This window comes from Magnolia sinica, chromosome 5 (genome assembly GCF_029962835.1).
Source record: "Magnolia sinica isolate HGM2019 chromosome 5, MsV1, whole genome shotgun sequence".
Taxonomy (NCBI): domain Eukaryota; kingdom Viridiplantae; phylum Streptophyta; class Magnoliopsida; order Magnoliales; family Magnoliaceae; genus Magnolia; species Magnolia sinica.
The window spans coordinates 48,148,623-48,220,711 of NC_080577.1; the positions used below are offsets into that span (position 1 = coordinate 48,148,623).

Below are 72,089 nucleotides of genomic sequence, written 5' to 3' on the forward strand. Positions count from 1 at the left end.
GAGATCCCTTTTCACCATAAAATACAAGGTCTAGATGACCATTCACAATGGGAAAATAAACATCATGATGAGATCCATGGAGAATGGCCCTATCATGGGATGATCTTATGAATCATGGTAGGCCATCTGCCACACCTAGGGTCCAAAGTGAGATCCATACCATCGATCGGTAGGCCCCACTTGGCTCATCATTAAAATACAATCTAATCATACAAAAACACCCACCGATTGTCTTCTTCTTTAGCTCCTTGAACTCCTTAACTCTTAAGCTAACTCTTTAAGGGCCTGTTTGGCCGAGCGGATTTAGAGGGATTAGGATGGATGGGATGGTAAAATCCCGGGATATGTCAAACGAGCCAAACAGACCTAATGAACTTGTCCTGGTATATAGTAAACCCATGGATCTTAAACCAATCCAATGACATCACCATCATTACCTTAAAATTGATCCCATCCCTCCTAATCCTGTTCAATCGTGCCTGAGGTGTGTTTGGTTGGACGTATTGAAAGGGATTGGAAGGTGAAATTCTGGGATATGCCGGGCGTACCAAACAGACTCGGTGAACTTGTCCCGGGATATAACAATCCCATGGATCTTAAACCAATCCACTGACACCACCATCATTACCTTAAAATCCATCCCATCCCTCCTAATCCCAAGGGATCCGTCCGGCCAAACAGGCCCTAAGGGTGGATGATGAAGTTTGAAGTGTTGGATGGTGAGATGAGGGGGTAGGAAGTGGGCCTTGATCTTTTCTCTCTTTAGAGCTTTTCTCTCATGGAAGCTTGGGAAATGGTAGAGAGAGAGAGAGGGGGGAGGGTATTGTAAGAGAGATGGGATGAGAGGAATGGATGTTGTAAGAAAATGACATGGAGGGTATGGGCTTGGTTGAATTTTGGATGAGAGAGAGATGGGTAGAGAGAGAGAGTTGACTTTGGGTAAGGCTTGTGTAAGAGAGGGATGGGTTGTATACTTGACTTGTGATTGATTGATTGATGTGAAAGGTGGTAGAGATTCTATTGGGATTTGCGACACGTGATGTTTTCTTCGAAATAAACGCGGGCCTACAACTCCTGGCCTGGGTGGATCACACCACAGGAAAACAATAGTGATTGGATATCCACCATTAAAATCCTCCTAAGGCCCGTTGTACTGTTTATTTGACATCCAATCTGTTGATTAGGTCATAAGACCTAGATGAAGGGAAAAAACAAAGATCAGCTTGATCCAAAACTTTTATAGCCCCATAAAGTTTTTAATGGTCGACGTTTATTCAATATTGTTTCCTTTAATGTGGTCTACTTGAGATTGTGATATACCTCATTTTTAATCTCATAATATAAAATGATCTATAAAATTATATGTACGGCATGGATGAAACACATACATCATGGTGAGGTCCATAGAGCACTGACCACCAGCCATTGGCTGGTGGTGGCAGGGGGAGTAGCCAATCCGTTCTCCCCAAACAGGTGCTCTGTATCTGTTAGTGGATTTCGGTCCGCCCATTCCCTCTAGACGTTAGCAAGATGGAAGCTGATTGGCTGGTGTACCCCACACACCTATTTGGCTGATGTGTTGGGAAACGGATTGGCTACTCCCCCTGACACCAGCCCCGAGGCTGGTGGTCGGTGCTCTGTGGATCCCACCATGATGTATGTGTTTCATCCATTTTGTTAATCCATTTTTAAAGATCATTTTAGGGCTTGATCCCAAAAAATGAGAGATATATAAACCTCAAGTGGACCACACCACATGAAACAATAGTGATTGGATATCCACCATTAATATCCTGCTAAGGCCCACTGTACTGTTTATTTGACATCCAATCTATTGATTAGGTCATACAGGCCTAGATGAAGTAAAAAAAACAAAAATCAGCTTGATCCAAAACATTTATGGCCCCCAAAATGTTTTTAATGGTCGACGCTCATTAAACACTGTTTCCTGTAATGTGGTCCAATTGAGACTGGGATATATCTCAGTTTTGATCTCATATCTTAAAATGATCCGTAAAAATAGATGGACGACATGGATGAAACACATACATCATGGTGGGCCCCAAAGAGTACCGACCACCAGCCATTGGCTGGTGTTAGGGGGAGTAGCCAATCCGTTTCCGATGTGTTGACGTCACCAAGTTCTGTGGGTCCCGTCATGAGGCATGTGTTATATCTCAACCGCCCTTTCATTTGGTGAGATCAACGTAAGGCTTGAGGCAAAAAATAATACATATCCAAGGATTAAGTGGACCACACTGCAAAAATGCAGTGTGAAATCATTTTTGGGGCCACAGAAGTTTTGGACCAATATAATATTTGGTTTATCTCTTCATCCAAGTACGTGTGACTTTATTAACAGTTTGGATGTAAAATAAACTTGCCCCACGAATGTTTTAACGGTGAGGATCATTGTCTCCACTGCTATTTGTGGTGTGGTTCACTTAATAATTAGATATGAATAATTTTTTAGGTCATGATCTAAAGGGATCTTATAAATTGAATTAACAGCATGGATATAATAAATACATCATTTTGGGGGCCATGTAATTTTGATCTCCTTTGAACCGTTCGTAAGCTCGAGTAGCGGCAGAGCTCGTCTTCGCACGACACGTACCCACGCAAGCCAGATCGGTGGTGCGTAGTACACCAGCCAATCCGCTTCCCAGCAAGATGGGACGAAAGACGAAGATGCAACCGTCCATCAAGTTGGCCCAGGTCGGTCAACTTATCAGGTGGAACGGAAATTTGTTTCGGGGACATTTTTGTAATTCCAACCGTGCGAATGAGGAAACGGAAGCGCGGCCCATCTCCTGCCTCCCAAAACGGTGCCGTGTTGTGGGAAATCCCGCCCCCTCGCCTTTAAACGTCCGTTCCTTTTCTATTTGGTGGAAAGGCATTCCTTTCGTGCTTGCAAAGAAGAATAGGAAGGCCTGTGATTCGCGGAAAGAAGGCGTGAGAGGGAAAGCGAAATTCCAGAAACCCTTAAACCCGATAGGAAGATCGAGATCCAAGAGAGGAATTAGTGTTTCTCTGGATCTTTCTACGTTTCTTCCAGGTATTTTTTTTTCTGCTTTCTCTGTTCTTTTTTTTTTTTTTTTTTTTCCATTCTTGTTATAGCTCCTGCAATCACAAATCCATGGACATCTCAATCTTTCCGATCGAGCTATGTTTGGGCGGATCTGGTTTCATTTCAACAGAATTTCCGCGATTGAATTCGAATCGCGTGAATTTCGTTGCTTAATTGTTTTCCTTTTCGTTTTTTGATTCGATTTCTCGTTTCCTCTTATCATTTTTACGGCCTTGTACTGAATTCCGTGGAACTGAGGTTCTGTTCCTGGAGAATTTTTGTTTCTTTCACTGTTTTCTCGTTCTTGGGATTTTTTTCTTGGAATTTGTGTGAATGGATTTATATGCTTTCTTGGAGAAAGCCGTCGGTTCTCTTCAAATCGTTTCCATTTGTCTTTTTTTTTTTTTTAAAATTTACCGATGTTTCTTTCTGGTTATTTTATTTTATTTAATTTTTGGATTAGGTTGAATTGCAGTTTCCTTTTTTTCCCCAAAAGACTTATCTTTTTCTGGATTTTTTTAGTGTTTGAATTTATGGAAAATTTATTTTCTGGAAGGTTCACATCGCCATTCATTTTACATTACCCGATGCAATTGTTTTCTTTTTTCTTTTTCTTTTTCTTTTTTAATTACAAATGCCTATCATCCAACATTCATCTAGCGTTATCAAGAATTTGTTTCTTTTCTGTTGTTAATGTGTGGTAAAATGCCTCTCCCTATGTACTGAACATCCAATCCTTTGACATCTAAATCAACAATGGCTTTATTAATGTTAGTCTGCTATTGGCTTGCCATTTTTTTTTTTTTTTTTGTTGCGTTGAAATCTCTCCACTTCAATGTATTTGGTTCTCTTGTTGTAGATCTAATTTATTATACAATCCTCACAGGCAATTCATTTGTATTAGCTGACATTCTGTGATTGCCTTGACTCAGCATTTGACTTACACTTGACCTAGATCCAGCAGTCTGATTCTTACTCATCTAGGGGGTGGAAAATTGCCAAAAATGAGAGCATGGTACCAAATAGTGAAATTCTTATCATAAATTCATTATGCAACCACCAGGACTGAATTTGTTAATCCATCATGTCAAGGTTTTTCCTTTGACTATTTTGAAGAATTCTGCTTTCGAATTCGAATGCAATGCAGAATACTTCAAATATGGAAATGTCTGTTTCATTGCTTGGCAACGAAACTTCATAAGAAAGTTCAATTGAAAATCAATGGTGTCACATTGGCAAAACATTGTCATGTTCAACTAACAATTAGCTTTTACATTATAGCCTATGTGTGGAACAAACCAAAAGGAAAAGGATGCGTGTCCCCTTCTCATATTGAAGTAAAATGAATAGAATAGAATGAGAATAGAGCACATGTAGTGTGGCAACTTCGTATGCATGCTGAGATACTCTTGACAGTTAATTTATATGCTGTTTTCCTAATATGTATTGATATCTCTTTCCATTTAGGTTAATATCTGCTGGTGTTTCCAATTCTTTCTTGTCAGTTGTCACTATCCTTGAGATGTTTAATCCGTGAAACGTTGGTAAAAAACTTCAATTTTAAGTTCTTTTTTATTTGTTATTTCCTCTCAGTCGTTTGAGATTCTTCCTCATATTCTTCTGCTTATCCATGTGTTCTTTTGCATTTATTTGTGTTTGTTCTTCTTGTTATCAACAATGGTATACTATTTTTTAGTTGATTTTCTAATTTATCTTGTCCATGAATTTGGATAAGAGGAAATTAATTTAATTTATTGGAATTATTGCTGCATGATTTCAGGTTGCAACATCTATTTTGCACTGGATATTGTTGACTTTGTTGAGTGTAGTAAACAATTGAGAGAGTGGAAGAGAAGGGAATTGGGTTATAACTATGATGGACTTGGTGTCGTCACTTCTGGGAGTTGTTACCAGATCAGATGGGTCTGGTCCTTCTATTTTTGGATGGCTGGTCACAGGATCATTTGGACTTCTGGCCATTATATATGCATTCCTTAAGTGGCAAAGGAAGACATCTGCGAATTGGGTTAAAGCTGCTGCTAGAGCAAAGAAGAAAGTCTGGAAGAAGTTAAACGTGCCTTTATCACATCATACATGGACTGAGGATTTTGCTTATGATGGAAAGCCATCTACATGTTCTGTCTGTTTAACTTCCCTTGTGTCTCCTCAGACACTAGGTACAAAGGCAGTATGCAGTGTTCCTCTCCATCGTTGCTCTGTATGTGGTGTAGCAGTTCATTTCCATTGTTCAAAATTCGCTCCAAAAGACTGCAAGTGTGCGGCACAAGCTGGATTGACCCAATTGCTGCACCATTGGTCAGAAAGATGGGTGGAAGTGGATCAGAACCCTGAGATGTCTTCTTTCTGTTATTACTGTGATGAACCATGTGGTATTCCTTTTCTCAGTGCTTCTCCTATATGGCGTTGTTTGTGGTGCCAACGCCTTATACATGTTAAATGTCATTCCAAAATGTCAAAAGAAACTGGTAATATTTGTGATCTGGGTCCCCTGAGAAGGCTTATCCTTTCTCCACTCTCCGTAAAAGAAGCAGATGGAGGGGCAACTGGTCGAATGCTGAGTTCCATCACGGAAGAGATTATTGCTTCATCTGTAAGGAGTCAGATTAGAAAAAGGCGAAACAGGAGTAAGCATGGAAGCAATCGTTCTGCCCTTGGTGGGGTTCCTAGCATTAAAATGCAGGATGGATCTGGTGCAAACTCTGCGCTTGAATATGTTCTCAACGGGCTTGTTGGTTTGGAGAAGTCTTGCAATGGAAAGAACAATGGACACTCTCTGAGGTGTGGTGATGGTGGGCTACCCTCTAAAGTCAGTGAAAATGGAACTATAGTGAAAGATAGAGGTGCTGCTGCTTGTCATGCATTAAAGAAGTATACACTGGTTGATTTGCCACAGGATTCCAGACCGCTTCTGGTTTTTATTAATACCAAGAGTGGAGCTCAATATGGGCTGTCTCTTCAGAAGAGATTGAACATGCTATTGAATCCTGTACAAGTAAGTGTTGCAGCTCTTTCTTGGCAAAGTTTATCTTGACTGATCGGATATACTTTTCTACATTATTTCCCAATCATTTTTTATTTGGGATGATACAGGCACAAAATAACTGAAAGCTGAGACTTTGACATAGGGTGTCTGTGTCTCTTTCAGTGTTGCTCTTTTTATTTTTTATTTTTTATTTTTTTATTTTTTTAAGGTATATTCTCAACTTATGAGATGCACTTCATATGCTATTTTTTTAATTTATTTTTCAATTGTTTCTATTCAAGATAGTAGAGAAATGCACTAATTGACATCTGAAATCTGACATATGATCTCTTTTAGTTTTGCTTTGTATGAGGGATTCCTATCCTTCTCCTTGATGGTTTTTGTATTATTTAATTTAATAGTATATTGTTAGATATTGAGATATGCAGATTCTCAGCTTAGTCTTGCTGTGATGCAGGTTTTTGAACTCGGTCCTGCCCAGGGGCCTGAGATGGGCTTGAAGTTGTTTAGCACTGTGCATTATTTTAGAGTTCTGGTCTGTGGTGGAGATGGTACTGTTGCCTGGGTTCTTGATGCTATTGAGAAACAAAACTTTGTGTCCCCGCCGCCTGTAGCCATTCTTCCACTTGGTACAGGGAATGACTTGTCCAGGGTTTTGCAGTGGGGAGGAGGTTTGTCTTCACTTGAAGGACAAGGTGGTTTGGGCACCCTTCTGCATGACATTGACCATGCAGCGGTGACAATGCTTGATCGGTGGAGAGTTAGTGTAAAAGAAGATAAAAACTCAGATATAGGTCAGAAGAAAGGGCAAGTGAAGTTCATGATGAACTATTTAGGTATGCTCCCCTTCTTGCCGATTTTGTTAAGATCATATGGTTTACTAGGTAGAAATGCGATGGAATGTTACTTCACTAAAGTTTGATGTTACAGATTAGCTAACTTTAGTTGCATGATAGGATATGCTTCATTTTTTTGAACGATGATAATTCTATTCAGCAAGTCCATAGCCAGAAGAATAAAAAGCAACAAAAGAGAAGAGAAAGAAGAAAATGATTGCAACTTTACCCAACTAATAGGGAACTGAGCAATAACATTTGATGAAACTGCCCAGTCCATTACATGCCTTTTAGCCCTACCAAAAACCTCCGTATCTTGCCCTTTCTGATTCCTGAAACAACAATTGTTCCTTTCTAGCCATAAGAACCAGATTCCTGATAGTAGACATACATGCCAAACTTTTTTCCCCACCTTACCGATACTACCAACTATGCCACATCACAAAAAGCTGATCAATAGACCTTTGCATGACCCAATCTTATTCCGAACAAATTGAAGAAACAAACCCACATCCTATTAGAAAATGAGCAATGAATAAATAGATGATCCAGTGATTCCTCATTCTGATACCACATGAGGCAAACATTCGGGAGCATAATCTTTTTCTTGCGAAGGTTGTCCACTGTGAGCACCTTGTTGCATCCCACCAACCAAGCCAATGCCGCCACCTTTGGAGGATCACAATACTGCTACCTTTGGAGGAGCGCAATACCGCCAAACATAAGTTGACTGACTAACTCATTCTCTACTATCTTCACCATTAAGCATCTTGAAGAATGATTTCACTGAGAATAAACCTGATTTTTCTTTTAACCAAACCATCAAATCTGCTTCTGCCAACATTTGATTCACCTTAGAAAGCAAATCTAGAAGGTTAACCACCTCCTCAAACTCATCATCATCATCTAACTTCCTCCTACAAGGTGGGACCCAAATAATTCCCTCTCCTTGCACACCAAAACACCTCTCAACCAGTAGATTTGCTTCTAATGAAATCCTCAATAAATGAGAAAAAACCTCAAACAATTTTCGCTCCCCTACCCAAATTTCCTCCCCAAACCTAATCTTCTTACTATTACCCAAAGAGAAACCAATTCCTTCCCACACTTTAATTTTCAACAATGCCACTGATTTCAAAATAAATGAAGTCCTATAAAAAGATGAGGAAGAAGTCCACCTACCCTCTTCGACCACCCATATTTCCTACCCACTACCACTCTCCACAAACTACCCTCTTCCACCCCAAATCTCGAAGCCCAGATACCTAACAGAGCAAGATTCATCACCTCTCCATCATGTGTATTGATGTTGGATATAGGCCTAGGGTGTTAGACACGGGGATTTTGGAAGCTGGATTTGTCGACATGTCCGTGCAAATATATTAAAATATTGAGGGCTTGAAGTCTTGAGTTGTGATATCATAGCGTGAGTTATCCTGATGTATTTCTATTTACAAATTGAAGCCATGGTTTGGCCATCCACATCGTTGATCTTATGCTTCGTATTGGGGATGGGGCATGTTCTTCACTCTTTGAACAATGGATGACAAATGGGCAGTTAAAAAAAATACAGCAACTTCCTAGAAGAAAGGCCTAAAGATTTGGTGGCTAGAATCTTTCAACTTAGAAATGTTTTTGGGTTGTCCCCCATCTGCAATAGGTCCTTAATTTCAACGGTTTGGATCAATGAAACGTGGGACCCACTTGTACGAAATGGTGCATTGGTGCAACCAATGTTGTCAAATGGCGTAAAATCGCATAAGCCACTAGCCTGGGCTGATCGCTTATGCCATCGCATAATTGTATAAGCTCGCTTAGGCTGATGGCTTTTTTTTTTTTTTTTTTTTAATAAAATTTAAAAAAATTGAAAAATGGTAAAAATAGAAAAAAATTCTAAAAAATTAAGAAAAACTATGTATAATTACTACAAGTGATTGGATTGGGTTTATTTACCTATTTCATTGTAGTTTGACTATTAGGCCATCTATATATTAAGTTATATTATATAATATATAACAAAATAAATTTAAATAATCAACAAGTTACACTAAGAAAGAATTAATTATTGAAAATTACCAATATAGAAATTGTATTGATAATTTGAATCTTGATCAGTTGATGCATACAATACAAGTTGCAACTTACAACTTATTACAATCTAATAAGAAACTTGACTGTTGGCCATTATGCCATGGCATATTAAGGTATGCCATGGCTTCCTGCATGGTATATGTGACCATGACATAAGCGATCTGAGCCATGGTATGCGATTATGTGATCGCATTTGACAACACTGGGTGCAACCTGATTATTGAGTCAATGAAATCTTGATACCCAAATATATATATATATATATATATATATATATATATATATATATATATATATATATATATATATATTCACAAGAACAATGGAGGAGGGAGGGAGAGAACTTTTATTGATATCAATCTTTTTCTCTTACAAAACTAAAAGAACCACACTTAAAAAATTATTTGAATGACTAATTCCTACACCACCACTCCTCTTGTATAAATACTAAATAAATCTTTAATTGAAATCTCTACAACTAAGAAAATCAATCACAATTTATTACAAGCTAATCTAATCTTTCTTCATATGGCAAAAGCCTAATGAAAAGAATTAAATCTCTAAATCCAATCCATATCTTCAATCATATCAATTATACCCTCATCAAATCTTTAAATAAATCCCCCATATCTTCAAAAAAAAAAAAAACTAAATTATAATTTCCAAATTTGTAAATAATCAGCCCAAAAATTAGTGCATGTTGGGTCTACGGCAAGGTGTTCCGTAACAGTAACGGTGTTCGTAACGGCCACCACTGCTACTGTTATGATACGGGCCTTAACGGCTGTTTGTTTTTTTTTTTTTTTTGAAAAACGCTGTTCCTAGACCATTACGGGCTGTTACGGGACTGTTACGACCCGTTTTTCTGTTACGACCGTTTCGACCCCATAACGCGTAACGATTATGACCGTTACCGTTACGTAACCGATTTTGAATACCATGGTCTACGGTGGGCTATGGTCCTATGTCTTGCCAGGCTCTACAGTGGGCCCAGATGGGCTGGGCCCTACAGTGAGCCTAAGTCCACCCTGCATCATGCATCAGGACATGCTCATGCTTTGATGTGTCAGTACTTTAAAATTCCTCTTAAATCATACACCGTAACAGGACATGTAGTTAATTTAATTTGGCAAACCCTAATAATAACCATAATTAAAACCCTAATAATAACCATAATTATAGGCCTAATTGTCTAAGAGTTAAACATCAACGTGAGGGCATCTCAAATTAAAAGATAATAACAATTAAAACCTAAAAATTAGTTTAAGTTGCTGCGTGATGTCCGAGAGTTTTGGACATGAGTGTCCGTCTTCATTTGTCAACACGACAATTTATGAGAAAGTGCCTTGTCCTGGTTATTGGTGTTCATATTAATGTTTTTTTCTTCTAAACCTTTAGATATTTTCATTGCATTTCTATTAAATTGTTTGATAAATTGATACTTACCATCCTATTTTACCATTATACTCTTTGAAACTCCTTACAAATTTATATCCTATCTGATTTTCCAGATGCTGCAGCTCACTATTAGTGTCTGTCCCCATGATTGTTGTAACCATTGGAACGTGTATCCATGTGCAGGTATCGGTTGTGATGCAAAGGTTGCATATGACTTTCACATGATGCGGGAGGAAAAGCCTGAGAAGTTCTATAGCCAGGTACAAATATTCCCCTGTTGTTGTTTTCTTTAGGGGGAAAACTATAGTCACACATTAATCTTACATTTACTGTTGTACATCCATATCTCTTCGAATTACCCAACTAGGGGCCTGTTTGATAAAACTTATTTTCAGCACTTATCACTGAAAATTGGGATTTTTAGTGATTTTTCACTGATTCAAATCGTTTGGCATATCAAAATAATTAAGTGCTTAATTTAGATTTTCATTGAAAATATGGCCTTTTTTTTTCCCCCCAACTATCATCCTCCCCTCACTTAACGCTGACTGCAGTAAGTGATTTGCGTTAAAATATTTTGCCACTCTTGACTAAAATATCCCTATAACTATTTCAATATTACAAGTTTACAACCAATGTTTCGAATAGCACCCGTAGCGTACGCTACGTAGCATAGCGTGGCCGTAGTACTACGTAGCGTCCCAAATAGCGTAAATCCCCTATAGCGTACGCTACAGGGGTTGTAGCATACGCTACAGCTACATAGCGCGTAGCGTCTGCAGCGTAAGTTACAATGTGTTTTTTCACTATTTTATTATTTTTATTATTTTTTTCACATTTTCTTTGTTTCTAATGTTGAGGAATGTGACACTTGTATTATACTTGATACTTTTGACCTATGGGATTTTTATTTCTTTTCATAATTGTGACTTGTGGTTTCAATAAGACATTATTAATTAAAGTGGTTTGCTTAGAAAGTTGTTGATGTAATAATTATTTGATTTGGCTTATATATGTGGATTGGCTTTTGATAAATGATAACTAATAACTTTTTTGAACATGCTTATAATTGATAAAATGAATCATCTTTTAGGCATTTTTATATTTTTTCCCCCTTTTTTTCCACTATTTATTACATTTGTCCTATTTTTAAATTAAAAATAGAAGTATCGTGTAGCTTACGTTACACGCTACGTATTTATGCTACACGTTATAGAGGGCTGAGCGCTATGCATCACGCTACCGCTATTTAAAACTCTGATTACAACTTTGCACTTCTCAGGAAAGGATTTTGCTTGGGCGTCTCTCTCTCACCATCTTCCCTGAATCTTTAGGGGTTTTCTCTTACAACCGTCGATTTCTGAATTGATCCATACATTCCAGCGATATGTTTCGTCGATAGGAACCGGTCATATCCTAGTTTTTAAAATGAGGATCGTATTGGTTTTTGTTTTGCATCGACTGGATTCCTAGATTGGAATCCAGCCTTTCGAAGTTGACCTATTCGTGCACGTTCTTTTTGGATCCGAATTTTGAATGATTTGGATCATCATGTTAATGTGGTTTGTTTGCGATGTTTTTTGCTCATGATATGTTATGATTATTGCCCTTTTCATAATGGTTTTGGATTGTGTGGATGGACGATAATTGTGGGCTTACCATCATGAATTAGTTCTTATCAATTTGATGGGATTGGCCATTGATCCTCATAGTTTTGAGAAGAGATTGATCCTGCATATCTTTGATGCCATGAGGTCCACCATGGAGGGCCCGAATTCACCAGGATAGTTGTGAGTGTGACATCTTATATCTTAACTTCCACACCATCCACATACATCCATGGACCATGATCGTAGGACGGAGAAATGGAAATTGTAAACATGGGATTTGCAAGTGTGGGAGTTCAATGGATGGAGGGGATCATACAGACGTGGCCTAGAGTGGGGCCTACCGTATGGACATCGTCCGTATGATCTTGGTATGTGCATATGGGGTGCTGTACGACACCCCTCTTCCCCCTTGCGTAAATTGCCTAGAAGGCCTCCATTCTTTATAGGATAGCTTGCTTGCGGTCCAATTTTGGCCCCTTTTGCAACCTAATATGCAAAGTAAACCAATCTTCTAGAAGTACTCATTGGTACTTTTGAAATGAGTGGTTGCACGCCCTAAACGGACATCGGATGGCTGAGATCTAGTTGAAACATATCTTGATAAGGGAAGTTATACGATGCTTCACTTGAGAATGGACTATGGTTCATATCTTGGGTTTTGGTTGTATGGGTGGGCCCATTGGCTCCATCATCCATATTTCTGTCACGATGGGGTCTGCTGTGGATGGGCCATGCCAAGAAAAAAAAAGATGATCCTAATCGTCAAAATCGGCCTTTATCAGTTAAATGTGACACGTTGTTGTGTTTCTCTTATTAGTCGTCCAGTTCAGTGACACCAATTAGAGGGTTATAATATTCTATCAAGAAGAATATAGTGCATGGTCTATCAATTGAAGGGTTATGTTTGAGAGATGTACGTGGATTGGGCATAGGCGTGCCAAATTTGGTGGCATGGAAATAACAAGTTTTGTCTCATACTCTATAAATTGAGACAATAGGGGCAAATATGACAAATTGCCAACCTTAAGAAATTTGTGATTTGTGTTTATTAAACAAGTTTTTGTGAAAAAATGATTATTTTCATATATTAAGACTTTTTTTTAAGAGAAATTACCAAACATATTTTACCAATTTGCAATGTGTATGCAAGATTGAGACTTATCATGTGGCCATTCCATGATGTGTGTTTAGTGCCTTGTTATTCGGGCTAATGTGTTTCATAACGGTAACGGTGGCCATAATGGCCACCGCTGTTACTGTTATGATACAGGCCGTAATGGCCGTTACGGCTTTTTTTTTATTTTTTTTGAAAAAGCATGTTTAGGCCCTATAATGGATCATTACGGGGCTGTAATCGCCTTTACGGGCGCATTTTTTTTTTTCCTGTAACACAATGGTTACCACTATTATTACCATTATGTAACTGTTTTGGAATACCTTGCTCCAGGTCGGTCCACTCATTTAGTTGAAGGTGCATGTTAAACGTAGACTGTTGGTTAGTTTTTATTTTCATATCCATTTATCCTCATACAAGTTTGGCCCACCTGATGACCGGACCAACCTATTTCCGGGGCATGGCCATAAATGGCGACCTCCACGTGATGAGCTAGATTTCACACAGGATGATCTATTTGCATGTTTGGTGAGTAGGATTTGGATGTGCACTCGTTGAAAGAAATGAGGCCGTAGCTGGTAACGCAAATAACTAGTATTAATTTGGTCCTGCTCTACCACTGTACATATGATTGTCATATTGATAAATCCATATATAATAAATGGCCAATTGTACAAAAGCACACCAAATACAGTTCTATCTGCCCAATTTATAGCCCATAAGAGAACAATAAAAAAGGGCCAACTATCCAAATTCAAGTGAAAAATTTTACTTGTTGCACCCCATATTTTCAAATAGTTGGATAATCAAATAAAAAGAGAGTTTCCAATAGTTCTCCTTTATTTACGGTAGGCCTTTATGATACGGGTTGTAATGGATGTGAGGATCTCTCTCTCTCTCTTGTAAATTGAAAAAATAATCCAAAGAACCTGTATTTGCCCTGTAACATTGAAAAAATAATCCGAAAAACCTGTATTTGTCCCGTAACAGACCATTGTAGGGCTATTACGGCCTTTATAGGTGGCGCAATGCATGACGCATGGTTCTGAATGTCGGTATCGGTAGGCATAGTGGCCAGCGGAAAAATGATACGATACGGTGTCGTGTATTGGTATCGTGGCTGTATTGGCCTGTATCAGTTAATATGTATATTTTTTAAAATAAAAAAATACAAAAAAATATTAGAAAAATTGAAAAAAATAAGATATCAAAGAATCTATCCTTTTGTGTGTGTTTTGACCATGTATTCAATGGTGCATTAGACCATTCTTTGGTAGGAATGTTGTCTTGACGGGTTACTTACTGTAAGTTGTGGTGTTCATTTTTTTGGTATAACTATTGACATATGTCAAAAATTGAGTCAAAAATAGAAAAAAAGAGATGAAAATAACAACTTTTAATCAATTTATGCCCAAAATTTATAGATCTATAGCTTTAAACAATTAATCATGCATTATTAGCTAATTACAAGTTGCAATTGAAAGAAGAAAAAAATTCGTAAAAATCAATTTTTTTTTCCCTAAATCGGGTCCCCAACTTTGATTTCCCCAACAATACCCCAAATTTATAATTAGATCTGGTGTAGATTTGATGGAAATACCTCCCTATGCATTACATTTCAACTAATTTTAAAAAAATAAAAAATTTATTTTTTGAAATTCTAGAAAAATCAACATTAAATTTGACTAGAAATTACAAAAACCTTGATCAGATTTGGTGTGGATCTGATCGGAAATACCCATAGGGGCAATACATTTCATGATATTAAAAAAACATTTTTGGAAATTATAGAAATTTCAACAAATTAGAAAAAAACTAAAAAGTTTTGATTAGATCTAGTGTATATCTGATCGGAAATGGCCCTCCATGCAAGATTTGTGATTAGATTCCAAAAAAAAGAAGGAATTTATGAAAATACATTAAGTCGAGCGTAAATACAAAAAAGAACCCAAAATACATGAAATCGATTTGCAAAGCAAGTATTGTTTGGTAGATGTAGGTATAAAATGATGATTTAAACGGATTTGAACAAGAATAAACAAAAGCGAAGGTTTTTTTTTTTTGCCATTCCTCGCCCCCCCCCCCCCCCCCCCCCCCTTCAAAATCGACCCCAAAGCCTTCGATTCTTCAAATTCACTTGAATCATGCTGTTTTAATCCTCTATTTTGATGGAAATGATACCAAAAATCACTTAAAGATTGTTTATTGCAATTATTTCAAGCGAAAATGAAGAGAGGAAGGGGAGATCGAAAAAAGGGTAATTTTGGGCCATTTTTTACCCATATCGGTTTGATCGATATGGGTTCCAAATATCGGTATTGATATAGGGTGTATTGGCTGATATGCCCCGATACAGGGTCAATTTATCGTATCAGACCTTGGCAACACCATATTGTGTATCATATTGAGCCGATAAGATATGGGCGTATCGGCCGATACAATACTGATTTTCATAACCATGGCATAATGGGTCGTTAACAACGATTATATGTTATTTTTTCCGTAACAGTTGCTACGGACGTTACGACCCTGTAATGTATAATGGTTGCCACTGTTAGCTTTACGTAATGACCTTTACAGCACCCCTTGGGTCCATCTGATAGAGTCTAAATTCATTGATTTTTTATTTTTATTTTTATTTAATTTAATTTAATTTTAATTTTAATTTTAATTTTTTTTGAGAGGTGACGATATTTTATTAAAAAACTCACTAAAAGGCCAGAAAAGAATACGAGAAAACAAAAGGAAAAAAATAAAACACCCAACAGAGACACCCTAATATGATTTGACAAGGGCAACCCAATTCTCCAACATAAACTCAATTCTAGTGACCACTTCAGTTGCTTCGACATAGCTGTTGTTGAAACACCGTTGGTTCCTAGCCCCTAAATAGAGCACATCACTGCCATAAGAGTGAGCCTCCACTTAGCTTTCCCTCCTTTGCTAACTCTGCTCCCATGCCAAGCCCAAAACAAATCCTCCATGCATTTTGGCATTACCCAAGCCATGTTGAACCCGGTAAGAAAATGACTCCACACCTTCGCCGCAAAGGTGCAATGAGTGAAAAGGTGATCAATTGACTTTCCGTCTTCCATACACATCCGACAAATGTTAGGGAGGATAAAGGCCATTCTTTGTAGATTATCAATGGTGAGGATCCTTTTCCTTCCCATCAACCACACAAAGGCGGAGACATAGGGAGGGGCCCCATACGACCACTGGTAATACGAAGGTGCCAACGACTTTACTGAGAATAGGCCATTGGAACTTTTAACCCAAATCATCGAGTCCTCTTGGTTGGCGAAAATAACTTTCGAAAGAGTTGTCAGGAGGTGCACGAAATCACCCCCTACTTTCCAAGAGACTTCTACGACAAGGTGGAGCCTAGACTACCAAACCCCCAGACAAGGAGAAGCAATCTGCCACCAGAATAGATCGGTCAATAGTTATGTGAGTGATGCTAGGAAATTGGTCTGCTAGTGATCAATCTCCACACCACACATCATCCCAGAAGCGAACCTGTTGGCCATTTGCTGAACCATGGATTCAATAGACGCCACAGCTTTCCAAATGGCAGAGGCCCTATATAGAGATGAATGCTTGGTGTACCACCCTTCCTCGTAGGTCCTGTACCTATGAGCAATCAACTCCCTCCACAAATTGCCCCTCTCTGTCCCGAATCTCCAGATCCATTTTCCTAGCAAAGCGGAATTCACAACTGCTAATGGAGTATACATGTGTACATGTGTTAATTGATCATTTTTGAAAATGAAGTATACATGTGTTATCTAGACCAATGTTAATGCATACATTGTTCAAATTATCTCCGATATTATCTCTATCTCCAGCTCGGCAATACCGATAACATTGGTAGTATTAGAAATTCCAGGTATCAATGATGTATCGCCAATGTATCGATATGGCCAACATTTTCTACTGTGTAAATTTCAGGTGTAGCTTGTATTGCCAATGTATAGATATTGCAATGTGTCGCTAATGTATTGGCAATATTTCGATATTAATGGCAAAAATCTGTTTATTAAAAAAATTTCATTTCAAATTTTTATGGGCGCATTGTTGCATGCAGTGTTCAATTTGTCGATGATAACATCGAGAATATCGCGATATTATCGTTATCGCAACATGGGCGATATCAAGACCACAATATTTCATTTTCTTTCTAGTTGTTGACGATTTCTCAGCGAAATATCCGTGTGTTGTCGATATTCCAAAATATTGATGGATGTTTGGATAGAAGATTGGATGGTTGGATGGATAGATGGGATGGATGAGATGGTTGGACTAATTTCTTACAACAGCACATGCTTTTAGGCCTCATTAAATGGAAGCTTATTATGCATGCATTCTTTTTGTAAAATTTTAATTCCTAAATATGCAAATATGTGTATTTTAACATCTCCTGAAGTTTCACTGAAAAATTCCACCATTTTCCCCATGTTTCCCCGATGTTTCCTGCATTTCTGGTTATTGACGATATTATGGGTGATATTGATATTGTTTCTGCATCCCCAGTCAGTGAAACTTGTAGTGATACCGATACTTCGAACACTGAATGCATAAGAGCAAATATAGTACACACAATTACAAATGAGTAATTGTAGTTTTCCCTTCTTTAAATGTACTCTACATTTGAATGGGAATCTTGTGTTGTTTAAGTACCAGAAAGCTCAATTTGTTTATGACTTGATTTCTTCTTCACCCCCTGAAGAATGGAAATGATTTAACAGCCGCTGAAAGTGAAGAAACACAGGCAAAGTGAAAGATTTGCTTGTTTTCTGTCACTGAAAATGTTGAATTCTGGAAACAAAACTGCAATTTGTTATCAGTAGTGCACAATGGTTCCCAATGCAGACTGCAAGGCACTTATAATCATATGATAATTTTGATACTATTTCATAAAAACCACACACACGTCATTTGATCTACTTGTAAATGGAGTGTTAGGGTTATGTGTTCATTGTTGTTTCAAATTTAGTTTTGTAGAGTGGCCAAATTTTCTGTTTCTGCTTTCATGAGTATTTTGTATTTTTATATTGTAGAAAAATCATAATAGTTTAATGGTTTATGGTCTGCATTATGATTTAATTCACTGTCCATTGTTTTCTTTTTTCCTTCACATTTCAACATATGTTTTTTCAGAATATCGACACCCACACTACATGTTTTGGATATTTCCATTATTTTTCAACTTATGGTTGTTTTACTTCTACAGTTTGTGAATAAACTGCGCTATGCCAGAGAAGGTGCAAAGGATATAATGGATAGAACATGTGCAGATTTGCCCTGGGAAGTTCGACTTGAAGTTGATGGCAATGATGTTGAGATCCCAACGGTGAGCTGAAACTGACTTCTTTCCACGGTCCACCCCTCTAGTCAGTCCTCAGTATGAGGTTCTCAAATAAGAGTGACTCATGATTAAAGTTAAATAACTGGTGCAATAGATTTTTGAGGCCAACTTTTTCCCTCAATTACGCTTGTACAGCACAATCAAAGTACTCCAGTCCTATCCTGGCTTAAGTAAGTATAAGAGCACTCTTTTGGCATGTTGGTGGCAAGCATGATTCTTTTGTGTGGCAATCATGATCATTTGACATCATTTTTCTGTGGCAGTGAAACATGATAAAAGATTTTTTCAACATGTTTTCTAATTTGTTTGTCTTTACTTAATTTTGGTGACCTTCAAGAGGACACAGTACATGGTGTTACTGCATCCAATGGTACAACTGGGAGTGGATCCCAACCAATAAAACCTTCTAGAATGATTTTAGGCCCCACCATGATTTCGATGTGCCATCCAATTCATTCATGAGACACCCCCACTTGGATGAAGGGATGTACCAAAAATCAGACCATTCCAAAACTCAGGTGGGCCACACCACATGAACTTTTAGAGGTTTTAGGAATAATTTGACATTTTTCCCTATGGTATTTCCCACCTGAATTTTGGATTGGCCTGATTTTTGGCATTTTTGGCTTCTACAATGAACATGAGGGGGCTAATACGATGAGTAGAATGGATTTGATGAACCCATCACGTGGGCCTCACAATTGGCTGGTAGCATGACAATTTGTGATGGTACCGACACCATGTGAGTGCACCTATACTCACACACACGCGCACGCACACATGCACATATGGAAAATGTTCCTAGGGTTGACCTTACTGAAGTTACGATGAAGGTCAAGTTCTATGGGTCCCACCGTAATGTCTGTTGGACATTGATCCAGTCCATCAGATGTGTCCCCCCACTTTAGGCCAAGAGCCTGAAATCCAGCCCGATCCATGACTCAGGTGGTCCAGACAACAGGAAGCAGTCAAGAGTGGATCTCCACCCATTAAAACCTTCTTGATTGTTTTTGGGGCCCACTGAGATGTGGTTCAGACATCTAAGCCATCCATTGAGGGTGTCCCTCTTGGATGAGGGGTCCCACCAAGTTTCAGGCTATTCCAGAACTTAGCTGGGTCCCACAATGATTTTAGATGTTTTAGGTATTATTTTGCATTGTTTCAGATGGCGTGGGCCACCTGAGTTCTGGATATGGCTGATTTTTGGGACAGCCCATCACCTTGAGGGGTTTCACCTGGTGCATGGTTCATATGTCCAACACAAATCATGGTGGGGCTCACAAAGGTCGACCATATAGGAACATTTCTCATTATGTGTTTCCACACACACACACACACACGCACACACATATGCTCAATGGAGTATCGTCAATAGAGGGGAGGGAGGGTCCAACCCACCCACACACACACGTATATGCTCAATGGAGTTTCGTCAATAGAGGGAGTGAGGGTCCAACCCATTTCATTTGGTCATATCTCATGTATGTATGTATAGGTAAGTTGGGTGTCGAACCCGAACAACCATTTAGCTATGGCCTCAAACCCCACCCATTTATATATTTTTCCTCTTATGTTTGTGAAAGGTCTAGTTACAAATCTATGTTGTTCCTATGTGAGGGAAAGTCACCATAAAACTACCCCACCTGTTTATATATTTTTATTCTATGTTTGTGAAGAGCCTAGTTTTAACTGACTTCATTTCTTGTGACAAGGCCAAAGGAAAAGCCTTTGTATAGCTGGGTACAAATCTATGTTGTTCCTGTGTGAGGAAAAGTCACCATAAAGCTAAAAGGCATCACCTCTTTTACATTTATAAGATCATTTCAGTGTCCGTGTGTTTATATATATATATATATATATGGGAAAAGGTACTATGCGCTCGACCTCACGTTAAGCTCCCGTAAGGTCGAGCTATATGGGCCCCACCGTGATGCGTGTCGACCATCAACACCGTGCATTTGATGGGTCCCCTTTAAATTATGGGATATTCCAAAAATCAGCCGTATACGGAACTCAGGTGGGCCATACCATCTAAAATCATGTGAAGACACCGTTAAAACATATAAAAGCACTTGGTGGGGCCCACCTGAAATTTGCATGCGTCTGAAACTTGGTCTGAACCCTCATCCAAGTGGGACATACATAATGGATGGGCTGGATTTGCAAACCACATCTCGGTGGGCCCAAAAAATGATTATGAATGTTTTAATGGTGCACGGCTCCTCTCCACTTCTGTATGTGGTGTGGCCCACACAAGTCACGGATTGACTTGATTTTTGAGACCTAGGCTCACGATGGAATGGTGCATCTGACTGATGGGGTAGATGTTCGAAACGCATCACGGTGGGGCCCACATAGCTCGACCTCATGGGACGGACTCGTGAGGTCGAGCGCATAGTACCTTTTCCCTATATATATATATAGTTTTTTACGCACCTACCCATCTACACATGCACCCACATGGGCACTCGAGCCCTGATCTCAGTGTTGAAACACAATGCATCTACCACTGAGCCATGGGTTGAGATCCTATAAGATCATTTTAGTATAGAAGGTTAATCAAGGACAGAAACTGAGGCTCTTAAAATGAAGGTTGATTCATGATTGTATTAGAGACTAGTAAAAATCTTCAATCATGCAGCCTCTCTCTTATGTTTTATGTTTTTACTTCTTTTTTGTAATTTTTTTTCCCTAGGATGCCGAAGGTGTGCTTGTGCTCAACATTGGCAGCTATATGGGTGGAGTTGATCTTTGGCAAAATGAGTACGAGCATGATGATGATTTTGAGCTGCAGTCAATGCATGACAAGATGCTTGAGGTCGTATGTATTTGTGGAACATGGCACCTTGGAAAACTTCAGGTTTGATGAATTTACCCTCTTTCTTATTTCCACCTTTTGCTAATTCTAACGCATCATCTGTTTACTTAATAAATTTTGTAGTTAACAAAACAAATATACAAATATTATATGTGTTAATGTTATCAATTAACTATACAACCTTTAGTGCAGAAATAAGTAGTTGGGCCTGGTGTAACATCACCATTTACAGATACTTTGGGTTATGAATACCTTATTTCAGTGCTTTCTTTTTCTTCCTCCTTTTTTTTTTTTTTTTTGTCACTCACTGCTACTTGCTATGTCAGTGACCAAGGTAAAGACATGATGGTAGGCCTGGCAATGGGTGAGCCTTGGTCTGGTTTAGGCCCGAATTTTGAACTGTTTGGGCTGGGCATATTCAAAATACTGATTTTGGTTGCCCCAGGTCTGGCCCATTGCCAGGCCTCCATGGTGGCGTAACCTCTTTGTCATGGGAATGAATGATCCATATCTAAACTCTAAAGGCAAGTTTTATTAGTAAGAAGTTATGAAGATTCCATGACTTCTCGCATATTGAATTCATGAGGTCACATACACGTGTATGGCCGAGCCCCCAGCCCCCTAATCAGGTGTCTACTCATCAAGTGTGCCACAATGTCCACAATGTTCAAACAAATGGTTGGCCAAAATGAAAAAAAAACAAAACTTGCCTAAGTTTATTTGGCCTATCAGTTTGGTTTGTACATTCAATGTGTCCCATCGGATGGTGGCCTGTGGACAACTAAGATGTTTCACATGGGTGCCACATCGGCATATGTAGATTCTTGATCAGTTGGGGTCTGGGCCATTACACACACGTGAGGGATTAGCAAACCTCTCTCATAGCTAAAGAATGCAATGGTAGTTTGAGTTAGTAGTAGGAGACAGTTCTGCCTTTGTTTCTCTTGAAACAAAATTAGAAATTTTAAAATTGATCCTGTTTCACTTCATCTTTTGCTCTCAACATGCATACTGGCTGTTGGAAATGGTCTCTAAATATCCAAGATACATAGAATATCTTATTTAAGGGCGTGTTTGGTTAATTTCATGATATGTGGTGCAACCACCAAATATCATGATATTTTGTCCAACCAAAGGCACCCTAAATAAAAAACCTGAAAAATGGAAAATAATAAATATTACAGTGGCCCAGAGGAGATTAAAGAAATAAAACTGAACCGTATATTTCAATGACTGAGCTACAACACATTTTAGAACCGAAGAATAGGTTGATAGTTTTAGCACAATGCTTCATCCATTTAGAGTTCTATTCTTCTCTTGTTTTTAATGCTTCATCCATTTAGAGTTCTATTCTTCTCTTGTTTTTATTTTTTATTTTTTATTTATCATGATATTTTGTCCAACAAAAGGCACCCTAAATAAAAAACTGGAAAAATGGAAAATAATAAATATTACAGTGGGCCAGAGGAGATAAAAGAAATAAAACTGAACCGTATATTTCAATGACTGAGCTACAACACATTTTAGAACTGAAGAATAGGTTGATAGTTTTAACACAATGCTTCATCCACTTAGAGTTCTATTCTTCTCTTGTTTTTTTTATTTTTTATTTTTTCCCTCTGAAGTTCTTTCACAATCTTCCATGGTATTTTGAACTGCATCATTATTTGATTGTTCTCATGTGCTATGTTCTACAGGTAGGACTTTCACAGGCTAGAAGATTGGCCCAAGGCAAAATGATAAGAATACATACGTCTACTCCCTTCCCTGTTCAGATTGATGGAGAGCCATGGATCCAACAACCTGGCTGTCTAGAGATAACACATCATGGGCAGGTACAACATACTTCAGTTTCCTTGCAGATACCATTCTTGCTCGTGCATGGCCACCACCGTTACCTTTATGATACGGGTTGTAACGGCTGTTATGCTGTAACGGCCATTACAGTCTCTCTCTCTCTCTCTCTCTCTCTCTCTCTCTCTCTCTCTCTCTTTGTATATTGAAAAAAAAAAACTGAAGAACATTTATCAGCCTTGTAATTGACTGTTATGGCTTTTACTTGGTGGGTCCCTCTAGGTTATGGGATATCCCAAAAATCAGCTGTACTGGAACTCATGTGGGCTACACCATCTGAAATAGTGTGAAATCATGCCTAAAACATCTAAAAGCACTTGTTGGGGCCCACTTGAGTTTTGGATACGGACGAAACTTGGTGTGACCCCTCACCCAAGTGGGACACATACAACGGATGGGCTGGATTTCTAAACCACACTTCTGTGGGCCCTATAAACGACCATGAAGGTTTCAATGGGTGGATATCCACTCTCAACTGTTGTCTATGGTGTGGCCCACCTAAGTCATGGATTGGCCTGATTTTTAGGCCCGTGGCCCCCCATGAAGGGTGCATATGATTGATGGGGTCGATGTCCGTCACACATCACAGTGGGGCCCATAGAGCTCAACCTCATGGAAAGCTTCCACATCTATCGTGCGCTGCAAGTCTTTCTGCAAGTCAGAACAGGGTTTTGTAATGTTATACAAACATCTCCATCTCCCCTCTCCACCAAGGTGTGCCAAAACGGTTACGTATCGGCCGTAACGGCCGATACGTAACGGTAATGGCGGGAACCGTTACGCTTTTCGGGCCCGTATCGGCCGATATGGGCCCGTTACGGGGTGTAACGGCCGGGCCCATGATGGTAACTTTTTTTTTTTTTTCATTTTAAGCTCTATTTTTGTTGTTTTTTTGAAACCTATTGCTTCCAAACTGTTTCTCACGCATTCTACTACTAATTTCGACCAACTTTGGCTAGATATTTGAGATAAAAACACATTATATTATAGATTTTTTTGAATCAAAGCTCGGTGGGCCATTGTTTAGAAATTCATCAAAAATAGGTATTTATACTTTTTTAATATGTTTTGTTGTTTTAATCATGTCATATGATGTGTTAATCATAGTAGAACATGTTAATGTGCATTTTACAGATTTGGGGTGCCATTTAATAATTTTTTTTTTTTTTTTTTCTATTTATGCATGAATTTTTGCCCCTTTTTTTAAAATTCGAAAAATCAATTTTTAATGGTTGTTTTGCTGTTTTAATCATGCCATTTGATGTGTTAATCATAGTAGAACATGTTAATGTGCATTTTACAGATTTGGGGTGCCATTTTATATTTTTTTAATATTTTTTTCTATTTACGCATTTATTTTGGCCCTCTTTTTGAAAATTCGAAAAATCATTTTTTAATGATTCTTTTGCTGTTTTAATGATGCCATATGATGTGTTAATCATAGTAGAACATGTTAATGTGCATTTTACAAATTTGGGGTGCCATTTTATATATTTTATATATTTTTTTTCTATTTACGCACTTATTTTGGCCCTTTTTTTGAAAATTCGAAAAATCATTTTTTAATGATTCTTTTGCTGTTTTAATGATGCCATATGATGTGTTAATCATAGTAGAACATGTTAATATGCATTTTACAGATTTGGGGTGCCATTTTATATTTTTTTTAATATTTTTTTCTATTTACGCATTTATTTCGGCCCTTTTTTTGAAAATTCGAAAAATCATTTTTTAATGATTCTTTTGCTGTTTTAATGATGCCATATGATATGTTAATCATAGTAGAACATGTTAATGTGCATTTTACATATTTGGGGTACCATTTTATATTTTTTTTAATATTTTTTTCTATTTACGCATGAATTTTGGTCCTAAAAAATAATTGCTAACACCTAAATGTAAGATAATTTCATATTACATTCATTCTAATATATCTATCATTGATAGTAGATAGTTAGAAAATTAAATATATGAATTTTGTAATCAAATTCAGGTTATCTGGTTCATAAATTCATCAGACAGTCCGATACAACTTCTCACCAAAGAGTGGACCGTTACACCACCATAAACATGTTCCAATTTATAAATGAATGCATATTTGGAATGCTTAGAATATTCCGGATTTAATCCATATTTTTTCATATTTTTTTAGCAAAAAAAAAATTTTGCGCCGTTACGGGCCGTTACGCCCCCGTATCACCGTTACGCCCCCGTATCCGTATCGGTTTTGGAGGTCACCGTTACGCCAACCGATACTGATACGGGACACCTTGCTCTCCACTAAACAGGTGGCAGGTGGGTGTTTCGATTGGGATCATCCATGTAGTGGACCCTCTCATGGAGACATCTCTACCACCGCATCATGCCCTAAATCCATGATATTCTCTGAGAATGGATGTTCCCAGCCATTCTAATTGTGGACAAACATTGACAGCTAATGGAGAAAAGGACAGCAATGCTCCACATTCAATGGGAAGACATGCAAATCTGGAAGGATTTGAGTCTCCCAGTCCTGGAGAGATTTCATGGGCATCCCTTATACCATGTTGCGAGCCATGAGATGAATGGTTTTGATCATGGAAATATGAACCCTGCATGTAGGCAATTTTATGCACCAGCAAATTCCATATTTTCTGATGAGCAGGACCCGTAATGTAAGTCCTCGAATAGGGTTCGAGGAATTATAGGATCTTCAACCTTATGCTGTATCTTCCAACTTGAGAGAATTTTGCGGCATGGTCCGTTCACATTGGGACCAACTGTCAACTTGTCTGGATTATGGAGCCATCAGCTCCACTTGTCAGAAGAGGATCCTATTATTCTTCTGTGCTCTAGAGTAAGAAGAGGGAAAACAACGAGGAATTACTTGGTACATGGCCTGCATTTGCTAGGACCTTTGTGGACCATTAGTTTGTTTCTCTTCTTAACCATCTACCTGTCGATTGCTTATCTAAAGTGGTTAAGTTGTTTTGTAGAGGAGAATCTGAGTCATAGTGCATCCACATTGGGACAGAACAGATCAATGGTCGGAATTAGATAAGCATGGGCTCCTCTTGTCAGAATTGAAAAGGGTCACATACCATAAAACTTTTCAAACCAAAAATAAAAATGGAGGGTGTCAAGTTAATGTTGCGAAGGCTTTGTTGGATTGACTGTTTGTTGCTTAATTTCTGAATCAAATTTGAATACTTCCATTTGGGGTAGCCCAATAATGGGAAAACAGATGATGCAGAAACCATAGCACTTGTGGCTTCCACCTGTTCCCTGAGAATAAATCATTCACAATCCTTGTCCAAGCAAAGCATGAAGCATTGTGGTGACGATGTGGGGAGTTGAAAAATCTGAGTCAATTTGTTGTTTGGTTGCTACCCCAGGTGTTCATGCTGCGGAAGGCATCAGAGGAGCCCACGGGGCATGCGGCTGCGATTATGACGGAGGTCTTGGTGGATGCCGAGTGCAATGGTGTCATCAACACGGCTCAGAAGAGGTTGCTTTTACAGCAGATGGCTCTCCACCTGACCTAGTCATCACTGCTCTGCTCTAATCCCCCCACAGCAATGTCACCTTTTAACCACCTGGGTTGTTTGAAGGCCCAGATCTGTTTTGAAGGTTTGCTTCTTTTGACCAAGGAGCTACCACTAACACATCTTATGAGAGAGAGAGAGAGAGAGAGAGAGAGAGAGAGAGAGAGAGAGAGAGCATTGTATTCATATATAGATTCATTGAGGCAGGAGAATACCATTGGTCAGGTTTGTATCTCTACCGAAAGAGCACATGCCATTTTTTTGAAGCGACAGGTTCCTTTGGTGACAATTCAAAAGGAGCATTCGTTTCTAGAAGTGTCCAACCACAACATGTTTGAAAAAAAGAAGGAAAACGAAAAAGAACATGATGTATAGCGGGATTATATCTTGGGACGGTCCACCTTGCAGTGTTATGGACCATATTCTTTTGGACCTCTTGTAAGCCAGTGGTGGCCCCCACTGCACGACTGCTGCCATGTCAATGTTTGAGAGTTACCTAAGGCTATGAGCAGATAAATCTGCCTAGTTGCGGAAACATTTTTAGATTAGCTGAGTCTAATGAAAATTTCAGTTTGAGCCCATGACCCAATGGCGTTTCAACATCAGAATTTGAGTCCAGTTAACTTTCTTAAGGAAAGTCCAATTGATGGAGATGCACAGGTTAATCTTTAGACTAATTCCACATTACATCAATACCAGGGGACCAGGTTTTTCTTGCGTGGGACAGACGCCCTCCAAGTGAAAATGGTTGCTTGTTCTTCGATTGGCTGCTCACAACAACACATTAATTTCATTCTTTATGAAGAAAAAGAGTTAAGAAGAAAAATTAGAAAAAAGTAAATCTTTAGTCAGAGCCTGTGTGGATGTTAAAGAGCTCTTTCCTCCCAATGCAACACAAGAGCCTCATTTCATGATTTTCAAAATTTTTGCCATGGATATATAATAATATGTTTGTTTGGTAGATGCATAGAAATTTGGGTAAATCTCATTTTAACAGTTGTATTAGAGATCTTGACCTATAATGCACATAATTGCTGTTAACTAAAATGATATCAACCCATTTTAGGTGTCTACCAAATAGGGCCCAAGATCATATGTTGCTTTTGAAATGGACATGAGCACAGCCTGGAAAAATTAGGCAGGTTCACCTGTCAGATGGGGGCCATGGGGACCGAACCAAACCTAAAACAAGTCATGCCATGGATCGCTTTGAGCATTTGCAGATGCACCATATTTGCACTCGTTCCAATGTGTAAATGGATAGGGCTGTCCACTGGTTCGTCCACTTGAATTACTTGTAAGACTATCATGAGACATGGCATCAGCAGCAAAGCAGCTACTTGTGCGTCGAAAGTTAGTTTGGTAAACCCTCAAAAAGAAGTTGAATATCTTAATATTGCTTGAAAAAAAAAAAAACCTTGCTTTTTAGCTTTTGCTGAACACCTTTTTCCCTTTCGAATTTTTTCCCTATTAAAGTTAGGTTTCGATTTGAGAGATAGAGGAGAGAGAGGGACAGGTGGGCTTCTTGGCTTGTAATATATTGTTTACTAAACGTATTTATGCACTGAATAAGTAGAAATCAGTTACCTGTGGCGTAAGTAGCTGAACTAAAATGATTTGCAATCCAAACGAGTCCAAAAGGATTTTCTCATGTTCATTTTTAAGTGGAAAATTCCGGAAAAAGAGTATAACTTCATTTCCCTAGCTTTCTTTAAAAAAGGGGTAAAATCATTTATATATAAAAAAAATTCTTGGATTATGCTAAGAGTTGTACATGAGTCGAACCGAGTCGAGCTTGGCACAACTCGACTCGGCTCGGCCACTAGTTGACCCCGACTTGAACTCGGCTCGGCTCGGTCTTCAAGCCTGACTGGTCAGCTTAGCTCGGCTCGGTTCGGTCAGCAGCTCGGGCTAGTTCGAGCCTAGTTCGAGCCAAGATCGCTCGAACCTGTGTGACATTTTCACAAACATATAGAGTGCACCTTTAATTTGTTAAACAACAACAACAGTCAACAAGTATTTCATCAAACACTCAGTAGGCAACATCAAAATCAAGATATAAGGGTAGTTGTTTCATATCTATACCTTCCTAGCCACCAGCCGACACTTCGTTGAGTCATTTCATCAAACACTTAGTGAGCAACATCAATATCAAAATAATCGAGTCATCAAATTAGTTTGATCCGAGTTCAATTCGAGTTGGGGTTCGATCGGAGTTGAGCTCGGGCAAGCTCGAACTTGGTTCGAAATTTTTTCGAGCTCAAAAAATCAGCTTGACTCGGCTCGAACTCAGTTTTGAACCGAGTTGAAATGAGCTTTTTCGAGTCGAGTCGAGTGAGCTAACAGAGCTAACTCGGTTCGTGTACAGCTCTAATTATGCTGTTTTTCGTTTCCTGACAATTTCGCGGGAGTTGTCCATTCAATATTTTGGATTCTCTCCATTCGAAAGGGCCCTAAAAAGATAAATTCGTTCTCAACCCTCCGAAATGATCTACGGAATTTTATGTAAAAATTATCTGTATAGTTGGACTTGACCAACTAATTCCTCAGCGAACGGAAATTACCGCGTAATGCTTATTGTGTTTAGAAATTATTTAAACACTTTATTTTAGTTTTTCCTTTAAAAAGTGGTGAATTGAGAACTGTGGGGCCCACGAGATGCAAAGGTACGAATCAAAACCTAATGGTCTTTTATTATCCTATATATAATTCTATTCTAATTATAGGGATAAAAATTCAGAAAGAAAGCTTACTGGTTTGGTTGGTCTGGTTATCCCGCCGGCGATGGCCAGGCGGAATCTAACCCGCTCAATAGATGCATCATGCAATGATTACAAAAAGGACCATAAGGATTAAATGATAAGATGGGCCAAACATCACTTGAAAACATCTAAATTCATGTATAGCTCATCTGATGATTCCATCTGCCAAATCTTTGGGTGGTGTGAACATCATGTTATGTTTCATTTGTTAGAAGGATTGGATATTATACACATACCATGGGACTTTCTCTATTTCGCTACCCTTTAAAGGAAAAAAAAAAAAAAACACTAAACAAATTCATTTTGATACTTTCATCCATTTTAAAGCGTCTTGCCGAAATTTTGTTTCATAGAGGCATTGTTTGGTAAGATGCAATTTTCTGAGGAATTTTGCACTAAAAATCCCAATGATCTAAACCAGTTTAGCAAATAAAATAAAAATAAAAATAAAAATCCCACTTCTTTCAATCTTCTTTTTTCACATGTATGTATTACACACAAAGAAGAAGAGCATGGAGCGTATTACGCACCGGTGATGCATGCCAACACCCCACCACGGTGGCTCCTAAAACCAACAACTTCCTTAGACAAACGAGCCTTTTCTCTCATCCTCTCTGGCGAGAATCCTTCGACTGTCGACATACTCCGTCGATGATGACCGTCCCGTTCTTCTTCTTTATGGAATTTGGAGTAACTCTCCGGTGGGGGAGTCATGCAGGCACGGCCGCTAACGTGAGGCTGAGATTCGTTGACGTGAAACATCCCTGATGGGGCATGCGACAGGCATCGGTACTTACGACGAGTGTTTTTGCCCTTGATTGTCTTGTAAAACAAAGGAACGAGGCCTTCCATGCGTGGATGGATGACACACATTTGGAAGGGTGGAAGAGTTGGGGGTGGGTGTTATAACGAAAGTTTCTACTCTTTTCGATTATAATTTTTTATTTATGGAATCTTACAAGAAACTGCCTAACTAATCTGGAATTTGCATCCTGGTACTTTATTCAAAAAGGTTTTTGGAAACGCCCATATTAATCCACATAATTATCATTCCACTGCCTTCCCTTGCATTTCTTTAAGGGCCGGTTGGGGGCTGGTGGGCTGCTTGGGTGGCCCTTGCTATAAACATTATGTAAAATCCACCACAACCACCAAGTGTGTCACCTTGTTACCCCAAGAGACAAAAAGTCACACCCATTCGTGATTCACGTGGACCACGTGGTTGGAAAAAGTGTATAGTACAGCGATTACCCTCTAAACCATTTTCTTTGGTATGGCCCACCTGAATCATGGATGGCCTCGATTGTTAGGCCTCGTGCCTAAATTTTGGTGTGGTATCTAATGGTTGACATTGATTTCATATAATAACAATGATGGGTGTAGTAAAAATTAAGGGTGGATGTCTCTCTCCTAACAGTCTTCTTTAGTTTGGCCCGCTAAATCACGAGTCACCCTTATCTTTTGGTTTTGGGTCTAAACTAGAATTATGCATACAGATCATGGTCTGGCACTTCAAAAATCAAGTACAAAGATTATTTACAAAAACAAGAATTGCATAAGACATTGTTCTTGATTTTGATGGGGTCCACTATTGATGTTTATGTAGGATCCACCTTGACTATTGGATATTTAGACTCATATTTGACCTAGGGTCAAAAAGTAAGGTTGACATGGGTCACAACAAATAAAACACTTAAGAGAGAGACATCCACCCTTAATTTTTATAGAGCCCAAAATAATAATTACATGAAATCCACTCAAACCATTAGATTTCACACAAAAATTTATGCCTGTTGCCTAGATATCATACCCATTGTGATTCAAGTGAGCCACATTAACTACAATAGTCTAGAAGGTGAGTATTGTATGCACACTATTTTCAATCATATGGCATATGTGAATCATAGATGGAGCTAATTTTTGAGCCCTGGTCTAACATGAGATGAAGGAAGTGATGGTTGGAGTGGATTTTCTATAAATATCATGATGGGGCCTACCCGAACCACCGATCCATTTGCTGGCAGGGTGACAGTGAAGACAGTAGAACGACAATTAGATCAATTAGTGAGGTATCTTTTTGAAAAGGATACCGAATGTAAATTTTATATCAATTAGGTACTTTTTTGTTAAATTTTCTTTCATTTATTAATTTGAAAATCTGAGCTGGAACAAGTGACCCCTCTATAAATTATAGTGCTCTAGTGGCATAGTTCATTTGGACACTCCAATCTATCAATATTAACAGTTCATCAAGTCTAGAGAAAAAATAGCAAGATCCCATCTATCCTTGTTTTGGCCTAATTATCTAGTTAGTCTTTTTTACCAGCCATGGATTGGGTGGTTACAATTGCCTATGAAGAGTGATCCTTTAAAATCATAAGCAATCCAGGGTGGGCCTTAACAAATGGATAGGTCAATTTATTGATTGGAGTTTTTTTTTTTGTGGCTAAACAGTGGCCGTCCATATTGAAGACCATTGATCAAATGGTCAATATTTGTCAGATTCATGTGAAGTTTGCATGGTAGCCCATGAAATGTGCACTGGACATGATGAATAGTCCAGATCAATGGATTACACTGCCTAACTTGTAGCTCTCTGAGAGCACTGAAGCATCTCTCTCTCTCATTATAGAATTAGAAAGATATGAGGTGATCTTTATTAAATTTGCAAGATATAGATTCGATAAATGCTTAGCCCATGGGCACACGCAAACGTGGCCTATTCAGCAGGTGGGATCCACGTGCACTTTCTTTGGCCCGAAAATCAGGCAGGCCCACTGATCAGGTGGGTCTCAAGTGAAAGTTGAATAGAGGCCATTGGATTGTTTCCTTTTTTTTTTTTTCCCCTCTCTCTCTCTCTGAACACCCATTTCCTTCGTACACGTCTGGCCAGCTTGATGATTCGGCCAGTCAGACCCTGATTTCTCAGCCAGGGCATGTCCATGGTGGGCCCTGCCAGTTGAACGGCCAGGATCTCGCGTACGAGTGCCATGCTGGTGTGTACCATGCGAATGGCCTCATCCATTCTTTACCATTTCTGTAAAAAGGATATTGGAGGAGTTAGGCATGGCCACTGAAATTTGTTACATTGACTTGATTTAAAAATGTTATCTATTTGAGCTGAATTTTTCTCAAGCTTATATTATATATAGGAAATCTCCATAATTGAATTTTGGTATATTATTGAAAAATCCCTTGTAAGTAAAGTGGTCCATTATCTATAAACCAACTGGCTTTTATTATAGCCTTATTAAGCTAATCACATGGATTTCCTCCTCCTACCGTATCCGAACATAGCAATTCGCGCGTAACAACATAGAGCACGTGTGCATGATCCAAGCCGCTCATCAAGAATACTGCACTTCATAGATGTAGGCAGTCTAAACAACTTGGCTAATCCGATCATCACGTATTTCGAATTTGGACCATTGGTCGATTTCTCCTAATGATCCGAGCGGTCTGATTTTCAAGATAAGGGATCTAAGCAATGGGACCCATCCCATTAGCAACTTGGATCTCCCACTCGTGCGCTGTATTGACACATGTGATAGGCGAGCATAAAATTTAACTGTGCTGGTTTGAATTCGCATAGGATTCCTCTTATTCCATCGACAACACGTGTCCAGAAAATATTATAAAACATGAAAATAAACAACGTCGAATTCGTATTCGTTCACCCAAACGCGTGTGCAGATGAGCTCATGTACACGCCATACATGTTCCATGGTGGCTCATCAACACAAATCCAGTTCATTCATCAGATGCTTACCACTGTACATATCAGGAATCAGGTTGGCCTATGTAAATTTAATTAAATTAATTGACATTAAGGAGAAATCTCTTCTTCCTTATAAATGTCCTCCGCATGACCATCTAAAAATACAATGTTTTCTACTTCAACACCCCTTTTAAGTTGGATCATAGATACCTGTCATGCTCAGGTTTAAACGCAGAAGAGAAAATTGTGTACATGGTAAAGTCTTAGTGATGGTACCTGCAATCTGTGATTTATATTGAATGTAAGTTGTACTAATCTTCTTGAAAGCAATCTTCTCTTGGATAAAATGGCAGCCAACTTTTATATGCTTTGTCCTCTCATGAAAGACTAAATTATTCACGATATGAGCTGCTGCTTGTTTATCACAATACAACATCATAGGGCTACATGAAAACAACTTAAGTTCCTGTAATTAGGATTTGAGTCATGATATCTCACAAACGGTATGACCCATGGCTCTATATTCAACCTCTATACTAGAGCGGGCCACCACATTTTTTTTAAAAACTCTTCTAGGAGACCAAATTTCCCCCAATAAATGTACAATATCCTGAAGTAGACCGCCTATCTAATATTGAACATGCCCAACTAGCATCAACAAATGCCTCTAGGTAAAGATGACCATTACATCGATATAAAATCCCTTGGGCATGCATTTTCTTCAAATATATGAGAATTCTGAGAATTGCTTCCCAATGTAGAACTCTTGGTTGATGCATGTATTTATTCACAATGCTGACCGTGAAAGCAATATCAGGTAAAGTGATTGTAAGATATATTAACTTGCCAACCATCCTTCTATATTTACCTGAGTCATCGAATGACTTTTTCTGATCATCCACTAACTTCTCATTAGTCTCCATAGGCATATAAGCTGACTTGCACCCAAGAATGCCAACCACCTCTAGCAAATCAAGAATATACTTCCTTTGGGAAAGATTAATCTTAGTCTTTGACATTGCAACCTCAATACCCAAGAAGTAACGAAGTAATCCCTATTCTTTTGTCTGAAAATGCTTTTGGAGATGCCTCTTGAGCTCTAGGATTCCAGATGCATCAACATCACTCTTTGTGACGACGATATCATCGACATAAACAACCAACGCTATCATACCCTTATCACCACACTTTATGAAGATTGAATGATCAACCTTACTCCAATAGAAGCTGTAAGTTAGCAACACCTTACTAAACTTATCTAACCATGTCCTTGGAGACTGCTTTAAGCCATAAATTATTTTATGAAGTTACATAAATTATTTTATGAGGTTAACATACTCTCCCGATCTCCTCCTAAGCAACAAACGCTGGAGGTTGCTCCATGTAGACCTTCTTAGCTAAGACTCTATGAAGGAATGCATTCTTGACATCTAATTGATGAAGAGGCCAGTCTTAGATAATGACAATAGAAATCAAGACCTGAATAGAGTTTAGGTTTTCTACAGGAGAGAATGTCTCCTCATAATCAAGTCCTTGGACTGCATGTAGCCTTTGGTGACTAAACATGCTTTTAAGCGCTCAACAGATCCATCTAGGAGATGCTTGATGGTATTGTAAGTGCATATGTTTGTCAATTCCATGAGTCTATTGGTCATAGAGTTAGATGGGCCCCATTGGTAGCTAAAGATATTAAAGATTTGAAGACTCGTAGTGTCCAAGGCTTAAAGACACATGTAAATGATGATTGCCTTGGTGTCCTAAATCCTTAAAGACCCTAGAACCTACGTATAAACCAAAACCAAAACCAATGGTTGACTCGATCTAATTTGAAAATCACAAAGTCATCTTACCATAGCTTAGAGTTAAGATGATCAGCCTAGACTTGGCTAAAGGTTGTGCAAAATGCTTGTAATGATGAAAAACCAAAGATGCACACATTCAAATGAACTTCGATCGAATCGACAGCCCTTGATTGGGCTTAATCGAATCGAAAGACCCACTTCAATTCGATCAAAGATGCCCAGAATAATCTAGCACGCAAACTGCCTAATCCTGGATTTTTTTAGATCGAATTAAAGGACCCCTCGATTCGATTGAAAGTGACCTAAATTGTCCAACAAACTCTTTGTCTTATTGCTGAATTTTCTGATCGAATCGAAGGTGCGTTTGATCGAATCGATGACTAGCCGTTTCTATTCGTTAGAGGTCCATTGCAAGCCATTCTTATATATTAGATAGATTGAGGCTTTAACGTTTTTTATGGGAATTTGATAAAGCTTTACCCCGAGTGTTTCCTCTCCAAATCCCTTCCCTTAGCTCTTGTCCCATTACGTTCATGCCTTCCTTTTGTGTTTAAATAACATCTATGAGCATTTAAAGCTCAGATTGAAGAAACGCATGAACTCAAGCATTCTCTTAAGGCCCGACTTAATCTTCATAGGTAAATCTCATTTCCATCAAACTTAGAATGTATGATTAGGTGAATCCCTCATTGAAAACTATAAATCCCTCTCTTGTCGGATATTCACAACCTATTCTCCCTAAACCTTGGAAATTTATAGGAAAGTCTATTCAAGGTTGCAGATCAAGGGAGTTGAAGAGAAGCTGATTCATGGCAAGAAGAAGTATATCATATTGCGCTATCATGGGGGCTCATCCAACCAGGTATGAATTAGTGTTGGAGTCTATTGTTTACCATTTTCTTGTGGAGATTTGGGTTCAGAGTTTGAAACTTGAACTCACATTGAAAGACCTTGTGTAAGCTACCGGCAGGTGAGTATGTTGCTAGTTCTTGTGTAGGACTAGTATAGAGTTTACGATACAAACTTGGAAAGACCTTGTGTCAGGCCTGTGTCCTAGCATCTCACCATTCCGTAGGATCCTGTGGTCCTTCCGGTTAAATTTCGGCGACCCGCGACCTGTAGATAACGTTTGCACCGACCTTAAGTTGCACCCTGTAAACCAAAGCCGACTCAACTCGAGACCCATGCCATTACAACCGCGCCGTCATTGTGGTTCCGATGCCGCGTCTCGTGCGCTAATCCAATGCTTAGATCATAAGATGTGGACTACACATTATAATGGCCGTGGACCGCACGTTGCGGGACCCACCTATCCCATATGACACCATTCCCTAAGTAATCATGAGGGTGATGACATCACCCTAGCTATAGCCACCCTACCTTAGCAAGTTATGATTGCTAACCTATCCCATGCCTTTTATAAATCCATTATTACCTTACAAGTAATGATGCTTTTCTCTTCCATGTTTCTTTCATGCCATCATTGCCTAGCTAAAGAAGCTACCCTGCTCTCTCTCTCTCTCTCTTATCTCTCTCCCTCTCTCTTTCATTTCTCATTCTCCCTAGCAAGAAGCCATGGATGTCCCACCCTTCTCCAAAAATCCAGCAACTCCCTCTCTCTAGTACCTCCAATCCAACCCTCCAAACTTCATCTCAACTACATTCGATGACAGCAAGCATTGGAGTTCGAGACCCCGGTGCATAGAGATATGTCCGTGGCTTAGTACGTGGCTCGCTTTGTCGAGCTATCCATATTCGTGCCGTACTTAGTTGATGATAAGGGGTGGAAGGCCCGCCATTTTGAGAACGACTTGCGTTACGGTCTCTGAGGCCGTATTGTTGGGCATGAGCTCCCGACTTTTAAGGAGGTAGTACGAATGGCCCAGATTTATGAGGCTGAGTGGGTCGGCATGAAGAGCGATCGTGATCAGAAGAGAGATCGGAAGAGGCAGGCTCCCTCTGGTGGCTCGCATTAGCAGTAGCGTCGACAGCAGCAGAGGCGCATGACTCGCCGAGCACCAGCGACACCTCCAGTGCCACCCCAGAGGCCGTTTACAAGGACTTATTTTAGGTGCAGGGGAGTAGGACACCGTAGGTAGGAGTGCCCCTATCCTCAGCAGCAGTAGTAGTCTAGAGCATCACAGCAGCCCCCACCACAGCAGTAGCGACTGCAACCACCTCCGCCGTAGAGGCCCCAGCCGCAGCCTAGACAACAGTATAGGCCGCCGCAGCGGTAGCAGCAAAAGCAATAGGGACCTCAGAGGGCACAGGCACTTCCCCAGCCGGCTCAGGCTAAATTCTATGCGGCTCAGCAGGACCCGCAGTCTTTATGAGGGGTCGTTGAGGGTATTCTTCCTATCTCTGCATGCATCGCCCGAGTTTTATTTGATTCCGGTGCTTTGTACTCTTTTATGTCTGAGAATTTTTGCCGTTCGACTAGATTGCCGATAGAGTTTGCCCGTGAGGGATTGTCAGTGTGATAGGCTGCTTTTGTTCATCTTGCCCCGTATTGGTGGGGGAGACTTTCTTGCCCGTCGATTTATTTGTGCTGCTGATGTCATCCTGGGTATGGATTGGTTCGTCGAGTACCATGCCATCTTGGACTACTCCACGAGGACAGTTACGTTCTGTATACCAGGCTTGTCGCAGTTACAGTTCGTTGCCGAGCCTAGAGGAGAGCCGCTATCTTGTTTGATGTCGTATGCAGTAAAGGAGCCCATAGCAGTGAGCGTTGATCAGTTGCCAGTGGTTTGCAATTTTCTCGAAGTATTCCAGGAGATTTCAGGATTGCCGCAGCGTGGGCATATTGAGTTTCAGATTGATTTTGTGCCCGGTACCGCGCCTATCTCGAAGGCCCCGTATCGTATGATACCGATAGAGTTGCGGGAGCTGCAGCAGCAGTTGGACAAGTTGCGTGAGTTAGGTTTCATTCGTCCGAGCAGTTCGCCATGGGGAGCACCGGTACAATTCGTCAGGAAGAAGGATAACTCGTTGAGGCTCTGTGTCGATTACCGCGAGCTCAACCGGGTCACAATCAAGAACAAGTATTCACTCCTGAGGATTGATGATTTGTTTGATTAGCTATAGGGTGCACAGTTCTTTTCAAAGATTGACCTATGGTCTGGTTATCACCAGGTTCGAGTCCAAGAGGAGGACGTCCTGAAGATGACTTTCAGAACGCGCTATGGTCACTTTGAATTTCAGGTCATGTCCTTCAGATTGACTAACGCGCCCGCTGTTTTCATGCAGTTAATGAACGCGGTCTTTCGTCCTTATCTCGATCAGTTTGTTGTGGTCTTCATCGATGATATTTTAATTTATTCGAGGACCCGAGAAGACCACGAGGAGCATTTGAAGATTGCATTGCAGACCCTCCGTGCCCACCAGCTGTATGGGAAGTTGGAGAATTGTGAGTTTTGACAGGAGGAGGTGAAGTTCCTCAGTCACATGGTGATAAGGGAGGGTGTCGTAGTGGACCCCTTAAAGATTGATGCAGTGCATTAGTGAGGCCAGCCCAGGAACGCGTCTGAGATTCGCAGTTTCCTTGGTTTGACTAGATATTATCGACGCGTTATTAAGGAATTTTCTCGTATTGCAGCACCGCTAACTATATTTATCCAGAAGGGCGCAGCGTTTGTGTGAAGTGACGCCTATGAGCGAGCATTTGTGGTACTGAAGAACCGCCTCACGTCTGCTCCTGTCCTCACTTTTTTCTCTGAAAGTGATGGATTTGTGGTATTTACCGATGCTTCACGTGTTAACTTGGGTGCTGTCCTGATGCAGCAATGAAAACCAGTGGTTTATGCATCTCGCCAGCTCAAGGTCTGTGAGCTGAACTACCCCACGCATGATTTGGAGCTGGCAGCAGTCGTCTTCGCATTGAAGGTGTGGAGGCACTATCTCTATGGGGTTAGGTTTGAGCTCTTCTCCGACCACAAGAGCCCGAAGTATCTCTTCTTACGTAGAGGTGGGTCCCATCCCTGGACGGTGCTATGTGGGGCCAACTGTGATGTATGGGTCTTATCCACACTGTCCAGTACTCTAGACGGTGGGACCCACCTCTATATATGTGCTGTGTATTCACGCCGTCCATTTGCAGGGTCCACCCTGCACATGTGGGGGTGGGACCCACCTCTACGTATGTATTGTATATTCACATCGTCCATCCTTGGACGATGGTGCGTGGGCCCACCATGTTGTATGTGTTTTATCCAAGCTATCCATTTGGTGGGGCCGATCTGGATTGTGTGGGCCCACCTGCTGCATGTGCAGGCCCACCATGATGTGTATATTATCTAGGCCGTCCAGTAAGGGCCCATCTTGTAGGCCCACAAAGTTGTATGTGTTCTATATTCAGGCTGCCCATTTGTTTTCTGGACTATGTGGGCTGCCCCATCAGGCCCACTATGTTGTATGTAATACACACACTACCCATCCCTTATGCTTAACCCATGGGCCCTTGTGTGAGGCCCAATATGATAAATTTGTGGCCCATTTGGTGAGGCCCATTATGATGAATATGAGGCCTTTGTGTGAGGCCTAATGGGATGTTTATAAGGCCCTTGAGTGAGGCCCATTGTGATGTATATGTGGCCCATTTGGTGAGGCCCAATGTTATGTATGAGAGGCCCATATGGTGAGGCCCAATGTGATATATGAGAGGCCTATGTGGTGAGGCCATTGTGATGTGTAAACCCACCATGATGTATATAGTAATGTTTATGATGCCCAACTATTGTCCTAGCTAGTATAAGGCCTTGGGCCCCCATCATGAGATAGATTTTACAGGCCTTGCCTTGGGAGCAATGATGGTTAAATGTCCACATTGTAAAAGCAGTGGTGGTTAAATGTCCACCTTGTAATCCTCCCTAGGGCCCATTGTTAGGCCCGCTCTCATCTCCCCTTGTTGTGGGCTAACCCAAATTGATGGGCCCCCACTAATACAAGTATGATCCATCTCACCTTTTTGGGCTATCCCAAATTATTGGGCCCCCACTAATGCTAGCCTATTTTTATCTTTTGGGCCCCATTGATAGCCTAGCTGGCTTTATAATAGGGTGGGTAAGGAAGCCCAGTTATTATGTGATTCACCCTTGCTGAAGATGGATGAATATGTGGTATCAGATTTGGTATATCCACTATTAAGGATCGATCTTCATATTATAGATCAGATCCACTGTCCTTCAGTGGACCTTGCCTTGTCTATAGGCCGATTATCATTTCCAACTATGAGTATGTGATAGCATAGCATCATGATACATGCCCATATGCATCATCTGCATGCTTGTTGCAAGGAGTGACTGATCATATCATTATGCCATTGGGTAGGTTGTTTATGGGACTCCCATATAGGCGGAGTTGTCCCACATGAGCGCACGGTACACGCAGGATTGATGCATGATTGAATTGTGTGACTCATGTATCTTGTATTATGTGTTATGATTACTATATGCCCTAGCGACATCAGAGTTGTAGTCTCCGTAGGTATAACGTGGATGACAGGATTAGATACCGAAAACACTTGCTAAAGCACGGGGGCGTCATAAATGTCCTAGGGTGAAAGTCCCCAAACCCTTATGGTACCATGAGGATGCTCCAACGTCTGGACCGAGTGAAGGTAAGAGCGCACGAGTGCTGAATATCATTAGGACGCATCTCCCACTGTGTCGTAGTCAGTTGGAAGGGGGTGTGGCCTTACCTGCCCGAGGGTAGGGGGCAATGCTAGGCTGAGTCTGACCAGCTTATAAATGGGTCCGCTACTGATATACCGGGTAGATATTGGCAGACTACTAGCTAGGCGGGTAGTGAGGTCTCTTCCACTTGCAAGGTTGCGCATCCAGTCAGGGTGGCGATCTAGTGTAGAGTGTATTAGACCCCGGTGATATCCTAGAGATGAGCTGTATTATTATGTGGATTCAGATGAGAATTGGTATGCTTGTGATTGCACCTTGCATATGACATTGGCTATGTAGGCCTTGCATCACATGGCCTTGGTATAGCTGATAGTGTAAGACTAGTATCTTAGACCGTACCATTCCGTAGACTTCCATGGTCTTCTTGGTCAAATTTCGGTAACCTTCGACCCTTAATCGGTATTTGCGCGCGACCCTGCATTACACGCCGTCAACCTGAATCGACTCAAATCGAGACTTGTACCCTTGCGACCGCTCCGTCGCCGCGGTTCCTATGCCGCGTCTCACGTGCCGATCCGATACTCTGGCGAGGAGTTGCAGGCCAGCGCTCGGTACGAGGAAAATGCCGCGCGTGCAAATTTTGAGAGAATCTCTACGACTTGTCGCATCAATCAATCAATCAATCAATCCCATCATGTCAAGTACACATCACCTTTCACCCATTCCCAAGCAACCCCAAAGTCAAAAGTTTCTTACACAAGCCCATACTTTCCTTACACCAAAAACCACAAAAGTCAAAAAGTTCTTACACCCATCACTCACCACATCCATCACTCCATCACTCCATCACCCATCTCCTTTACAACCCTCTCTCTCCTTCATTTTCAAATCACAATCCAAGCAACCCAAAAATCTCTGTACGTCCAAGCTCTTCCACTCCAAGAGAGCCACAAGTGTGGCCCACCTTTCCTACCCTTTCATCTCCCATCTCAACCATCAAAACCTCATCTCCTCCGTTGGAATCAAAGCTAAGGAGAAAAGGAAGCCAAGGGAGCAAGAAGAAGGCGATGGGTGATTTTAAATTTTGTCTTTCATTTATTTGTTTGATTTAAGGGTCCATATCTATTGGGACCCACCTTGATGTAGCCTTTGTATCAAAGAGGGGCCCTGTCACTCCTAAAACCTGGAAATCGGATTCACAGGAATCCCGATCGCCGAATCTAGTGCCGATAGCCTCCATAGTACACCATTCTCGGCTCCTAGCGTTCATACGCCAGATTTTCGATCCCGGGATCCTACAAGGAGGATTTTTTTAATGTATATTTAACTCGTAATAAGCATAATCACAAGTATACCCAAATCATAAAGGCAACATCATTATCACATATCCACTAATATAATTATTTGAATACAACGCTGAAAGGAAAATACATATATAAAAAATCAGAACTCCAGAAGTCCGCTGCACGCTCCAAGCTCAACGCTGCTGCTGCAACCTAACGCTACTTGCACGCATCTATCGTGCATAAGCTTATAGAAAGCTTAGAGGGTGGTGAAAGTGTGTGTACAAGGTAAGTGCCAAGTAAACAATATTAGAATAATCAGAGTAAGCAGAAATACTGACAAGCCCATAAATCATACAATATCAGAGAAATGCGAAAACATGCTGATAGGCCCGTAAATACCATTAGCCTTATCCAAATGATGTGATGCAACAATATAATAAAAATAATATCATGTACTGATGAAGCATTGTAGATCAGTTTTACAATGCGGAGACAATAAACCAAATATCAGATGCCAATGATGCAATGCAATATGCGATCCGAATGAAATGACTAAGCTGGAGTGAAGTTAGGATGATAGTACGTAGTATCGTAGGCTATGGGGTCCATCACAAGGGACTTCTATCCAAACCAGTCCCATACCTAAATTTGGATAGCCAGACTCAATGTAGTAGACTCCTGATCTCAGGTTAGTCGCGCGCCTAACCGAAATCCTGGTCATGCGAAGGTACACGTAACAAATAGTTACGTACCACCAACCCAAGTGGATAGTGAATGAATGAATATGCAATTCCTGCTCAATAAGTCCACATATCAGTACGGTTTCTCTCTGAAAAATCACCGGGGTCTATTACACTCCAAACCAGATTGTCGCCCCATCGCATGCAACAAAGTGAGTGGAATAGACCTCACTATCTGCCTGCCAATATCGGGCCCAGCTCGTCGATAGCGGACCCATTCCTCGAGCTGGTCAGACTCAGCCTAGCATTGCCCCCTCCTCTCGGGCAGCTAAGGCTGTACCCCCTTCTAATCGATCACGACACAGTGGGAGACACGGCCTAATGATATATGGCCCTCATGCGCTCATGCATCCCCTCGGTCTAGATGTTGGAGCAACCTCTGGAACCAAGAGGGTTTAGGAACTTTCACCCAGGGATATCTATAGCACCCCATGTAGAACAGATTTTCGGTGTCTCATCTGGCCATCCACGATATGCCTGTGGAGGTTACGGCCCTGATGTTGATAGGGCGTACAGTAATCATAATGCAAGATGCATGAGTCATACAATCCAGTCATGCATCAATCCTGCGCATATCGTGCGGTCATGTGAGGTAACCTCCGCCTATCAGGGAGTCTCATAACAATATGCTCAATGACATATGTAGTGATCAACCTCATTTCATAACAAACATGTAGATGATGCGTATGGGCATGTATCATGATGCTATGCTGTCACATACTTATAATCGGCATCAACAATCGATCTCGACAATGTGGACATTTAACCAGCATTGCCCTCGAGGAATGACTCACATAAAGCCTAATATATAGCATACTCATGGCCTCATAAAAGGACCTAATATACAACACCATGGGCCTTACTCAAGGGCCACATATACATAATAGGTGGGCCCTGCACATGGGCTTCAAATACATGACATGTGGGCCCTACACATGGGTTATGAATACATCAAATGCGTCATACATCATGGGCCTAATACATATCACAATGGCCTTGCCCGTAGGCCAAGAATACACAACAATGGGCCTTGCCCATGGGCCATGAATACATCACAGTAGGCCTCAACTATGGTTCACATATACATCATATAGGTCTCGACAATTGGAATCGACACTCGGAATCAGCCTCAACAATCGGGGTCGTCCTATACAATCGACCTCGACAATTGGAATCGGCTTCGATACTCGGACTCGTCAATCGGGATCGATCGATAATCAGAATCGGTAAATCGGTCATGATAATCAGCCTCGATTGCTAATCAGAATCGGCAAATCAGTCACGATAATCGAATCGATCGATAATCAGAATCGGTAAATCAGTCACGACAATCGGGATCGATCGATAATCAGAGTCGGCAAATCGGTCACGACAATCGGATCGATCGATAATCAGAATTGGCAAATCGATCATGATAATCGAATCGATCGATAATCAGAATCGGTAAATCGGTCACGACAATCGGATCGATCGATAATCAGAATCGGCAAATCGGTCATAACAATCGAATCGATCGAAAATTAGAATTGGAAAATTGGTCACGACAATCGGGATCGATCAATGATCAGAGTAAAAAAATCGGTCACGATAATCGGATCGATTGATAATCAGAATCGGCAAATCGGTCACGACAATCGGGATTGGCCTATACAATCAGCCTTGACAAATCGAGATCAATGAGAATGGGCCTAACAAGACCCAAGGGAAAGTCACAATGTGGACATTCAACCATCATTGCCTATCAATGTGGACATTTTACTAACACTGCTCCCAAGGAGTGGCCCACATAGGGCCGAACATACAGTGGGCCCACGGCCTCACACAAGGACTTAATATACATCACAATGGGCCTCACTCAAAGGCCACATACAACTACCATGTGCCGTGTCAATAGGTCGCACTAACGGGCCTCTTATACACAACAGGTGGGCGCTGCCCATGGGCCATAAATACATTACATGGGCCTCACTAAATGGGCCACATATACATTCTATTGGGCCTCGCCCATGGGCCTCAAATACATCACAATGGACCACAACCCATGGGCTTCAAATACACAACAGATGGGCTCTGCACCTGGGCCTCATACATATCAAGTGGGCTACATCCACGGGCAGCACTAAACGACCTCAAATATATCCGGGTGGGCCTCATGGATGATCCGTAAATACATCAAGGTAGGGCCCACCATAACATTTATTTTCTATTCAATCTATTCATACGGTCACAAAGACCTAAATTCAAGAGGAAAACAGATATTATATTGATCTAAAACTCCTGTGACCCAAAAAGGATTCCAATGGTAGCCGTTCAATCTCCGTGGTTTTCTATAGTGTGGTTCACCTGGTAGATCGACGATGTGGATCTCACATATTCAACCAAGGTGGATCTCACCGTCCACCATTATGGACGGTGCAGATACAACAGATACATTAGGGTGGGGTCCACAGATGTGACCCACCAGCAAAAGGATGGACAGTGTGTATATAACACACACGTCAGAGTGGGAGATGTCCCGCCGTTCTGGGGTAGATGGACGGACACTGGATATAAAACACGTATGTCAAGGTGGGTCTCATACAATCTGGATGGCCCAGATAAAATACATAAATCATGGTGGGTCCCACAGACCTTCCACTGAATGGTGGTGGATCAAAGCACACGTCAGGTGGCCCTACAGCTGCTGGACATCACTCCAACAACATGCACAAATAGATGGTCGTGGATGAAACATACATCAGTGGTGGGCCTGTTGTCTGCTGACCCGCACGCTGGCCGTTGGTCCTGGCCCTAAAATGATTTGGAAAACTGGATGGGCGGTGTGGATGCATCCCACAATGGTGTGGGGCCCATGCTAGTGGACCGGATGGCATGAATAAAACACTTACATAATGGTGGGTCCCACGTCCATACAATGGATAGTGAGGACAACACAGATACATCAGGGTAGGTCCCTGAAATACATAAATCATGGTGGGTCCATGTGGAAGTGGCCCACATAAATATATATTATATTATTAATATATAAATATATATGTATATATATATTACATATATAATATTTATAATATATTATATATATAATATTTATAATCTAATGTTACACCATCCAGTCCAGTGTCTAGATTTTCTGGACGTGCTGGACTAACGGTGGATGCAAGGCACGTACATTCAAGATGGGTCCCACGTATGTGCTGGCCACACGTGCCATTAAGGTGGGTCCCACGTATGTGTGGACCACACATACCATCAAGGCCAGCCCACAGCTGCTGACGGTGTAGATTTAAAACACATACATTGTACATCATGTGGGCCACATCCACATAAATCGCTGACGTCGCTGTAGTGGGCCCACAGTCCTGAAATCTGATGGACGACAGAGATGAAATGCATATAATATGGTGGCCCCCACCTCCACACGTGTCACAAGTGTGGAGTGGGTCCCACGGTCCAACAAAGGTGAGAATGATATACATGAGGTGGGTCCCACGTGAAGGCCACCCTTCCCAATAACATAATACTATAATATTACATATTATAATAATATTATATTATTTTTTTTGCTTTCTTTTGTTGCAGGTGGCTAGTACAACCCCACTGTCAGTTCACACCTCATTGCTGGCCACGTCTAACGTCCAAGGACGCTGGACGGACAGTGTGGATATGTACGCATCAAGGTGGGTCCCACCGTTCTGCTGTGTGGACGGTGAGGATGAAACACAAACATCAAGGTGGCCCCACACCTTTCACACGTGCAGGGTAGGTCCCGCACAAACCACGTGGACCCACACTGTTGGGAAGCAAGCTGATATTTATGTCTCCCTCTTAACTAGCCCTATCCAGATGGACGGGCAGCTGGCCTACTTGCTGGACAGGCTGTAAAGGTGGGCGCCATGCGTGGGCGGTGGAGATAAACCCATACATCACAGTGGGGTCCATGTATGTGGGTCACTCGACCAGGATCAAGCCGATATTTGAGTTTTTCCTTTCATCCGGGCGAGTCCAAATGGACAGCAAGCTAGGCCCCGTACATGGCAGCGAGGTGGGCCCACTTGGACCGCAGTGTAGTCCACGTAGTGGACGGCATGGATAATAAAAAAAATACATCATGGTGGGCCACAAAATTGAAAAGAGAGATAGAGAGGGAGAGAGAAGCACCCTCCTTCCTTATTCCTCCCTAATACTCCGAAGCTCCAATGGGGCTCCTTCAACGGTGGAGATGAGTTTTTGATGGCAGGATATGGGGGATCTAAGGTGAGAAAGGGCTGGGAATCTTGGAGAGCTTGGGACGTCCAAGGTCTTGCTACAATGGTGGAAATGAAGAATGAAAAAGGAAAGAGAGATGAAGGGGAGAGAGTAATGATGATAGCTCTCTCTCACTCTTAGCTAGGTAATAAGTGTTTTGGGGAAAGGGGAGTAATTATGGGCTATGGTCATTATTGCTTTAACTAGTAATTATAGATGGCTTAGGGTGATGTCACCCTAGCCTTGGGAAAAGTGCCATTGTGATAGGTGGGTCCCACCAAAACACAATCAATGGTCTAAATAGAGCGTGACCTATATCCTCTGATGTACAACTCGGATTGCCGCATGAGATGCAGCGTTGGAATCGCAGCGATGATGCGGTCGTAATGACATAAGTCTTAGGTCAAGCTGACTCTAAAATTACAGGATGACACTCAAGGTCGCGCGCAAATACTATCTACGTGTCGCAGGTCGCCGGAATTCGACCTGGAGGACCGCGGGAGCCTATAGAACGGTACGGGCTAGGATACAGGTCTCATAGGCCCATAGTGGTGGGGCCCCTCCATCCTCACTGATGTCTCTCTCTCTCTCTCTTGTGTATGATGGCTTCTAGCCCACCTTGATGTATGATATCATCCATCCGGTCCACCCATCCAAAATGGTGTGGCTCGCCTTGATCATGCCCTTTTAAATCGGTGTCATCCATCCGTTTTATCTAGGTCATCCAGTGGGCCTAGATGATAAGAAACACAAATATCAGACCCATCCAAATCAAGTGGGCCACGTCTGTGTGGGACCCACCTCGATTTTTTATTAGAACACCGTCCGTCTAGCGTCCTTGGACGCTAGACATGTTGACTATGGTAAGAACCGACAGTGCTATGTACTCACAGCAGCATTGCCTTTTTAGGCTTTTGGGTGTGTCACATGTACCGGCTCCACCTTGATGTATACATCAAATCTACGCTGTTCATCCTATTCCTTGGCTCATTTTAGGTGTTGAGCTGAAAAATGAGGTCAATCCAATAATCAGGCGGGCCATACCATAGAAAACTGGGCTTTCTTATCGTTCAAGGATGTTGGGACCCACCCTACTGTTCTATACACCAAAACGCTCGAATATTGGGCTTATTGGGTGTGTTTTGGGCCCTAAAATCCATTGGACGGAGTGGATTCTCAAGACGTGGGCCCCACATGTGAAATACTACGGGAAAATAAAAAAAAAAGAAGATGCAGCAGTAGCAGGTGCTGCTGCTGTCAGAAGGTAGCAGGCGCTGCCTGCACACTGGTGGAAGGATGGACGGGCAGCAGCCCACGGGCCCCACCATGATGTATGTTGATTATCCACACCGTCATTGGGTGGGCCACTTCCTAAATTGGGCCCCCTCTGAAAATCAGCTTCATCCATAACTCAGGTGGCCCACACGGTCGTAAACAGTGGGGTTGAGCGTCCGCCATTGAAACCCTTTGGGCGCAGAAGTTTGAATCACTCTGAAATTTATTTTTCCTATTCACCAGGGTCCATGGGACCCACCCACATCATCCATCCATTTTGGTGGGCCCCCTTAGTGCATGTATTATATCTTAACCGTCCAGACGGTGGGACCCACGTCCCTATGCGGCCCTCTTTGGTGCATGTGCCAACCCAGATCAACTAGCAGACCGAGTGAAGGATACCTCATTTCACACGTGAAGTCTTGGCACCGTTTTCCTAGTGGGGGCGGCTGACAGCGAAGTGTGACCTGACGGTGGGGTCCATGGGACCCATCCTCACTATCCATCCACTAAGGTGGACCACACCATAATTGTCCAGGCCATTTAAAGGCCTGGACGTCACCTGGTGATATAATATAGATATATATTATATATATATATATATTATATTATATATATATTGTATATATTATATATGTGCTTTTGAGAGGGTGGGCCCTACATGGGGGCCCACCTCTGTCATTTAGAGTGCAGCAAGCTGCTTGCATAGTAGCTATGTAGCTACTCCTCTTATCAACAGCTAGCCCACAGGCCCCACATGATGTACGTGTCTTATCTACATCATCCACGGTTTGGATGGTGGGGCCCACCATGATGCATGTGTTGCATCCATACCGTCCAACCATTTATGAGATCGTTGTATGGCATGGGAGAATGGGTGAATTAGATCTAAAGTTCAAGTGGACCCCACCATTTAAATAGTGGACCGTGGCATCCACCGCTCAACTTCTAAGGGCAACATTAATTTCCAATTAAGTTGATATTTGTTTTCATTTCATCTATCTCTATGTTAGCTTGAGAATAGGTTGGATTTCAAAAATATATGAGGGTGAGCCCGATTTGATATGCCTGAGGCCCATTTGATTCGGCCCATCCGACTCGGCCCATATGATTAGGCCCATCTTGATGTAGTTATGGCCCATCCGTTGAGGCCCACCTTGATATATATGAAGCCCATGTTATGAGGCCCATTTAATGTAACTAAGGCCCATGGCTCGAGGCCCAATTGGATGTACACAAGTCCATTACTATGTATAACTCTACCATGGTTTGTGTAAAGATGTTTATGACAGTCGTGCCTTGGGAGCAATGTTGGTTTAACATCCACATTGTAAGAATAATGTTGGTTAAATGTTCGCATTATGACTCTCCCTAGGGCCCATTGTTAGGCCCATACTTGTAGGCCATCTAGGCCCATCTTCGTTATGAACAACATCCACCACCATAAGCATGTTTAATATAGTTCATGATTCATGATCATACGCATCATATGTATGCTTGATATGAGAAGTGACTGATCATAGCACATGTCTTCGGGCAGATTGTTTAGAGACTCTCGGATAGGCAGTGTTGCCTTGCATGAGCACATGACACACGCAGGATTGCTGCATGACCAGATAGGGTGATTTATGCATTTGCATTGTGTGATATAGCATGGTACGCCCTAGCGACATTAGGGCTATAGCCTCCACAGGCGTATCATAGTTGGCAGGATTGGATACTGAAAATCTTGTTCTACGTGGGGTGCTATAGATATCCCCGGGTGAAAGTCCCTAAACCCTTATGGTACCAAGAGGTTGCTCCAACGTTTAGACCGTGTGGGTACATGAGCGTCGAGTGTCGATTATCAGAAGGCCGCGCTTTCCACTGTGTTGTGGTCGGTTGGAAGGGGATACGGCCTTACCGGCTCGAGAGGAGGGGGCAAAGCTAGGCTAAGTTTGACCAGCTCGAGGAATGAGTTCGCTATCGATGAGCTGAGCCTGATATTGGCAGGCGGATAGTGAGGTCTTTTCCACTCACCTTATTGCACGCGATGAGGCGGCAATCTGGCTTGGAGTGTACTAGACCCCGGTGATATTCCAGAGTTGAGCTGTATTGATATGTGAACTTAGATGAGGATTCGCATGCTTGAGTTACATTTCACACCGCATGGCCTTGTTATGGCCGACATCATTCATGCCTTGCATCGCATAGCCTTGGTACGACTAATAGCATTCATGGATTCATCAGCATATTTCGCATTACTTTGATACTGCATAATTATATTACTACCTTATGCACACACTTACACCACCCTTTAAGTTTTTCATAAGCTTATACACGACCTTTGCATGTAGGGGATGTTGGACCGTAGCAGCGTTGAGGCAGGAGCGCATAGCAGATTATCTTGGAACTTTTTGTTCATTATCATTGTATTTCCCTTTATGCTCATTGTACTTATAAAGTTTTTGATCCTAGTGGAAATGTGATGGAGTTTTTGGTTGTTGTTTGTGGGTTATGCCTTTGGTTATGCTTAATATGAATCAAACTAATGTTGAAAATCCTCCTCGTAGCATCCCAGGATCGGAACATGGCGAATGGGCGATGAAAGCCGAGAATGGGGTACTACGAAGGCTGTCGGCGCTGGATTCGATGATCGGGAATTTTGTGAGCCCAATTTCTGAGTTTGGGGCGTGACAGATAGCATTCATGCCTTGCATCACATGGGCTTGGTATGGCTGATATTATTTATGCCTTGCACTGTATAGCCTTAGTACATTTGATAACATTCATGGACTTATCAGCATGTTTCCGCATTACTCTGATATTGCGTACTTGACATATACCTTGCGCACACACTTACACCACCCTCTAAGCTTTCTTATGCTTATGCACGATAGTTGCATGCAGGTGACGCTAGGACATAGCTCAGTAGGAGCAGGAGCGTACAGCTGAGCTTTTTGAGTTCCGATATTATCTTGTATTTCCCTTTATGTATTGTACTTAAAAGATTTTGATTATAGTGGATATGTGGTGATGTTCTTGTTATTGTTTGTGGGTTATGCTTATTATTAAACAAATTTATATTGAAAATCTTCCTTATAGGATCCCAGGATTGGAACCTAGTATATGGGTGCTGAGAACTGAGAATGGGGTACTACGGAGGCTGTCGGCGATCAGAAATTTTGTGAGCCCTGTTTCGAGTTTGGGGCTTGACACCTTGTGTAGGCCATTGACGAGTGTATACTTGTGTCAGTCTTTGTGTAGGACTTTGAGTTGTAAAGGTTAATGGTAAACCTATAAAATCATATGAGATAGTGAAAATTCAAAAATCCCAAGTTTAGGTTCATCATCCGGTAGTGGAGTAGGCAATTAGCCGAACCACTATACATTATTATGTAGTGGGTTAATTTGATTGTATATATTCTTATGTTCAATTGATAAATCTTTATGTATGCTTAGATAGATTGTTGCTCAATTGTTTGAATAATTTTCTGTAAGAAATGTACTATATTAATCTATAGACTTGTTTATGAAAGTGCCCTTGTTTGTCAATATACGTGAGTGTTGAGTCTGCCAGTCAAATGAGCCCCAAGCTGAAGATATCGAGTACAAGACTCATCAAGATAAAGGCATACGATCGTGCTTAAAAGGTAAACTAAGCCTAATCTACCTAAAACAAAGCCTGACAGGTATATGCCCTTAAAAGAACCTAACTTACCCTTAACTACTTCTAAAAACTTTTGGTAAGATTGGGTTGCTTTTTGTACTTTGAGTATTAGAGGAAGTATGAAACGTACAGGCAAAACAACTGTCTGCAATTGAGGACATCTTCAATGGAATTGAACATAGTTCAATCATTACTATACAAAACAACTGTCCTACTTTAATTGAATCTGCTTGCCACGGAAAATTCAATCATTATTGTAGACTTGCCCGAATTATGTTGGTTAGCCGAATATGGTTAGGCTGGCTGAACCTGAAGTCGGGCTAGCCTAACTTTAGTGTTGTATTTTACATTGTATAGATCATTATTACAAGTATAATTTAAGAACACCTAACCTAGGGTCATTTTAAGGTTTATACCACCTGATGGTTGACATATACAGAGTGCTTTAGTCTTGACCCATGCAAAGTCTTTAACTCATGAGATGTTGAGTCAATCTTAAGAAGTTGAGCCTGTCTTTAAGTGATCTTTATGAGTTGCCGAAGAATACCGAAATTATGAAATTTGACAGTACTAAGTGTGCTTTAAATATAAGCACTTACAATCTCCCTCTTTGTCAATTTTGTGACAAAACACAATCATACATGCCTCATCATACAATCATGAAGCTTTGGTTCAAGGGAACATCTGTACACAACATGTAGTGCATTTGCTTGAAGCTCCCCCTTAGAACAATCATCTGTAGTTCCCCATGAGCACTTACCCAAACACATACACAAAAAAAAAAAAAAAATCCAAATCCAATTCCAAACATATCATATCATTAGAACAATCATCTGTAGCTCCCCCCGAGCACTTAGCCAAACACATGCGCAACAACAAATACACACACACACACACACACACACACACACACACACACACACTAAAACTTAAAATTTTACAAATTATTCAGAATTAAATGAAAACAGAGTAGGTATCTCAAGATTAATGGTTTTCAGGCTCCTGCTTAGCCAAAATCCAACTTTAATCTGCTAGTGCTTCATTTATGTTAACCAATTCTATTTGGGAAGTAAAGCAAACATAATTGTAGAAAATTTATAATTGTCTTCTAGTTTGAACACCAGAAAGAGGGTTACCAAGTATTTGATTTATTGGATCGTCTTTTACCAACCTTGACTTAGTAGAATCTGATTTGGATTATGGTTTACTTTGATGAATCATAATAATATCATCATCATCATTATCTTGGTGATGACCGGGATTTATTGGTTAATCATTAAATGTAATATTTATAGATTCTTGAATCACCCAAGTTATTTTTTTTAGAACATAATAAGCTTGACTATTTAGAGCATATCCCAAAAATATTCCCTCATCACTTTTAGCTTCAAACTTTCTCAAAATTTTCTAGTCTCATAAAATGAAGCACTTGCTTCCGAAAGTACAAAAATATTTAACAGAAGATTTTTTCTATATTATCAAACCATAGTTCATAAGCTGTTTTATTTTTACCTACTCTTACATAAACATGATTAATAGTGTAGCAAGTGGTATTAACAGCTTTAGCTCATAAATTTTTAGCTGATTTTAAATTATTTACCATAACACTAGCCATTTCTTGAAGAACTTTGTTTTTCCTCTTGGAAACTCCATTTTGCTAATGAGTTTTAGGAGCAGAAAACTCATGTAATATTCCATGGTCATTACAGTACTTCTCAAAATTACTATTTTCAAATTCAGTACCATGGTCACTTCTTATTATGATCACAAACAGTTTTTTTTCCAGTCTGGATGTGTTTAATTAATTTTTTGACTTCGTTAAAAGCATCCGACTTTTCTCTTAAGAAGGCTACCCATGAATATCTAGTGTAGTCATCTACTACAACTAGAAGTATTTCTTTTTGTCTCTACTCTCTGTTCTAGTTGGTCCAACTAAGTCCATATGGAGTAGTTCAATAGGTCTTGTAGTGGCTAAGGAGTTTACCTTTTTATAACTACTCCTAATTTGTTTGCCTATCTGACATGCACCACATACCTTGTTTTTCATTTTTTTAAAAAATTTGGGCAGACCATGTAGATGATCTCTTTTGCTCAATTTATATAGGTCTTTGTAGTTTACATGTCCAAGACGTTGACGCCATAGTTCAGTTTCGTCTGTTTGGACCATGTAACATGAATGATTTGTTGAGCAAGAGTCGTTAATGATATAACAATTTTCAGAGGTCATGCGACCATTTAATATTATATTACCTTGACTGTTAATTATCTCACATCCGTGATCTGAAAAATTTACACTATGATTATTATCACAAATTTGAGATATGCTCAGCAAATTATGCTTTAAGCTTTCAATATATAACACATTTTTAAAGATAGGTAATTTTCAAAGATAGGTAGATTGAGAGGTTTTACATTACCTCTTCCGATGATCATGCAGTTGCTACCATCTCCAAATGTAATTGAGCCGCCATCGATTTGATTGATGTATGATAATATGGCCTTATCACCTATCATATGTCTAGAACATTTACTATCTAGGTACCATCTTGAATGGCTTCTTGCTTTGAAAGCTGTGTGGATGATAATACACTTAACCTTTGGAACCCAATTCATTATGGTTTTAGGTTTAGGAGGATATCTTACTATTTACTATGCTTGGGAGTAAGAATTTTTCCTGTTTCTACTTACTCTATATTGAGTGTGAAATATTGCATATTTCTCCCTATTTATACCTTGGTTTTATAAACATGATAGTGCTTAATTGATTTAATTATGCATGTTTTCATGTGCGAGGTGATTTCAAGAGCTTAAGGTGAAATTAATGCCAAAAGGAAGATTTATGCTCAAAAGATTCTTAAATGAATATTTGGAGATTTGGAAGTTATTAATGAAGAATTCACATGCCAAAGATCCAGGAAAACTAAGTAAGGAATGAAGAGAATCAAAGATTTGAAGTGAATCCTGAAATTGTCTTGAAAACAAACAAATTCCTGAAATTGTCCTGAAAAGCATATTCTGAAACTCTGAGTATATTTTGGAAAACTGCACAGAGTGCTAAATTTGAGGTGATTTAAACCCTGGGTCTATTTTGGAAAACTACGTGGAGTGCATAAATTTGAAGCGGTTTCTAGATTTTTCTAACTCGGTGAGAAAGTTGGAGTTCCACAACTATAAATAGGACTCAATAGGATGCTCCTAAGCATCTTCTAGGGTTTGGAAAGGTCTTAAGGAGCATAACAAAGGGGTGAAGCATCCGCCAAAGAGTTTTTTTTCTTCTTTAGTTTATTTTCATGCTTTGTTTAAGAGATTTGGTTTCAATCTTGTCTATGGTTGGTTAAACCTCTTAGCTAGGGCTAAGAGGTGAAGCTTATAGCGTGTTGCGATGTTTATTTTGCTTTAATTCTTATTCTTATCAAACTTCAATTATTTCTAGTTTGATATTAAGGGAATATTTTCATTTTTCTATGATTTATTGTGACTCAAATTACAATAGATGTTGTGATAGCTTTGGATATCTTCTTTTCCTGTTTTAAGATAGTGATATTAGTAAATCCCGTTTTTCACCATCGTCTCCTGGGCATAGTAAGGTGATGGAATCCCTTCCAATCTTCACAATTCTCCTCCATAAAGAATTAGGTTAATGAAAAGTTCATATTTGATTTAAATTGCTTTATCTTCTAATTGGGTATGATATGATTCCAATTCCAATTGTGTTTATTGAATTAAGCAAGGTAACATCTTAATAGCTACAAGTGTATCCTTGGCACTCTAGTTCCCACCTTTAATTGATAGTTTAAACATTATTCACAATTACTCTCTTTTATTCTAGAATTTAAATTTAGATCTTCTTCTTCTTCTAGTTCTAGTTCTTTTCAAAATATGTGCAAGTTTAGTCCCTGTGGATTCGACCTCGTTCTCATGAGTTATTACTACATCACGACCCCACACTTGGGGTTGTGAACACTCCACTATTACTAGAGTTGGATTTCAAGAGCTCTTTAAGCAAGTCCACTACTTTATCAGTGTTTCGAACAAGAAACAAATACATTTGATTTTGATATTTCATTCACTTAATAATAGACAAAAGAAGATAAAGAAGATAATCACATTATAATTTCATTCCAAGTTCTTTACATCCTTTTTCCTCCTTTGATTCCAAAACAGAATGTTCATGACTTGTAATAGAAAATGAATGTTAAAGAGTATTGTGTGCTGAACACTGATGTGTACTAAGTGGGCTGTTGTGCGTAGGGAAACGTTGTGCGCCTAGCTTGTTGTGCGCTCAGCCTGTTGTGCGCTCGGCAGTGTTGTGCGCTCCCACTTGTTGTGCACTGCACAACACTTGCCCAGCACAATGAATGCTGACTCTACCTCTCTCCTTTCGAAATCTTCTCCTCTTCCTTGATTGGATGCTAATGACCCCCTTGAAGGGGTCAAGGGGTATTTATAGCCCTTTCACATGTGTGAACATGCCACATTGACGTTGCGTGGTATCTCTTGTGCACCAATTTCCCTCTGTGTGGTCTTCTTTGTGCGAACTCCAGTGTGCAGATGTCTTTGTGCGGACTCCAATCTGTGGATTTCTTTGTGCGGTCTCCAATCCACGGATTTCTTTGTGTGGACTGACTCCTTACGGCACATAGTGCTTCTCTGCACACAACGATCATCTGCGCACAATGGTCATCTGTGCACAATGGTGATATGCGCACAATAGTCGTCTGCACATAATGGTCATCTGCGTACAATGGATGTCTGTGCACAATGATTGTCTGCACACAATGGATGTCTGCGCACAATGGTCATTTGTGTACAATGAATTCTTACTGTCCTTCTCTCTCTCTCTCTCTCTTTTTATGCCTCAACAGATGCCCCCTTGATCCTACATTTTTTTATTTTTATCTACAAAATAAACAATGTGGGACCAATATTATAATTTATTCTAAACAATTTTACTTTCCTTTTCTTTGTTGTGCACTTTATATAATTTTTTGCGCACAACATTCTGGCACACAATGAGTTGTGCTCATCAAGTTGCACACAATGACTTCCACACAACGGTCAATAGCTTGTCTATAAATACAGGATCTCCACTCTTCCCTTCACTTCATTCTCCGACTGCCTAACCCTCTATGCACGTCGAGCCTTTCTGCGCACAACACACTCTTGCGTACAACGTCTTTCTGCGCACAACAAGACTTAGCGCGTAAGGACAGGTAGCGCACAATGATTTGTGCACAACGTAGACTTAGACTTTATTTTAAATTCACTTGCCCTTTTCTCAATAAGCATTGAAAGTGCCCTGGTTTGGCAATTAGCGTGAGTGTTGGGTAAACTAGACAAAGGAGCCCCATAGGAAGATTGATAAAGCGTCTGCCTCAACTGGATGTGTGCCCGAACTCATCACAGGTAAATCTTAGCCTCATATCCCATGTCCCAAAACACCAGGTAATTAAAACCCTTAAAATTAGATAGAACATCTTAGGGTTTTTGGTTAGAAAACTTTTTTCAAAAACAGGAAAATCTCTAAGTTTTTTACCTTTGTCGATTTATCGATACATGGCTTGATGAAATCGAACCTTGTTATTGATGTCCTCGAAGCTCACTCGATATTATTGAAATGAGGACATAAGATGTCCAGCAACCACAAAGATCTCTGGACTTAATTATCGATGAATCGATAGACGGTTCGATATCATCGAAATTTGAATCTCGAGTCTATCGAGCCAATTCGATAAAATCAATATTTGGTATGTTGTGTCCAAAGTATTGATAAGGAAAATTATAAAATCCTCGATATATCGAAGAGCTCCTCGATATCCTTGAAATTCAAATCTCGATGATATTGGCAGACCTTCGATAATATCGGATTGGGACATAAATCTATCCAGCAAGTTTTCAGGTTATTTTTTTTCTTGGATCGAGGGTCACTCGATAAAATCGATATTCAAATATCGATCATATCAAGGCCTGGTCAATGTCATCGAAAGTGGACATAAACTGTCTAGCAAGCCTATAGGAAAATTTCTTAGAATTATCAATGAATCGACATTGCCCTCGATATCATCGATATTCAAATTCTGATGATATTGAGTGATGCTCGATCATATCATATACATGAAATATTCCAAAGGCAAGTGCTTTCACATTTTCAAATGTTGAGGAATCGAATCTCGTGTCGATGACATTGGAGTTCGAAATCTGATGACATCGACACATGTTCGATTTTCTCGACCAGTTGGTAAAAGATTTCGAAAGTGTTTGGCAATTGAGTTCGTGTCATCGAGCGGCCAGTCGATGCTATCGAGAGTATACGTTCAATGATATCGACCCTGCTCTATGATACCGAACTCTGTAAAAAATGTGATCATTTTATATCCGTTGGAACCTTTTGCCTATTTAATGAGAGCTTGCCCTTAATTGTTGGTAGAGAAAATAGAGAGTGCTTTTGTGTGTTTAACCCTAGATCATATATCCTAAGCCTTTTCTCTCATGGAAGTTCATTTTCCAATCCACCTTCGTCATTGACATTCAATAGAGTGGATTGGGGAATGAACTTCCGCATTCAAATATCCTACAGTTACTACCTTAATGAAAAATCATTAAGTTGGGATGCCTTGAATGCATAGATGATTGGAATCACTCTATCTCCCTTATAGGAAAACATTTAATAGAGTAACATTTCATCATAACCTTGACCCAACCCATAGCTATGTATTGGTACATCATCTGAGTTGCGGTTTAAGGGAGCTGAAAATTCTTCGTCATCAAAGGAGGAGATCTTCATCAACACGCTGAATGAGGCTCATCTACTTATCTGTAAGTCATTAGAGTCCAGAGGACCCTTGTGATCATTCCTTTTGTAGGATTGGGTCTAAGGTGTTTCTCACCCCTTGCAAGTCCTCATAGGAGGCCTCCGGCAAGAGTGTATGTGAGGGTGCTTTGTGTTGACCCTTGCTCTGTGGAGGGCATAAACTCTTAGGTCCTTGTGTTTATCCTTGACTTGTGTGGTTTAAAACTTGGGAGCATAAACTGGTGAGGTTCCTTGTGTGGATCCTTGGCCTGTGTGGCCTAAAACTCGGGTGCTGTGTTTACCCTTGCTCCTGTGTGGGGCATAAACTGTGTCGTGTAGACACGTTGTGTCAGCCTATGTGTAGGTTGTACGGTTTGAGGTGAACCTGTTGTGAAACCTCCTTTAGTGAGATCTGGTACACTCAAGGGTTGAGTGCGTCCGGCGGAAGTGGAGTAGACAATTAGTCGAACTACTATAAAAACAACTGTGTTTGAGATTGATATTTTCTTTGAATACTTGTGTGATTTCCCTAAATGCTTTTGAATTTCTTTATTTGAGATCACACCTCACACAGTTACATCCATCATAAACTATGATTTGCATCTAGTTTATCTTTCAAATAGTGTTATGACTAGATCCTCTATTTGGCTTAGAAGTCATTAGAGTCACTTTGAAGAAATCTTGATGTATGCATATTTTCTCAGGATAAGTTTGATAGGATTTTAAATTAACATAAAATATTAAAAAGTCCTACTCACCCCCCTCTAGGACATATTGGCATATTCCCACTTCAACTAAAGCGGTCATTACCGCAATTTCAAGCACCTTCTCCTTTAATTTTTTGGAAACTTAATAAACTTCTTTCCTTGATTTTAACTTGTTTACCAACTCTCGTGTAGATTTTCGATGGCTAGTTCAAAAAGACCTCTCGCCTCCCTAAGTACTGCCGGGCCCTCTGACTCACAACCTGTTGAAGCCCGTAGTCAGAAAAGACCCCGGTCTGCTGAAGGTTACTCTTCTTTCTTCAAAGAACCAACTCCTACCATTATTAACTTTGTTGATCACATCCAGCGCTTGTCTGACCACATTCGCACAACTGTGCTAATGAAAGAGATAGAGGGACCCCCTACTACAAGACAGGAATCTGATTGGGACAACTGGTTGAAGTCCACAACCAATATTCGCACAGACTACACTTGTCTTTTTGCCCCTGAGGCTTCTCCCCCTCCCACGATTTCGAAGAGAACGAGAGAAAAGAGTAAAGATGAAGCCTTTCAGGAAAAGATTCGGGAACACAACCAGAGGCATTTTTAGAATGCCTGGGATTCAATCAAGTCCAGTGCCGATATAATCAAATTCCGCAACCCTTACAAAGACGAGACTATTATTATTCCTTTACATCTCCAGCGCCACCGATCTATAATCCAAAGCGAACCGACTGACTATATGACACAAAACAGACTCCTGTATGTGTCAAATTGGGTGATCAAAGAGCCGCAAATCCTCAAAGGTTATCTCACAGAGAAAGGCTTAGTCCAAAAGACCGGGTAAATAACATACATGCGCTTCCTCACGCCATGTTACAACCCTCATGCCTTATCCCCCACTCATTTCTTCGAAATGATTCAACAGGGTTTTCGGGATCGTGACTCCTTGTGGGGTAGAGAAGAATTCAGGACACAAGGTCTTTGGAGTGATCGTCCGTATTACGGTGCATAGACCAAGGCGATCTTGAAGAAGTATGAAGACGTTCTTATTGCAACAAAGATATATCATGCTATAGAAGCCACTCAGAGTTCTTTAAAAAGGACATGATGGTTTATAAGGACTTTCTAAATTATTGGTCCTCTACTATGAATTCTTTCCACCTTCTGGTCGGGGAAGTAAGCATCACCTTGTAGGATCTATATAGGATGGCTGGCCTTCCCATCTCCAGATCTTTCTTAGATGAATACGTTCCTACGAACGAGGAATTCGCTTATGTTTCTCCCAACAGAACACCTAAGATTTCAGCATCAACAATTGAGCTCTTCCGTGAAATGTCTTGCTTCCCTGATGTCCATAAAATATCCCCTCTTAATTGGCTCACACATTTTTCCTGATACTTGATGTAAGTGTTTTAACAATTTTCTTATCTTTCAGGTGACATTTGCATATAGATATAAATCGTTAATTCACCTTTCTTCCTCTTCCCTCTTTTAGATTCCCTGATAGCCATTGTGCCGAACTAAAAGCTTATCGTAAAAAGATAAAGGGCCCGATTGAATTCACCATTGAAACTGAATTAGCTGCTTTCCTGGCCTACTGGTTAAGCTTAGTCGTGCTTCCTAACTTAAAAAGCTCAGACTCTATTTGGCCAACCTTATTTGTGGCGGCAGGCATAATGGAAGAAGGTAAAAAAATATATTCTCTGGCCCCTCCTGTGTTATGCTCGTTATATAGAGCTTTTGATCAAGTTGCGGCGCACTACTCAAGCCCAGTAACAGGAGTTTCATCTTCTTTCACTCCATGGCACTATTTGTCCAGCTAACTCGATATTTATTTCCCCTGGACTTATGGTGACCTGGAGAAGGCCTATGTCCATCCTGATCAACTACCTCTATGGCATTTCTTGAAGTAAAAGATGATAAAGAAGGGCTATAGGGGATAAAATTAACAACATGGAATCTATTGACTTCTTCCCTTTCTATTTGGATTACTAAGCTGAAGACAGGGATGTTGAAGATAACAACGACTTGGAACCTGTTGGGAGAACCTTCTTTCTTTATATTCGTTCTTGTAGCTTTCCCCTGTGAGAAGGAGTAGAGTTCTAGCAAGAACCGTACTATCCAAGTCGATTTGCTAGACAATTTGGGTATGATCAAGCTATGCCCTAGGTAGGGATAGATGTCACACGGACAATGAGAAGCTATGGAGTCGGCCCCTATAATTAGGCTCTAATATGGAAGCAACTCTTAACAAAAAATTTCGGCACTCGATTTCTTCTCCTAGGGTATAATCATCGAGTGACGGCTTCATATTCCTAGATGTGATGGTGGGCGCATCATTACTACTTGGTGTGCAACTGTTTTCCGGTGGATCGACCCATCTGGGTTCCTCCTCCACGCCTAAGGAACTATAGAATGGAGTAAGGGATCGGATATTTCAATAAGAAAGACCAGCCTGCTGTTCTGGGATAGCTTCGTCGCAAAATTTTTGTAGAAGAACACATTAGAGAAATAAAGCCACCGAATACTCTAGAAGGATGGATTGCTTTTGGTTCTCTGTAATGCCCCAAAAATCGGGGCTCGAGCAAAGCTCAACTCCCGAGTTCCAACGCATCACTTATGCAACATAGATAATGATGTTTAAATGTTGTCCATATTAGTATATTAAACATGAGTGGGATTACACTAAAATGACATATCATACTCCACAATGTAATTAAGCAAGCAGAAGACTGAGATAGGTATATTAAGTATATGTACGGGTTTCATAACCTCCAGAGTATGATCATGTAGCCGGGCTGAATATATACATATTTTTGTTTCAAAATACACAAAATATCAAAATGTAAATGTTCAACTAATCCAATATCCCTGTAATCCCATCGAAGCAGCGCGAGGTCTACATAGACTCTCCTGAGAGCTGCACGTAGGAGAACTCCTCCTCCTCGCCAATGAAATCTGGCTCCGTCGCGAGAGCCTCGTCCTAACTTGCATCTAAATCAGAGTCTGGTTGGTGTTTTAAAGCACCGTCCCAGAGTGGGAGTGAGTGATCAACTCAGTGGTACTATAAGGCAAAGGTTAACATGTTATCAATTCAGTCAAGCAGTAATGATAAAGCAGTACAACAATCATATCCTAAGTACTCTTATTAATGCAGGGATGGTATGCTGTAATGATGTATGCCCTCGCTTGCACTCCCTCAGCAACTTCATCTAACGATCGCGCATGACAAACTCTCTAAAAGTGCGCTTCCTCGCCAAAGCACATGCAATGCGGTGCATGGTCGTGTTAGCCAAGTAATTTATTAGGCTTATTCATACAGCAGATTCAGGAAGCTAAGGTACCTCCCTTTTTATCATTTATCCAAGCAAGGATCCATCTAGGGTCGTCAATCTTAGTTAATCACATATGATAGGAAAGTTGTAAGGCATCACCCCTGATGAAAACAGTGGATAGGCAAGTTCAAGAGTTTCCACTCGAGGTTGCTACGGGGAGGCTCGTCACCTCAGCGTAGGCCTAATTTATACTTGAGGTCATTACGGGAGGCTCGTCACTTGAACGTAGGCAGACAGCTTGAATACGGTGTCCCATACACCACCATATTCAGCCCACGAGTTTGGATTGCTCACTGGTCACTACGGGGAGGCTCGTCACTCCAGCGTATGCCAACAGTTCGACAACGGTGTCCCATACACCAACATGCCCGGCTCATGAATCTTAGCGAATCTTAGTACCATGGTTGAAACGGGTTTTACATTGGTAAGTGGTACCTTAATTCAAGCAGTAGCGTCCATACATGGTAAATGCATAATAAGCTAATCGAGTTATTTGACAAGTGCGATTGGTATGAGCGTATGTTGAATCGATCGACATAGAGTGCGTAAGCACTCCGCGTGGCCTAACCACTATCGATAATCACCGTACGGCTCGGATTCATTGAACGTATCTAATGTAATGAAACTAGTTCAACCACTCAATTGGGAACTGTTACCGATTGCCTGGACTGCATAGTAGTCCCAATCATATTCAAATGCAAGAGGTAATCACATATGTTAATCATAACAACATTTAACGAACAATTCAAGCATAATTCCCCTTTGAGCATTTTATCAAACACATTGGACAAGTTATTATACATATGCATTTCATCCATAAATCACATATATGCAATTAACATTATATGAAGGAAACTACAAATATGGATAAGGTAGTTGAGAATCCCATCTCAACACCCTTGTTGGAAGCGATTTATCAAACAATTTCTCATTTAGACATTTTATCAAACACTTAGACTACATAATATTATATACATAAACTAAATTAGTTATAACATATATTATGGCAGGTCCTTTCATAAAGGAGTTGTCATACATACAACAAACATGTATTCTAGATTAATATTCATGGCAAGCATAAATCATAATTTCACTTTCATTCAAACATTTCAACAAACACCTGAAATGCATTATATAATCACATGGTTCACACACATGTATAGTTTATCGAATTCATCGTAACTAAGATCATATGATAGCAATCAAGTTAGACATAAATCATTGCTGACATTGAAAGCCTTGAAAACCATAACCTAAACGTTTATAGTTTGCACCTTCTGTCGGATTCCTCGTTCCTAACTCAGTTCGAATCCTACGTTTCCATATATAGAACAACGGTACCTAAACATCAAAATAGGTTAGCTATTTCATCAATTCCTCTATTTAGATTCCTAAAATGAGATTAGGGTTAGGATTTCTTACCCAAATCATAGTCGAAGAAGAATGTCTAGCGAGGTAGGGTGGTAAATCGAGGCGTGTAGTCGTGGGAAAGAATCCCAACAACGATCTCCCTATCTCACTCTCTTCTCCTCACTCTTTTCTCCTCTTTTCACTCTTCTCTCTCCTAGGGTTAGAGAAATTCGTATGGAATGAGAGGGGTGGTGTAAGGTCTTTAAATAGGCCCAGAAGTGATGTCAATGCCCCTAGGGCCATGGTATACTTAGGTTATAGCTAAAGGGTGCTTGTTTTTAACAAATGAGGCTCTTAGGGAGGTTGATTTCTCACCTAAGTCATGGAGCAAGTTCCCTGACAATGGATCTACGCCAGGACTATGTTTATGGTGTGATCTGACAAACTGATCAACCGTGAAGGACCTATATCAGATCAACCATCGTCGTTACTCGATCAGGGCCACAAGTATACTGATAAGAGTAGAAAAATTTCCCTGATCCATGGGTGTAGTTAGGTTAGAATCTGATGGTCTGAAGTCTTCAATTTTGCCCACAAGTGAACGGTCCAATTCACTTAAGTTCTGGTTCATTTTCTAAAGATATTCGCGTTTCTCACACACTTCGCTCAAGGCTCAAGTTGTGTGTTTCTGGATACTATTTGGGCTTGATTCCCATGATGGTTGTCAATCCCAGTATGGCGGTCATAACCTTATAGTTTCACGATAATCAGACTTCCGCAGTGTGGTCCAAGTCCGGTACGGAGTTTCAATGTGCTCCTGAGAGCAACTAGGTTTTGGGATTTCTCCTTAGTTTTTAAGTATTGTTGAGTTAGTGATTTTAATGGTTTTGGGTCTTACAGTTCATATAGATAGTCGTTCAAGCTAATCCATCGATTAGTTTAGTTTAGTACTTAATTAATTTTTGTCTAATTTCCCATCTAATTTCCACAATATACGGTCTTTAAGGATTTCTGCCTGAGGTGGTACTCGGGTCTTTGTATGGATTTTTCCAAGATGTTACAATCTACCCCCCTTAAAGAAAAATTTCATCTCTGAAATTACTACTTTTTCGTACTCCTCGAGGATCTGAGGGTAGTTCTTATGGACTTCAGCCTCCGTTTCCCAAGTAGCCTCTTCCTTAGTATGGTGAGTCCATAATACTTTCACAAGCGGGATAACTTTACTGCGTAGCACCTGTTCCTTCCTATCCAGAATACGTGTTGGTCGCAGTACATAGGTGAGATCTTCACTTAATTGCACTTGCTCCTACTTGATAATGTAAGTAGGATCAGGAACGTATTTCTTCAGCATTGATACGTGAAATACATTGTGCACGCCGACGAGTGGTGTAAGCAAGGCGAGACGGTATGCTACCACACCCACTCTATCTAAAATCTGGAATGGCCTATGAACCTTGGCATAAGCTTCCCTTTCTTGCTAAATCGAAGGACTCCCTTCATGGGGGAAACCTTAAGAAACACATGGTCCCCAACCTCGAATTCCAACTGCTGCCGTCGTGTATCAGCGTAATTCTTCTATCTGCACTGTGCTACAAGGAGTTGACGTCTAATAATATCAATCTTCTTTGAGGTCACCTGAACCAACTCTGGGCCAATCAGGTTCTTCCTGCCAACTTCTGCCCAATAATGTGGTGCTCGACATGGACGCCCATACAATGCTTCGTAGGGAGCCATGCCAATGTTTATTTGGAAGCTGTTGTTATAAGCGAACTCTGCATAGGGAAGACAATCATCCCAACTGTCCTTGAAATCAAGCACACATGACCGCAACATGTATTATAATATCTGGTTTACCCATTCCGTCTGCCCATCTGTCTGTGGGTGGAACGTGGTACTGAACTTCAATTTCACTCCCATTGATTGTTGGATTCGAGTCCAGAAAATGGACGTAAATCGCGTATCTCGATCCGACACAATCTCCATAGGAACTCCATGCAGACGTACGATTTCTTTAAGTACAGCTTGGCTAATTCATCTGATGAGTTTGAAACTCTAATCGGGAGGAAATGAGCCGACTTCGTCAATTGGTCCATAATCACCCAAATGGAGTCATGTCTCTTCCCTGTCTTCGATAACCCGGAAATGAAATTCATAGATATGAAGTCCCATTTCCATTCAGCTATGGGCATGGGCTGAAGTAAACCAGGAGGTTGGCGATGCTCGGCCTTGACCTGCTAGTATGTGAGACAACGGGATATAAAATCTGCTATCTGGGCCTTCATGTTGTCTCACCAGTATGAATGCTTCAAATCCCGGTACATCTTTGTACTACCGAGATGCATTGCCACTCTTGAATTATGTGCAACTTCCAGAACCTCTCTCCTCAAGTCATGGAGATTTGGAACGCATAGGCGGCCACGATATCTCAAACTTTCATCTAAGCCAACCCTCCATTCGGAGTCTTCACCATCACTTGCTCGCCTTCTCATCTTCCCCAGCAGTTTGTCTTCTTTCTGTGCCGCAATGATTCGGTCATCAATAAGCGACTGCACATGGATGTGTGCGACGCTCTTGAACGACTCCTCTACTGTAAGCCTCTGTTCGAAGTCTCGCACAAACTCTACCATGTTCCATTCTTCTATCATCAATGGAGGTACAAATTATATTTTCTTCTTGTGGCTCAACGCATTTGCCGCAAGGTTAACCTTACCAGGATGGTTGGAAACCTCAAACTTGAAGTCTTTTAAAGTTTCCATCCATCGTCGCTGCCTCATATTCAGGTCTCTCTATATGAAGATGTACTTAAGGCTCTTGTGGTCACAAAAGAGCTCGAACTCCTCTCCGTAGAGGTAATATCTCCAGAGCTTTAATGCGAAAATGACCGCTGCCAATTTCAGGTCATGCATGGGGTAGTTTTCTTCATGTTTCCTCAACTGTCGCAAGGTATAGGCGATCACTCTGTCCTTCTGCATAAGAACACATCCCAAACCAACACGAGAGGTGTCAGTGTAGATAGTGTACTTGATCCCCTGCTCTGGCAATACTAGCATGGGTGCGGATGTCAGCTTGTCCTTTAATTCTTAAAAGGCTGCTTCTGCTTTCTCATTCCAGGTGAACTTAAGATCTTTTCGAGTGAGTTGTGATAACGGTCTAGCTATCTTGGAGAAGTCTTTAATGAAGTGGCGATAGTAGCTAGCAAGTCTGAGGAAACTCCTCACTTCTGTAACCGAACTGAGCTGCTCCAAGTCTTGAACCACAGCCAACTTGGCAAGGTCCACGGTAATGCCTTCCTTGGACACCACATCCCAGAAACTTGACTTCTTCCTTCTAGAAGTCACATTTCCAGTATTGAGCAAACAACTGATTCTTCCTGAGAGTATTGAAGACTGCTCGCAGGTGCTCTTCATCATCCTTTCGACTCTTAGAGTATATTAAAATGTCATCTACAAATACGATGACGAACCAGTACAGATACGACCGAAACACCCGGTTCATGAGGTCTATGAACACTGCCGGTGCGTTCATAAGTCCGAACGACATCATGAGAAATTCATAGTACCCAAAATTAGTCCTGAATGCTATTTTCTACACGTCCTCATTCTTGATGTGCAACTGATGATATCCAGACTGTAAGTCAATCTTTGAGAAATACTGTGCCTCTTTCAACTGGTCAAACAGATCATCTATCCTGGGCAAGGGATACTTATTCTTCACTGCCACTTGGTTCAACCTAAGGTAATCAATACACGATCATAGTAACCTGTCTTTCTTCTTTACAAATAATACCGGTGCTCCCCAAGGGGATACACTAGGTCGTATAAAACTTGCATCCAACGGATCATCGATCTGTCTCCTCAACTCCTCCATTTCACATGGAGGCATGCGATACATCGGTAGAGAAATGGGTGTCGCACCAGGCACAAGGTAGATAGTAAAGTTGATCTCGTGCCAAGGAGGTAGTCCAGGTATCGTCTTGAATATGTTTGTGAAATCTTGGACTACAGGGGTGTCCCCAAGTGTCGGACCATCAACATTCTCCAATAAGGAGGTGTAACAACTTATATGGTAGGGCCAACTGATCTGCACTGGGAAAGTAAAGGTCATGCCCTTAGTTGCATGTGCTGTCACTGATCTGGTATCACAATCGATCTCTGCCTTCATTTCGGTGAGCCAATCCATGACGAGGATGATGTTTTAATGATGCAGTGGGGTGATAATCAGGTCAATGCGCACTATTCTGCTCCCTAAGTCTATCAGACAATCTTTGCAAAACTTAGTAATGTCAGAGAAAGTCCCGATTGCGGTAAGGACTCTCACCCCAATCATAAGGGTACTGTTCAACCCCAAATGCCTGACTGTAGAGCATGATACTATCGAGATGGTGGACCTCGTGTCCACTAATAGAAATACAGGTGTACCTTGAATGTGGGTAGTGACTTCAAAGGCTAAAGGCACTGCAGTTGCTGTCTCAGATGCACCAGTTGCTAGTGCATGTACACGTGCCTATTGAGGACAATTCGGTTGCGCCACCATAGGTCATTGAGGTGGCCTATTTCAAGGTACAGGTGGTCGGTAAAATGGTTGTACTGGCAGTGCCAATCGTAGAGGTGGAGCTGATATAGCTTGCGGTTGCTAACGACTAATCTTCTGAGGTGGCATGAAACCATTGTCCCTTGTCTTAGTAAAACAATATGTGTCTGAATGATCCATCCTCTTATAGTAGGTGCACCACATATTTGATCGCCTAGGCTGTGTCGGTGGAGCCATAAGCATAGGAGGTGAATCCGCATGTGGCCTCTTGCCGAGGAATGATCGATTTGGCAAATCGGGTCGAGGCCTTGAGCCCACTGTTAAATGTGTGTGAGACAGTCTATCTCCATCTTACTCAGCTTGCAGGGACATGTTCACTAGCTCAGCATAGTTGGGAATGCTAGCGCAACACATCTTCATGCGGATATCAGGCTGCAGACCTTCAGAAAATCACCGCATCTTCATCGGCTCGTTTGCCTGTATCAAAGGAGCGTATCTGGATAGCTTCATAAACCTATTTTCGTACTCTGAGATGGTCATTGCTCCCTGTTAAAGGTGAAGAAACTCACCCTCCTTTTCATTACGGTAAGTGAGGGGGAAGTACTTCCCATGGATGCAGGTCTCAAATGCATCCCATGTCCACATGTGCCCTATGGGAACTGTTCGTAGGACGCTGTCCCATCATAGACTAGCCTCCTTCTCGAACATATAAGCGACCAACTCAACTTGTTCTTCCTCAGTGCAGTGCAGCGGCTTCAGCTCTTAGAGATGTGATCTAGCCAGTATTTGGCTCCTCGGGCCTGTGAGTGCCTGTAAAGGTGGGAGGTCAGAAACACTGGAAGCATTCAAATAGACCGCTGGTATTCATGTTTCCAACAGGCCTCACAGGTGCTGCAGGCAGGACCATATTCACGTTCTGAGCAATGGCCCCAGCAATAGTGGCAAAAAAATTGTTACTGCTGCTGCATCAAAAATATCATCTGCTCCAACCTATCAGGAGGAGGAGCTGACTGTGGTACGTGTGGTGTCAATGAAGATGCACGATTTTATTCTGGAACCGGTGGTGCAAAAGGTGTTGGCCCATTTATGGGGCCAGTGGCCGGCTGAGAATCCGGTATAGTTTCAAAATTCAAGCCTAAACTGGGGTCCGTCTGGCTATCGTTCAGGGGAGGTGCCCCGTCAATCGATCCGCCAAGTGCAAGATGTGTCATATTCCGAGTGGTTTTCGGAGGTATTCCCTATATACAACATAGGGTGCAACATGTGTAAGATTTTGAATAACAACACTCAATTTTCTAAGCATTCTACACATTCTAAATCAAAAGAAGCTTCATGCATTTCATTTAACCAAAATTGTCACAATACTTGAGATGTAGTCTTACATGGATCATGATAGAAGATGCATGTGAGCTAATCTAACAAAAGAATTAAACACTAAACACACTAACAACCAACCAAGCCTACCAAGGCTATTACAAAGGAAAACAAGAAACAAGGAAAACCCAAAGACGACTACAACATATGACTAGTCGTCCGACTCTGGTGATGGTGGAGGAGCACCCTTGTCCTGCATACACTACAGGAGGGTCTTCAGAGTGCGAGACATCCTCTTGAATTTTTATTTCAGATAGGCCCAATTCTCCTTAACCTCTTGTCTCAGGGCGGCCTGACTCTCTTCAATCTGAGCCATGCGGGCTTCTAAGGGATCCCGATCGCGGCGGTCGTCATGTGTGGTAGTAGGAGGCTCCCTACCTGCATCTTGGGCCTCCTCTTCTTCCTCTTCCTGCTCTTCCTCATCACTTCCCTCTTCATCACTGCCTTCCCCCACACTTCCTTCCTCTATTTCATCTTCCTCCTCTTCTTCACTACTTTCTTCCTCTTCCTCTTCCTCTATCTCATCCCCATACTCATCAAGCCTTGCTTGTCGCTGCCTGGGGCCTATGCCCATATTGTTGAGCATAACATCACTGATGATATGAATTGGGGCAACGTCATCCATATGGAGTCTGAAATTGAAGTGGCGGGCAATTTTATAAATAAGTCGACCGAAGGGAAGTGAGGCATCTCCTCGTATAGATCGTGTAGTACCCACGATCTGAGACAGTACGAATGTAGGAAGACATGGCTTGTCTTCCCGACCAGCTCTGTATAAGAAATCCACCATAAGCCGAGTACATTCTGTGTGGTTACTCCACCTGGGTATACATTATATGTGAATATGTGGTAGAGTAGGCAGAAATCATTTGTTAACTTGGTCGATGTAAGGCTATTTCCTCGCCTCCACTGCTCAAGCTGGCCGCAGAGGAAACGGGAATGGAGATTTCTTTCTCGTTCATTGGCAAGGTTTACCTCACTACTATGTACAAGTCCACGCTCCATACCCATGATACGACCTATCATGTCAACATTGACTATGGCTTGCTCTCTTCCCAAAGGGATAGTAAACTGTAGTGGCTCCAGTAGTGGGTCCCGTATATGAGCATAGAAGGCACGCATTGCTCCTTCACTCGCATGGGTATTCCCTTCAAATATGGGACCCCACCCATTTTCCAGGAGCATGTCCATCATTGGGTACAACCCAAAAAGCCTTTCATCCACATGAGCCTTGAATACAACTCTTCGGTTACGGAACCTACCTAATTCGACACCCGACGGTAGTGATCTCTCGATAGGGATCTGCGGGTCAAGATCCCTTTTTGATCTTCTTTCTCCCTCGGTGCTTGTGTTTGCTTCGGTGCCTGTCTTCTCCCTTGAACAGGTTGGGTGGCTAGGCCCGGCTTCATCCACGGAAGCCCTCTTCTTTCCCATAAGGGAAAGGAGTATGGAGAAGGAGAAAATAGTAGCAACTAGCTCAAAAAGAGCCATGGGCTTGGAAAAGCTTGAAAGGTGAGATGGGTTTGTGGATTTGGAGGGCTTTGAGACACAAAAGAGAGATTTTGTGCTCAAATAGGTAGGAAATGGGAAGATGGAGGGTTGTAAGAAAGGGTTTTGAGGAAAATGGTGGAGGATGGGTGTGTAATGTAGAAGAAGAAACAACTTTGTGTATGGAAGGGAGATTTGAGAGAGGAAATGTGAATTTGGAGGATTTGGAAGCTTAGAATGGGGGTGGAATGGATAAAGGGAGGCAAAGGGGACCCAAACAGGGTGGTCCCACATGAGTGCAAGGCCCCACACATGTGGGTTAGGGTGGCGGGCCGTCGGATCTGCGGGCCCACCGCGGCCCGCTGGAGGTGGGCGAGGCGCGCCGCCGTCGGAGTGGTGCCGCCGCGGTCCCCTGGACAGGTGGCGGTGGTCTCCCCCTCCCGGGGCTCTGAAATAGTGCGGGGGACCGTCTGGGTCCCACCAAATTTTACGGTATGGGCCCCTATGTCCGTGAAATGCATTTCTTCAGTCCATTTCACATATATTCACGCCTTTTGGCGTGTTCTAAGTTTGGGATTTGTCGGTTAATAGTTTAAACCTGTCGTTTGATGGCTTAAGAAGGAATTGAGATCATTTCACAGGATCTCAGACGCGTACGGGTTACATTTCGATTGTCAATCTCACCCGTAGGTGAAACTTGGAATCCTACGTTCATTTC

The 72,089-nt window shown here is 41.0% G+C and overlaps 1 protein-coding gene across 1 annotated transcript; it reads left to right on the forward strand.

Moving 5' to 3' along the window:
* The first annotated feature begins 2,814 nt into the window (after nucleotides 1–2,814).
* LOC131246032 (diacylglycerol kinase 2) lies at nucleotides 2,815–27,230 on the forward strand. Its single transcript, XM_058245894.1, has 8 exons — nucleotides 2,815–3,058; nucleotides 4,851–6,083; nucleotides 6,532–6,910; nucleotides 10,583–10,659; nucleotides 18,357–18,476; nucleotides 21,187–21,351; nucleotides 23,007–23,144; nucleotides 26,538–27,230. Exons 2-8 carry the CDS (start codon nucleotides 4,944–4,946, stop codon nucleotides 26,685–26,687), a joined length of 2,169 nt encoding a protein of 722 aa, XP_058101877.1. The 5' UTR covers nucleotides 2,815–3,058; nucleotides 4,851–4,943; the 3' UTR covers nucleotides 26,688–27,230.
* The last annotated feature ends 44,859 nt before the right edge of the window (nucleotides 27,231–72,089 follow it).

Excerpts from the sequence above, each read along its gene's own strand:
- LOC131246032 (XM_058245894.1), top strand. The coding sequence starts at position 4,944 with ATGATGGACTTGGTGTCGTCACTTCTGGGAGTTGTTACCAGATCAGAT. Across the intron at positions 10,660-18,356 it reads CTGAGAAGTTCTATAGCCAG|TTTGTGAATAAACTGCGCTA; the intron begins GTACAAATATTC and ends TTACTTCTACAG. Across the intron at positions 21,352-23,006 it reads GGCACCTTGGAAAACTTCAG|GTAGGACTTTCACAGGCTAG; the intron begins GTTTGATGAATT and ends TATGTTCTACAG.